General features: G+C 35.6%; 8 protein-coding genes and 1 long non-coding RNA gene across 13 annotated transcripts in view; 1 reads left to right on the top strand and 8 right to left on the bottom strand.

Annotated features, from left to right (window-relative positions):
* LOC112567928 overlaps positions 1–4,156 on the bottom strand; it is a 7,437-nt gene extending 3,281 nt beyond the window's left edge. Inside the window, exons 1-4 of the mRNA XM_025244825.1 lie at positions 3,807–4,156; positions 2,225–2,312; positions 1,546–1,668; positions 945–1,241 (exon numbers count right to left, since the gene is read on the bottom strand). Of these exons, the coding sequence (XP_025100610.1) occupies positions 945–1,241; positions 1,546–1,668; positions 2,225–2,306 (502 nt within the window). The 5' untranslated portion in view covers positions 2,307–2,312; positions 3,807–4,156. The remainder of the gene's footprint in view (positions 1–944; positions 1,242–1,545; positions 1,669–2,224; positions 2,313–3,806) is intronic.
* Positions 4,157–9,284: 5,128 nt separating this feature from the next.
* LOC112567931 lies at positions 9,285–13,701 on the bottom strand. 2 transcript variants are annotated; one of them, XM_025244830.1, is made up of 6 exons: positions 13,546–13,696; positions 13,241–13,325; positions 12,829–12,915; positions 11,583–11,705; positions 10,349–10,615; positions 9,285–9,536 (listed from the first exon to the last, which is right to left on the bottom strand). In XM_025244830.1, exons 3-6 carry the CDS (start codon positions 12,875–12,877, stop codon positions 9,424–9,426), a joined length of 552 nt encoding a protein of 183 aa, XP_025100615.1. In that variant the 5' UTR covers positions 12,878–12,915; positions 13,241–13,325; positions 13,546–13,696; the 3' UTR covers positions 9,285–9,423. The 2 variants fall into 2 exon arrangements, with proteins under 2 accessions (XP_025100615.1, XP_025100614.1); XM_025244829.1 differs by having other exon boundaries at positions 9,286–9,536; positions 13,241–13,701.
* A 1,850-nt stretch (positions 13,702–15,551) lies between these two features.
* On the bottom strand, positions 15,552–17,166 carry LOC112567456. The gene is made up of 4 exons (XM_025244146.1): positions 17,100–17,166; positions 16,677–16,958; positions 16,279–16,584; positions 15,552–15,826 (listed from the first exon to the last, which is right to left on the bottom strand). Exons 1-4 carry the CDS (start codon positions 17,164–17,166, stop codon positions 15,768–15,770), a joined length of 714 nt encoding a protein of 237 aa, XP_025099931.1. The 3' UTR covers positions 15,552–15,767.
* A 4,556-nt stretch (positions 17,167–21,722) lies between these two features.
* LOC112567935 lies at positions 21,723–25,084 on the top strand. The gene is made up of 5 exons (XR_003099944.1): positions 21,723–21,843; positions 22,133–22,420; positions 22,562–22,669; positions 23,480–23,874; positions 24,303–25,084. It is a non-coding gene; the product is annotated as an uncharacterized LOC112567935 (long non-coding RNA).
* Positions 25,085–25,597: 513 nt separating this feature from the next.
* LOC112567932 lies at positions 25,598–29,464 on the bottom strand. Of its 3 annotated transcripts, none has more exons than XM_025244832.1 (7): positions 29,363–29,464; positions 28,426–28,550; positions 27,843–27,930; positions 27,291–27,386; positions 26,846–26,959; positions 26,468–26,486; positions 25,598–26,215 (listed from the first exon to the last, which is right to left on the bottom strand). In XM_025244832.1, exons 3-7 carry the CDS (start codon positions 27,889–27,891, stop codon positions 26,161–26,163), a joined length of 333 nt encoding a protein of 110 aa, XP_025100617.1. In that variant the 5' UTR covers positions 27,892–27,930; positions 28,426–28,550; positions 29,363–29,464; the 3' UTR covers positions 25,598–26,160. The 3 variants fall into 3 exon arrangements, with proteins under 3 accessions (XP_025100617.1, XP_025100616.1, XP_025100618.1); XM_025244831.1 differs by lacking the exon at positions 29,363–29,464 and adding an exon at positions 29,098–29,342; XM_025244833.1 differs by lacking the exon at positions 29,363–29,464 and adding an exon at positions 29,098–29,340 and having other exon boundaries at positions 27,888–27,930.
* Positions 29,465–31,396: 1,932 nt separating this feature from the next.
* LOC112567923 lies at positions 31,397–34,893 on the bottom strand. 2 transcript variants are annotated; one of them, XM_025244812.1, is made up of 7 exons: positions 34,758–34,893; positions 34,291–34,413; positions 33,729–33,929; positions 33,416–33,529; positions 32,973–33,173; positions 32,344–32,438; positions 31,397–32,093 (listed from the first exon to the last, which is right to left on the bottom strand). In XM_025244812.1, the coding sequence occupies exons 1-7, from the start codon at positions 34,804–34,806 to the stop codon at positions 32,019–32,021; spliced, it is 858 nt and encodes a 285-aa protein (XP_025100597.1). In that variant the 5' UTR covers positions 34,807–34,893; the 3' UTR covers positions 31,397–32,018. The 2 variants fall into 2 exon arrangements, with proteins under 2 accessions (XP_025100597.1, XP_025100598.1); XM_025244813.1 differs by having other exon boundaries at positions 31,397–32,084.
* Positions 34,894–38,672: 3,779 nt separating this feature from the next.
* LOC112567916 lies at positions 38,673–40,742 on the bottom strand. The gene is made up of 4 exons (XM_025244800.1): positions 40,594–40,742; positions 39,847–40,209; positions 39,322–39,609; positions 38,673–39,230 (listed from the first exon to the last, which is right to left on the bottom strand). Exons 1-4 carry the CDS (start codon positions 40,661–40,663, stop codon positions 38,926–38,928), a joined length of 1,026 nt encoding a protein of 341 aa, XP_025100585.1. The 5' UTR covers positions 40,664–40,742; the 3' UTR covers positions 38,673–38,925.
* Positions 40,743–47,160: 6,418 nt separating this feature from the next.
* On the bottom strand, positions 47,161–49,467 carry LOC112567455. The gene is made up of 4 exons (XM_025244145.1): positions 48,801–49,467; positions 48,244–48,366; positions 47,421–47,618; positions 47,161–47,219 (listed from the first exon to the last, which is right to left on the bottom strand). Exons 1-4 carry the CDS (start codon positions 48,856–48,858, stop codon positions 47,161–47,163), a joined length of 438 nt encoding a protein of 145 aa, XP_025099930.1. The 5' UTR covers positions 48,859–49,467.
* A 1,380-nt stretch (positions 49,468–50,847) lies between these two features.
* Positions 50,848–54,659, bottom strand: LOC112567454. The gene is made up of 5 exons (XM_025244143.1): positions 54,533–54,659; positions 53,956–54,309; positions 53,447–53,734; positions 53,000–53,299; positions 50,848–50,882 (listed from the first exon to the last, which is right to left on the bottom strand). The coding sequence occupies exons 1-5, from the start codon at positions 54,597–54,599 to the stop codon at positions 50,848–50,850; spliced, it is 1,044 nt and encodes a 347-aa protein (XP_025099928.1). The 5' UTR covers positions 54,600–54,659.
* Between the last annotated feature and the right edge of the window lie 14,304 nt (positions 54,660–68,963).

Here is a 68,963-nt window from a genome sequence, read left to right as displayed (position 1 = left end):
GAAGACCACAAATCCTCCTTCTCGATTGGAGGAAGACCGTTAAGAAACCTCCGCTTTGCTGATGTCATAGAAGTGATAGCAGGCAGCAACTGCGAGTTACAGTCTAACGGACAAGTTGGACTTATGCGCACGACAGTATGGGATTGAGATCAGCACGGAGAAGAGCAAGGCATAGAAGGATGAAGCTGAACGGAGAACAACTGGTACAGGTTCAGGCCTTCAAATACCTCAGATCGACCCTACCTAGTGATGGCCGTAGCCCGGAAGATGTTCGTTGCCGGATCGAAACCGCGATGGCGGCAATGACGAGAACAAAATATGGAGCAGCAGAAACGTATCTTTTGCAACGAAATTTAGGCTCTACAGGTCTCTCGTTGTCCCAGTGCTGTTGTATGGCTGCGATACTTGGACATTGCTGACGGATGAAGAGATGAAGATAGCAGCGTTTGAGACGAAATGCGGCAGGAGAATGCTTCGTATCTCCTATAGAGAGGAAATGTCGAACAATTTTGTTCGCAAACGGGTTTGCAGTCTCGTGGGTCAACAGCTGCCTCTTCTCACAGTCGTACAGCGGTTCAAGTTGTTTTTGACATGTCATTTGGCATGGAGGCATATCAAAGATGGCGTTGCAGGTTTCCGTTAAGAGCAAGAGACGCGTAGGAAAACATAAAAAGTTGTGGTTGGGTAACGTGCAAGAGTGGACAAGACCTTCACTATGTGAGTTCAACGGCACCGCGATGAATCAGAGCCAGTGGAGCTATTTGTTAATTGGAATCTCAGGCATCATGTTTGCCTAGCATGGGTCGGAGTGACACCATCGGGCTCCAAGTTGTAAAATAACTATGACGCCTCATCTTGGGTTGGTCAGAAATAAAGGGTAAGGATGAACAACTGATTATTCCACATTCAATTTAAAGCAAAATACAAAAATAGAAAATTATTACCTTTCTGGTCGTGGTGTTTTTCTGGTAGGCTTTCTACGGGTTTTTGATGATGAACTCCATTTTCACTCTTATCCTGGCTTTCTTCTCCTTCTTTCTGGCTTTCATGATGAAATTGACAGGCTTTTGAATTTTCAGAGTAAGCGCCATCAGGAATGCATTTGTATGTTCCATCTATTCTTACAAGTCTTGGAGGAAGGCTGATCACAGCTTTGTCCGAGACAGGCTGCTTTATCTTGATTCTGTCTTGTAAGATGCATTCAAGCGTTTTGTTATTCCACGAACAGTCAGCGAGGAGCTCTGCGGAATATATTGTGATTAGCAGAAATCCCGTTACTTATCTTCAAACAGACTTGCCGGGCTTAGCGTTAACGTAACATTCAGCAATTGTGTGCTTACATTAATGAGCATAAAAGAGAATATTCTGATAAAGCTTGAAATAAACGTTTGTTTGTGTGTATGTGATGTGTGTGCTTCATTTGTCTTTTAAAGCAAAACAATAAGAAACGAGGTACTCTAAAAAAAACCCTGTAATGTCTATACAAAACAGTTATGATTTATATTTTTAGAACTATGGCGAATTAATCACATAAGCACAACTCACCTGTTTTACCGTCGTCAGGATAAAAATAAATTAAAAAATCGGTTTCAGTCGATTCGATGTTTTTCGGAAACTTGCATTTTAATATCATCCCATCAGTTGCTTCACATTCTGTTTCTGTGTTACCTAAAAAGCAAAACCCTCAACAAACACACACACAAAGACACACGCGCACACACATGGATAAGCTTCAGAAGAATCGAAAATACAACGTATATCATAGCTTTATGCTTTGTATATATTGGATTTCGATTTTAAGGTGATTTACGCTTAAGTTTTACGCTAAGAGTGCACACTAGGAATATCAAGAAAAACACCAAAAGATAAACACAATGCATAAATCATTAAATGTACAGAACCATAATTTATGTTCATTTGACGTAAATATAAATAAAGGGCGCTTATTTTAAAAACTACTTTTGGAACGTCAATAAAATTATCTCCCTTTGTCATATGGTGTCCATAATGTGTATCGTTAACTTCAGTTTACACTTTTCTTCTGTAAAAGAACTGGTTTGCATTCTTCTATTTGTTCATATTTTATTCCAAGGCAAACAAGGAACCTCCCTCTTTAGTAGAAATTAAGACAAAAGCTCTCGTAACCGTCAGTCTGCCTCTCACTACTTTAAAACAAAATAAACAAAAAAGCCGAAATGAAATGCATTTTACACAGTGTACCTACCATGAGTACCAACAAACAGCAGAATCAACAGAAAAGTCCTTTTATGTTTAAAGGAATACCCCATAGTGGTTAATAGTTTCATCGTTTCCTGTACAAATAAACAAAATAAATGTATTTCTGTTATAAGATGCTAAGTGGCAGGCTAATGTTACACGGGTTTTACTGTTATCGAGCAACATTAAGTTCATTGTCATCATTTATAAATCTCATTAATACATTTGCGTTTTTAATGTTCGGCACCTTTAATAAAAAAAGGGATTCATCTTCAAAGTTGCATAATGGCTATCGCATACACATCTTACAGAGAATTCTCCCAAACATTTCTAATACAAACATTAAACCTTGCTCGTGAATATTATATACAAATATATGCTACTTTTTTAGCCTTACACTAAAATGAGAGCACTCATCAGACAATGAGTCAAAGTTGTTTTTGTTTTGTTTTGTTTTGTTTTGTTTTGAAGCCCACTGCATGCAATTTTACAAAGCCACACTATGTCAAAGCTCAACCATTCTATCACATACATGTATCCCTATTCTTTACTGAGTGATAGCAGCCGGGTAGTGTGTAAATTAAGGTTGAAGACTAATTTTTGTGTTTGCCAACATCTATAATAGCTGCAAGTAGCTACTGAAACATGATGGTCTTTACGTTTTGCTTCATTTTGAAGCTATAGAAATGTGTGTACGTGTACAAGCTAACTACAACAGCCTCGTCTAGACACTGTATTTTAAGGCTAAGCATTCGTCATACCAGTCATCAGCCTTGACCTCAACTGTGTGTGTATGAGTCATCTTACACTTGGCTATACAATTACTGCTTTTCAATCCTGAGATAAGAAATTGTGTCACCTACTGGCAGACTTTCTTTGTCCGTGTAAGGGCGCTTCTGTGGTTGTGTGTTTATCAGCAGATAGGACGATATGTGCGTATGTATGAATGTGATAAACATATTAACTCAACAATGGAAGCCTGCTGCTATTTGGGGTCATGGGCATAGTGAAAAGCATGTAAAAGCTAAGCAATAAAATGTTGATATAGTTAATAAATATTAAAATATATGTATATATCCAAGCGCGCCAGCGAAAGAGAAAGATATAACAAGTGAGTGTGTGCGTCGTGTGTGTGCGTGTCGGAGAAAGAAAGAGAGAGAGAACTTACTGAAAGCATGCATTTCTAGTTTCGCACAAATTCTTTGGTCTCTACTCCCCCCTAACTGGAAATAGATGACTAAATATGACACACTTTATAGTCTACTACTCAATAATAAAACACATTTTGAAGAAATATACAACTTACCTAATGATCGTTTGTTATTGGTTGTATAAAGTGGGACGACTTAGACTCACACAAATGGAAAAGCTTATTTGAAGTCAGTGTCTAAATGTCAGTCGAGTGTGTTCACGTAAACTGGTATTACTTTAATCAATCCTTGAATATTTCCTTTCTGCACACACGAATAAATGACTAAGTCATCAGAATCTTTTCGACTATTGAGTCTTGCAAGAACTTATGCCTTGGGTTACGAAAGACATATATTACTCAACAATAAAAACATATCTTGAAATATTATATTACTTACCTAAATATCGTTTGCCACTAGTTGCATAAATCCAGGCGCATGACTCACACAGAGGAAACGCTTGTTGACATCTGTGTCTATCGAGTATTTTTTTTAATCAACTGCTGTCATTAAATTTATGCTATTGGTATAGAAGTCCTTTGTGATCAGAGAAGAAATGTTCCACAACGTTTCGTTAGTTGCTGTCCTTTACAGAAGACTATACTTCCTATAAACAGGTGACATGCGAGGTCGTTCATTTGATTGTGAAAAGTGAGATGACTGAAGGAAGTTAAACCTTCAGACTGCCACCTTAGTGTGTTCTCAACACTATTCAGCCTGTCTGAATATAGTGACGATCAAATCAGATGTTCCGCTTTGTGCGTCTTTTGATGGAATACACCACCCACACCCAACGATTGGCGGTAAGGGTGCAGCTATTTATAGGAGGGTTTCCGGTAGCTGCCAGGGGACGTTTGTGGTTGATTACTTTGGAGGAATGCGTGCTTAAGTCTTTACAAGTAGTGCTGTCATCACTTGTCATCAAATGTTTTACAAAAGTCATCATACTGAAATAGAATTATTTATTCATTAACAATAGTTTGTGCTCAACGCAAAAATAACAATCAAAGTGCAAAATTGGATGTAGTTCTTTTTGTAATTTTCAATAATTATTGTGTACATAATTAGATGCATTTTAATAGTACTTGACCTCTGCTTAATATCTCTAAAAAAGTCAAATCACCAGCAGTAGTAAGTCAGCATGGTAGTGAACAAGTTTCCCTGGTATGTTCATCACTAACTATACCATGGCTATCAGGAAATAAATCCGGATGGAGAAAATGACGGGAATCTATAGAGACATATTACAGTCAAGTTTCTGATACTGCATCGCCATGTCTTCTATTAATTACTTATAGTTTTCTTCCCTTAATTTCCCGAACTGAAATGTTTATTTGATGAGTCGACGATCCTTTCAAAGCAGGGCGAGATATAAATTTCATCGTCGGGTAGTAGTAGAAGTAGAATTCAATGTAGAGACATAAACTGTCGCATTTAGCTATATGCAAACTTCTTTTTTTTTAAAAAGTAGAAACCGCATTTATATCAAAAAGAAAATAAAGTCGACTCCACGAAAAAAAAAAAAAAAAAACACATTGCGATATACCGAGGAAGTCTCATGCACACTATTAGCTTTAGAGTGCAGCTGTCCTACCCCATTCCTTACTCGTGTATTTTCGATACTTTATAATGGAATCAGCATGACTAGAAACTGCAATGCATCAAGTAAGACGGAAAATTCCCATTTTCAAGAAGTTGACCTAAAATCAGAGCCTGGTTGACACATTTCGGCCTAGGCCTTTATGACTGCACATAATACCACTCCCTAGTCACTGTATACGCTGGCGTGTGTTTGAAATGCTAATGACATAAATGCACAGGTGACAAACATCAGATTTGCACCGCACTAAGACAGAACTGTTGCGTGCTGGCTATGGTTTTGTCATTTTCGTGTTGTTTTTCCAGCACCTGGTTGGCCTGTCGTTGGGTGTGCGCGCGCGAATCAAGCGACATTTGACCTCGTCCCGTGTAACCCTACCGTGTCTCGCGAGCCCAAAGACCTTGACCTGCGGGGCTAGTCGTCACGCGTCGCTTTCTTACAGAACCTTGGAAGGTCTCTTCGACTCGCGACTGGACATCACCCCTACCTTTCATCTTTCTCCCCACTTTTCACTTTTTTTTCCTCCTGCGTGCGCAGTCCTTGGCGAGTTTTTCTGTCGCTTCTGGACAGTCGTCCTCCAGGAACGGGCTGTGCCGGACGTAATGGACGGTGTTAGACCGGGGTCCTGGCAGCCGGCGCCTTTTTCTGTTGATCGACCTGTCACGAGCCGTTTTGACTCGTCGTATTCTTCTTCTATATCTGTTTCTTCGTTCCGTCTTCATCTCCGCTCTCCTACCTCTCCATTTACGACGGCCACAACGTGACAAACGGACTGTTCAGGTTTCGCACCTGCATGGTGCCCCCGGGGGTGTACCTGGACAAGAGGAAGGGGGATCAGCACTTGAGCGCCACGCAGGACCAGAGGGCAAGCTGCAGTCGGCGAACACCTTGCCCAACCTAAAGACTTGCCTTACAGAGCCATCCCGCAGCGCGTGCGGGTGCTGTGTCTCTATGTGTCTCCCTTCCCCTCTGGTTTTTTCTTTGTTTCCATTTCTTCCTCCTGTGCACAGGGCAGTTTCTCTCTAGCTCTTTTAAGTGTGGGTGTGCATATATGTTTGTGATATTTTATTTATATTACTTCTTGTGTGTAATAAAGCTACCATTTCCTACTGGGCATTTTGTTTTTATTAGTATTGTGACTGCGCTCAGCTGCGGTTCGACTCGAACGTCGCGCCGTCTCTGGTCGAGCGAGTGTTTGTGTGTTTGTGCCGACTGTTTGAGCGGTTACGAGAGTGCATCCAGCAACATCGGAGACGGTTATAAGCGACAACGAAGGGCAATAAAATGATAAATAACAAATTCACCTCTTGTCATGAATCTAAACCTTAATGTAATAATATGTAATGACCTCTCCAGTCATAAGCCTTTACAAATACAGTAAAAAGATGATCAGTTCTACCACGCACACAACCAGCTACGCAAGGCCTTATATGAACTTTTGATCTTTCTTTATGTCTCTGAATTTTATATTTCTGTTTCCTTTCTTTCATTTTATTTTGAAAATAAAAATCAGCCTACTACGACAACTAAGGCAGTTGCCAAACTCCGCAAAGAGACAGAACCTGTAACATCAGTTCATGACCATTCTTTAAAACTCTGAAAAGGTCTTGGGCTCTTGAGCCTTCCTGGCAACTGACTTCTCAAGTCAAACATTAATACATTTGAGATGATGTTTCCCATAAAGACTTTTAAACGTTGAGTTTTCTTAGGACTAATATCTAATAATGCATACGGTGAAATAGGCGCCGATTCAGGAGTCCCATACTAAGATCTTTTTTCATCTCGTTTGACCATTCGATCAATACACTTTCCTTTCTGTCTTTCTTTCTTTCATCTTCCATGAATAGTATATTGAACGGAGGAAATAATGGTATGGCACCATTAATAAACTTGGATCTGAACACAAAAACAACCTGAAGGAAACCCATATATTTTATCCGGTTCTGTAACATTTAACAGAGAAGGTTAGCCTTTGCAAAGTGGTGTAACATATATAATTTTTTGTTTGTTTGTTTATGTTAGAAATGGACAATACTAGCAAGACATTACGACATAGAGAGTACCTAATAGAAAGACCATGCTTTAGTTTACTCGTATGTGAAGCACAGAACGAAACTATTCCACTAAACCACAGAAAACTTCTGAGACACGATCAGCACAGTAGGATCACATCGGCAACGAAGCTATCATTTGTTTTAAGTAACTAATTTCGAAAAATCGCTCCTTAACCCTTCAACTCCGACTATGTAGGGTGGGCTGAAGGGTTCTACGAATAGGATGTTTCCTAAGCGGTATTTGACGAGGAGAGGTATTACAATTTTCCATAAAACTTCTTAAACATACATTCGTGAAGTGCACATATAATTAATGTACTACGAACTTGTCTATAATAAGCAATAAAAATGAGTTATTTAAACACCCACTTCCAGTCCTACTTTTTATACTATTTATCCTTACTGCATCTAGTTGTTTATCTAGTACACCTTTCCTTTTTGTGATGTGTCTAGCCTACAGATTGTGTAATCTGTGAGGGAGTTATTCTGACTTAATAACTAAACGCCAAGGTTTATGTTAACAACTACACGAGAGTTAACCGACTGGAGTGTAAAAGTGTCTTTTGTAGGACACCACGCATTTCTACCACATCTGATTCGTAAGCACCTGCACAATGATGCATTAGTTAATTTTTCTACGGGGTGGCGGATTCTGTTAAAGCAGTGAAATGGTTCTTACTTTCCGTTCACAGTTTCATCAAATTTGTCACTACTTCTTCATAAGAAGAGCCACAGAAGCTAAGCAGTGATGATTTCAAGTTGTGTTGTTGATCAAAGCTACCGAACATGGTGCATAAGAAATAATAGAGAAAAATAAGAAATTACATTCACTTTGTAACCTGTTTCACGTCGAGAACTAAAGAAACGTATCTTTAAATCAATCAATCATTCAATGAATGAATAAATGAATCAATCAATATGTTTTTACTTTCTGTAAGAGCCATAATACAAGACAAAAATTTTCGGTTGCTCTTAAAAGAATGTATACACATGAACATTAGATAATATTGTGTATATAAATATATACATAAAAATACAAATCCATATAGCGACATACCCTCTCTCACACATACAAACGAACTTCATCCAATGCATCAATGTCTGTCATCTTCATAAGATCCTTATCGAGGATCAATGAGGAACTGTTGATCTTTTAAACATGTGAGTGGTGATGAAAGTGAACCACGAACTTTCTTTATGATTATCCATACCTTGCACACAGTGAAATAAAAACCTGACTCAAATGAGTAGTTGAGAATGTGAGGTAACATCAATAAGACTCGCCTTGCTAGCGTGAGTTCTCTCCTCTGCTACGCTCCATCAGATCTTTCCTACGACTGATTCAGCTGTTCCAATTTAGTAATGAAATGAATGAATGTCTACACACTTGCTTACTTTGGTAGTAGTGGAGGAATGAATAATAATTTAGGTTTCACAGCTGAAACTTCTAGCAGTTTTTAAAATGGTTTTGTAAAGTTTAGCATTTTTAGGAATATTTAGCGATGGAAGACTATTTCATTTTTTTGAAGAATATCCAAACTATTCAAGAAACATTCTTACACATTCCTCTTCTCCTACATATTCCCTGAAATTATAAAAGTGATTTTAGGATGGAAATGCATTAGTTAAGAAATAAACGAATTAGCCTCTAAAGTTAATGGATTACTAGAAATTAAAAGCTGGGCGTGCACGTTCGTGTGTATAAAAATCCATGTCTATTAAAGAGTATTTGAACATCAACCGGAGTAAGTGTGTACTAGAGTGTATGGCTGTCGTTTCCTTAATGAAATTGTTATTTATGACTACTTCCACTGATTTACAGATCAAAAGGTATCACATCGAGTGAACTTAATTTGTCTAAACTATATGTGTCAAGAGATAACAGTTGAAAGAAACTTACAGTTTAAAATTCCTATTTCCTGAAAGAAACAAAAGTAAACATTAATATTTTCTTCATTTTAAACAACATCAAAAATGTATAATAATAAATCAACCAGCTCACAACAATAAACGTTCTGTAAAGTATGTGCGCATGCTAAAAATTATTTCTTTTGAGATTAAAACTGTTTTAACTAAACAAGTAACTTTTGGATGATGGACTTAAGGTATATAAAAACAGTCTTTAAATTGTTACAATGGTGAGTGATACAGAAGACACATAAAGTGTAGGAGGACAACATATAGAATTTCTTGAAAAGGAGTTAAAACAGACAAGGCATAGGAACTGTGCTTTCTAGAATAAAAGATTTAGTGTCTCAATGCACTAGTTTAGCTAAGGTTAATTTAAGTTTAATTACTTAGTGTCTTAATGAACGGTTGTTATCTGATCATATTTTATTCTTTTAATCAGGGGAAAATTATACTAACTTCTTTGTATCTTACGCCTCACAAGCAGAACCAAAATGATTGCGGCAACTGCGATCACTCCCAAAGTAGATCCGATGGCGGCATACAAAGGAACTAGAGAACTCTTCCCTGCAGTGAATTAAATAATAATAATATTATTGTCATTATTATTATTATATATTTTTATATATTTTGTAACGCAATAATGTCTTAAAGTTATTAGAAGCTTTACTTCATTATAGTGTTTTTTTTCACAGTGTAGCAGCTAGTGATCAAAGTACAGTGTTGATGGTGATATGTATCTGAATTCTCTAGGCCAGGGATGCACAACCTACGGCCCGCGGGCCATATCCGGCCCGCGACGCGGTGCCACCCGGCCCGCGAAACTTCTGCCCACAGTGCAGGAAATCGGCATGTTAGTAATAAAAGAAGACCTTAAAAAAAAACGAAAAAAAAGGAAGAAGAAGTATTTATCCCCACGTAGGGGCGTTTCCCAATTTTTTATCGATGGACGAACATTTCGATTCAGTGCTCCGACTTGGTGTCTCTACTATGCAGCTGGACATTCAGAAGTTGGTTTCGGGAAAACAACTTCAAATATCCCACTAATTACCACATAATTAATGGTAAGTAGAACTTGTTTCTAATAAAAAAATGGTATCTGCTCTATTTTTTTGTATTTTTGCGGTGAAGTGGCCCGCGACACGGCTGTCCGAAATGGATATGGCCCGCTGGCCGAAAAAGGTTGGGCATCACTGCTCTAGGCAATATTACCGGTTTCATTATGTCATAATCTTACCATTATCTGTTATAATCGTCAAATGGCAGTAAAGGGACTGTAAATGTGCTGCGTGGGACACAGAGAAAGACAGAGAGTAGATTCATCTTTTGGAACGAATGTAGTTCTATAACAAAGTGCATAAACTAAAAAAAAAGTTTACCTTTGTCATCAGGATAGTTGCTGTTCTCAAGTTCTATAAATTCCTGTTTCTTTTCTTGTTGGCTTTCTTGATGCCTTTTACCAACTTGACACGATTGGACGTTTCCATGTCCAGAGCCTGCAATACACTTGTATGTCCCGGAACTGTTTACGAATCGTGATGGCAGACTAATCTCAGCAATTTGCGAAACCGGCTGCTTGCACTCAAAGCCTTCCTGGGTAAGGCACTGAAGCTCGTCATCCACCCATACACAGTCAACCAGCAGCTCTGTGCAATAAACCGTAAACCGATTACTAAAAATGGCGTCTATTGCTTATAGACTGGTCCAGATTATTATTTATGTCTTAGGTTACGCGCACACAGTTGCCTTGTAGTAGATCTTTTTACATCCAAACTATCTTGTTAGTTATGCTAATTATGTCTCACTGATTATTTTTGGCAGCTATTGGCCATGTGTTGATGATCCCCTTTACATCCGCTCTACGCAAGCGACTTGAGCCTTTTTTTCTTATTCACTCTCGTGTTCTTTGGTCCGATTTAACAAAATGTTGGTCCAAAAAAATAAATAATATTAGGCTTATTAAATATGTAATTAGGCTTATGTGAATAGTTTTTTACACGTTATTAAATCGAAATATTAAGCAAATTCACTGGGGCAACGGAAGAAAAGTTATCATAATGACATGCTATCAACTGCCAGAATCAAGTAATAAATTTTCTATGTCTTTCACATCGTACAGTAAAAATAAATTAATTTTAAAAAGATATCAACTTACTCGATCCTTCTGTAAAATATTTTATCTGTACTAGTTATTAAGACATTTAAATTTTGTAATGCCATAATTATGTCATAGCCTCGTAAAAACCGTCCCCACATAACGAATAAAAGTGGCCTTATGTGTTGAATCTATGCTTTTTCCTATTAATGCTATTGGCCTTGTGTCACGCAAAAAACGATTAACTATAAGCCTTTGTAGTTGACGAGAAGATAATTCAATGAATAGTTGAAGCGTTACATAAATCTGTCATTAAGTGTTTTTACTGTTTATACGACACTTTTAACTGACAAATCTGGGCGATGCGAATTCCTTCAAACATGTTATTTTGTTGGATGTACCCAATCTTATGTCTACCTGCAAACGATCTACGGAAAAATCAGAAAAAATGAACTGCTATCGCAATGCTAGATACTAATACTGCTTATTTTCATCAAGAATTGGAAATAATTAAATACCTTCATGACCTTTATCGGAATGAAAATAAACGGAAAAATCCGTCTGTGTAGAGTGGATATTTGTGGAAAATTTGCACGTTAGCTTTCCCATTTCGGATGCATCACACTCTGTGTTTGGGTTACCTGAAACAAGCGCGCATACACGCATAAACGTGCTTGGGATATAAATTTTACAACAAACAAACAAGAGCAGTAACACTGAGAAACATGCAGTAGATTTCAAAGAACATCCAGTAAAAGTAATGCTATGCATGAAAGTATACTTAATTTTGAATTACGAAGATTCAATAATTTACGAGGGCTACTAAACCATTTCAAAGATATCTAGAGATAAGAAACTAATTGTCTACTTTTCTTGAACCGGAGTACCTCTACCAGGACCAAGTTTCATTAACAGTGTTTTTGGCTTTGTTTCGCTTGTTGATGTTTTATCAAAATGTCTATCGAAGAACAATGTTTGGTTTTACTTGCACTAAATTTGGATACGGTACCTGGAGCGGAAGAGGGTTGGCAATGTCTTTCCCTTCGACCACGAAAGAAGCAAAACTCCGAATGAGACCAAACCTTTGTCCATGCAGTAATTCAATTATGTCTTAAGACACATTCAGGATTAAAAATGCCACAGTATGATAATGGCACTTTCTCCCAGAATACTGACATCAAGTTTATTTATATTGGTTTTGTTGAAATAACATATTCCCAAACTATATGGTAGAAATCTTGTGCATAATCACTTGTTCATTCAGTTAGTTTCGTTACATTTTTAGTTATTTGAAATGGTACATACGCTATTTTATGATAAACATGCAACATTGTTATTAGTACTTTTCTTTTTTGAAAAGTCCCCATTCTATCTTTTTCCCATTTTATTTTGTAGAAACGCTGAGTAAGGTAATCCACAGTTATTTTTGCACATGTTCTTAAGAAGTTTCTTTTTGTTGTTTTCTTGTGCCCAATTTGATTATCACAAAATTTTACCGAAAATAAAATAAAGCAGAATAAAAAGTAGAATATTTCTAAAAATATTTCTAAAAGAAAGTCTCGAAATGCTATTACGGGAAAGTCAGCTTAACATTAAAAAGTTGTGTTTGAGGTCTGAGGTGTTTTAAGATGCAATTTTTTTTCTTTCTGTTTAGCAAGAATATGAGATTGCTTACAATACAAAGGTCAGCTGGAAACGATTTAGATGTGTGCAGGTTGTCATGTTTTCTTTTTGTCTCTTATTATATTCTTTATTATTACTTACCTGTAGCACACAGGACAAAAAGCAAATTGAAAAACAAAATAACAATCATTGTAATCCGTTGTTGGTAGTTGCCTCGTAAACTTGTACCTGAAATTTGAATGAAGCTTATTAAAATGTCTATCAGAACAAGTATCAGCCTCATTATTTACTATGTGAGAAACTATTTTATAAATAATATCTATAATCGTATAGTTATGATAGTATTACATAAAAAATGGACTCCATTCACGATATTTTGCCTGGAGTTTTCTCTCTCAGTACAGTTAGTGAAAACAGGCTTTGCTTTTGCCTTCCTACTAAAGGAATCTTTTTAGCAGTGCAGAAAAGCAAGACAGAGAAGGAGATATATATGTGTATGTCTATATATATATATGAGTAAATTAATTAAATTTTTGAATGATGTGTTCCGTACCTTTTTATCCACTAAATCATAAACTGTTGTTATAAGACCAGAGTGAAGGCAGCTCCGGTCGCGTTTGAAACGCCACCTGCACTTTCTAAAAAGGTTACAAACGTTTCACGGTCTGCGCTAGGTACAGTATCCAAGAAATGCAAGATAGTACATGATTTACATGGGTTTTATAGATGTAATCATTTGAGATTGAAAGTAGACCTAAATGTTCGACGTAATGTTTATGAAGTGGATCGAAAAAACTGCGACTGCTCACAGTTATTTGCCACAACCAATCACTCCCTAGTATGTTGAGAAAACGTTACCTGACATGTTTTTCTGGTCACGGAGCAAAGAAGGAAAATCTAGTCAGCAGCACCCACCAACTAACCTGACCTAGCTGAGTGGCCTACAATTTTCAGCCTAAGCCCTTTACGAATGTATACTAGTCTAGTCATTTGACATACAAACAGCAGTCTGCTTGTGAACTTACACCCAGTCGACGCAGCTATCAGCTACACAATGACTGACTAGAAAAAGGTACACAACCATGGAAAATAGCATGTCCCGAGAAAGTTGTGGTGTCTAATACTTCATCCCCCACAACGACCAAATGTCAGAAGTTATCTTTATCGTATTGTAAGACAGGAAAATGAAAGTTTTTCATGAGACGCGATACAAATAAAAACAGGGAAAAAAGAGACGGTCAAGTAAGAATTGAACACATGCTACAAGCGATGGTATCACGTGAAGCAATTGCTTGGAAAAGGGCTATACAAAAGTTAAATACGAGAAAGCTTCATATTGTGTATATAATTTCAATTTATATAAATACAAGAATTTTACTGCACACTTAACTTTTAAACTCCCTGTAATTGCTGTGGGCAAAGCCGTTGTCGAAGGCGGCAGTTGAGCAAGTAGTGAGTCCGGTCTCACCAAACTGGTCAACGAGTCCGGGCACGAACTCACATCGGCGAGCGAAATGTCCAACTTACGGGTTATCGTCAGCGCGTGACGGCTACGCCAGTTGGGCAATCGGTCGTCTGTGACCATCACCGCTCGTTCTCCATGTTTTTGACGCTTTTACCAATCCGTCCCATTAAGAATTCCTTTATGTTTTAAAGGATGGGTACAAATTATGCAAACTATTGAAGTTGTTTTTACTGCTGTACTCCGATGAAATCACTGTAGTGCATGCTGTACTCGGATATTTGTTTTCCTCTTCACTTCAGCGTGAAGAACTACAGTGCATGCATTTTAATCAGAGACAGGGAAAATAGAACAAATTTTCAACTTACTTTTTCAGCGTTAATGCTAAATTCTTCTAAAAAATGCAGGAAGAATACGATGTTTACTTTTCAAGTGTTAGTTTATTACACAAGTTATGTGTGAATAGCAGAAAGCTACCTAAGTGTAGCTCTTTATAATGGCCAATGGCAGCTGTTAATTAATTAATTAGTTGCATAATTATCTTTAAATATTTATGTTTAGGTGCGTACGGTAAAAATAATCGATCATGATTATCTGTTTAGCTTGTCTAAAAATTAATCTCCGTCCTTTTCCTTGCTTTGTTTCCCTTTCTTTGATTTTTCAATACACAAAGAAAGTGTCCGCAGTACATAAATAAATGTGTGTGTGTGTGCGGGGGGGGGGGTATGCTGAAATGTGTTTCCTCAGCCTTTTATATTCTGTTATATTTATTTAAGAAGGTCCATTAGACATTAGTTTTTAACCCGTTTAATACATTTCAAATAAAATACATTTAAGTTTTTTCCTAATTTATTTTTTAAAAATTAAGTCTTTTTGAATTTTGGTATTATTTTTTTTGGTTCTCTTTGCGACTATTTTTTCTGTCTTATAGGCCTAACTAGTTTACTATCCCTGGAAAAGCAGCTACTTATCTTCCCTAATCTGGCATGTAATTCCTCATGCAAAAATTTTAAATTAAAAAGAAAACAAATACTACTTATGAACTGCTGGAAGTGATTTAACATTGCATTGTAACAAAAAATGAGTGACTGGTGGAAAGTTCAGAGCTCTTGGATGAGGGACAAAACTCAATGACAAATATGAACCGGACAAAAAGCATAGTTAAATTTTTAAAAAGTGTATAAAAAGAAAGTGAACCACTTGTTTCCCTCTTTAATATACGAGTTCTGAATGTCACATTTGACATGGGAGTCCTTTTTGTTCCCTTCTGACTGCCAGTCATAGTGAAACTTCGTCGGGGGAGATAACTCACTCCATGGCTAAGCGCATCCCCCCTATCCGGTAATATTGTGCTTAAGAGACTATTCACTAGACAATACAGCTCTTGGTCACACGATAAGACTATTTGGCTATTTCGTCACGGCTGAGGAGAGAATCGGAAAAGATAAGAACTTTTTCACTATGCAATTTACTTTTTTCTTTAGCTTTTGCTATGCTTGTGTAGAAATCTTTATAAGCTAGTAGAAAAAAGTTTCATGTAATTTAGTCGACAGTAATACGCGATCAGGCACTAAGTACAAAGTAATGTGTGCAGAAATGTAGAATTATCAATGCATTTTTACTCACTTGTATTTAATTTCTTGTTTCCGGACGTCATTGCAGGTCCTTGGTTACCAACTGTGAAGTACAAATAACCTGGTTACTCTGGTTACATTACACTCGTCTTTACTGAACTCGTATTCAACTTTAGCAAAAATGTGCTAGGAAACGTGTGTGTGTTTGTATGTATGTGCACGAAAGTGTAATCGTCTAATTAAAATAGGTCAATAACAGTTTAGAACTGGTCAGCAATATACTACTCAGCTGTGCATTTTAATATAATCACTGAATTGAAATAATCAAAGTGACAAAGGTATACTTGGTGCTATCAAGAGGCCTAGCCATTTGCATTAATGGAACATCATGCTGTATGTTAATGTTAAATTATTTGTGGACAACAGACTAAAATAATGCATCCAGCTGTTACATAAATCTGAGATAAAACTAACTATATTTTATACTGTCTAGACAAACATGTGCTTTTGATGCAGCATTTTATTTTCTCTAACGATTTCTTTATTAATACTTACACTCAGAAGTGTTATTGATTATCATAAAGGTAATATTTGAGCTGCCTGCTTCTGTTATGGCATGTAACATCCAAATTCCTTCTCCAATATATGAATCTGCAGTAAAACGCAGGGTCAGGTTAAACTCGGGGGCACTTCCGGCCAACCCACATGTTACTTCGATGTACGCTGGCTGAGGAGACAACCTGGTCATGTGACATTTCTTGATGTCGCTGGTATAGGATCTCAGTCTAAGTGTGAGACCTTCCTGTAGAACTCTTCTTAACGCTAAGACTTGAGTGTCAGTGTGCAAAAACTGAGGTGGGCCTGGAACAAGATGGAAGAAAAGGGTGATTGATTGATATATTGATTGACTGATTAATTGATTGATTTAAAATCACCAAACTACTTACATTTACCAAAAATTACCACAGATCGGTTACGTTCCGATTCTGGAGCTTCACACTTGATGGTTGGCCACACATCCTGACAGCGAAACTGTCCGAGAGACAGGGTGAGGGGTCCTTGTCCATGAGTCGTTGAACTCTGTGCTCGCCCTGTGTCGTCCATCAGGCGAACACTGACGAGAGGATTGCCATTGGTGAAGAAGCACGAGACAATAACCTCTTGTTTTTCGTCAATAACACGAGTCTGGTTAACTTCTTGTCCATTCACCTGCAACCCTGTGACATTTGCAGGGTCTGGAGACACAAAATAACTCTTAGAAGTGTAGATTCTAATATTTTCTAACATTAGTTTTAAAACTAACTCCAACACATTGTCAAATGTCGTTTCAGGTATTTAATATCATAAACATGAGGGTAAAATAAAATAGTACTTACATCTAACATGTAGTGAAGTGAGTTTAACTACCCGTGGTGCAGAATTGTGTCTGTATAGCTCCCACATTTTTTTTTTTTTTTTTTTTTTAGGCCCTTTCACCCCTCCTGGGGCATAGGCCATCGACTACAGTCTTAACTGTTGTCGATGTTTCGGTAGCAAGGATTTGTTTTACGGGGTGGGGGTGCTGGCCCCACGCCCAACCCTCCTCCTTTTTCAGCCGGGCTTGGGACCGTCCTTGGCGGAGGGCGGCCAGCCCTGTAAACAGATGCCACTTGCAGAGAAAGAACAGCGTGCCCGAGACGAGAAATGAACTCAGGGCAGCCAACCTTCACTGTATTGGTGACAGGCGCTAACAGCGCTAACCGTTGCGCCACCGGGCCGCTTAGCTCCCACATTAGGTCTCTATAACTCCTTTTTATAAGCATAGATAAAAGCATTTCGGAGTTGTAGACATCGCAAATCGTGACATTTCCCATATTTTTGCATGGAGAAATATTTTCAGAAATCCATCGGCATCTGCAAACTAAGTGACTGTTGCCATTGTCGCACAACTTGACTTCAATTATAAACACCGAGTCTTTGGCAGTCTCTCTCAGTTCATCTTTCGGTCGAAAGCTGAAATTATATTGTGTGTTTTCTTTGGCTGTTATTTCCTCGAAAAATGTTTGATTTGTCAGCATACGTGTGCCTGAAACAGATTATAAAAATACTGCATTGTCGATTTTTTTTACAATATATATATATATAAGAAATACAAACAAAAAGTGGAATGTTAACAAATCCTCTTTGAAGTGGATAGGCAATTGTCGGTAGAAAACTTCCATTCACATTTTTAATTTTACAATATCCAACACTCACAAGCGAAAACGTTGGTTTTCCAATCCCCATGAAACAGCTCCAACAGTATCATAGCACATAAATAATAATACAGTCTGCCCATGTCGACCCTGATGTCCTGTCTCGTTTACTTTGAAATACAGAACACGGAGAAAATACTTGGCTGTAAAGGGCAAAGCACCCTAAAGTCATTCGATTAAAGTCCGTTCAGTCTTTAATATTGGAGTCAGTTTAATTAGGTGTATTTCCTTATGAAAGTTGTAAAGACAGATTTGATTAAAATAACCCGGAAATTCGCGAGGAAGGCTGCCTTTTGTTATAGTAACCTGACCCTAGCACTCTCGATAATTATAATCCTAAGTATAATAACCGTTTTCAAAAGTCAGACCAGCCAGTATGTATATGGGAACAAGTCTATATGTAGTCTTTGGATAACATCAAAGTTTAAAAAATAAACAGAAATCAAAACCGATATTTTAGAAACAAAAATAAAATAACAGCTAAACCTTTAAATACTTCAGTATTCAGTCTGAGTGCACAAGAGATGATGTCTACTTCTAGGGAACACATAGAGAATAATATATATCGAAATTTATACAGGCTCGCATGCACGCACTCACGCACACATTCACACACGCAAACACACAAAGTTTAGCGCTTGCATATGCGCATGCAAGGATAGTGGCCTCTGAAGTGAAAAATGGTTGCTTATATTTCTACGACACTTTTGCACTATTTACAAAGATGTAATTATAACAATTTTACATTTTTCAGATAGTTTATGCTTTTTTGCAGTTTATTTTAGTAAGAACTTTAAAAGTAGTGAAGCATAGTAATTAAGAAGCATTTTTTTTTTCTAATGGCAATGACTTTGTCACTGTACTAATTGTTACTACGTATTCACTAAGTGTAGTTCAATTTTTTTCTAGAAAGGAAGACTTCTTGTTTACTTTGAAGTGTCGTTTGCAGTAATTATAAATCCTAAATTTCGGACAGACGGCATTAATGTCATGCTGGTGTCGCTTCCCCTTGCATTTCATTTAGATAGAAGTCAGCATAACCTTTTTCTACATTGTGTTGATACTCACCGTGAAAATCCAGGGCGAGACAACCGGTGGTCTGGACACACCGCTCCATGTACCTCTCCACTGAGGACTCAGAGCTGCATCCGAAGTTGATTAGTCCCCGGATGTTGCTGTTGGGATAAGCGATGAAGGTGTTTTGCAGGTCGTCAGGGCTACAGGCTGACAACATTCATGTCCTCACTTGTGACGTGACACAGGATACACATGCTGTCAGGTCATTTCTTACATATATGACAAAGTAATAATGTCTGCGATCAAGAATGAACTTTTTTAGAAGCGGGATAATTGAAAGAAGATGGTACTATGTCCGTTGACAGAGATTGGTTGACATTGGGTATGATGGCACGAATCAGCAGATCCAAACACTAAAGCTGGGTTCAAAGATGCAAGATTTATTTACCTTTTTAATGGTCTCTAATCTCAAACTGGAAGACAACGAAATGTATTTCTAACACGACTTAGTTTCGTGTGAATTTAAAAGTCATGTAAACGCACATGTTGTCCACGAGAGGAACTTTATAAGGACAATATGTAGCCTTCCATTTCTTCCGATCTATTCATTCGTTCATTTCAAACATCAGAATATCTTTCTACATCATTTTTTTTAGAAATTTGAGTTTCTAAAGTAAATATCCAGGATTAGATGCAAGTAGTAGCATTTGAACATTTGCGCACGCACTCATACAAAGTAAACAACACACAAACACACACACTAAGACCTTCGACAATAATATTAAAATTCATTGTAGACAGTGTTCCGTTAGTCCAGAGCTAGAATCTACTTCGTCGAAAACCTTGTTGGGGCTGTAGTTGCCAAAAGTTGCACCACATTTCTGTCCTCGCGAGATTTTTTGATAACACATTTAGTGTAAAACATTTCCGAAGCAAGCTTTTTATGCTATATTTTTGCATTTTGGAAACTTTCCTTCAGCTTCTGCACACTTTGTTTCCGTATTACCTGCAGATGTTACAATGAAAACATACGTGCAAAACAAAACACACGAAACAAAACAACAAAAAATAAATACATAACAAAACAAAACAAAACAAAGCAAAAACAAAACAAACAAAACAAACAAAACAAACAAAACAAAACAGGTGCTGTAATACTGAGTAAGTACTGTCGATATGAATTCAAATTTCTGTGTATTGATTTAGAGAAAAGAAAAATCCAACAGATTTTAAGTTGCAAGAGTTTAAACTACATCTTTTAAGGCGAGAAGCCTATAGTTTGTACGCCACCCAGTGTTATTACCCTTTGACATTAGTGTTCATATATTTAGTTCGTGTGTTCATGACCAAAATACCCTACGGAGCGGGAACTGTTTACATATGGAACGGGCTGCTGTTTATGTAAATATTTCTAATACCTTCAAAGTCCTTTATTAGAAAACAGAGTAAAGGAAAGCTTACTGCTAAAAATGTCTGTTGTGATTAGAACACTGCCAGACAAGCAGACAGGGTTAACTTAACCTTACCCAAGTTTTTACATTCAAGGCATGTCTTGGTATACGATAAGGGGCATTAATAAAAACTTGTTTCGATGTCTTGGAATGCGTCGAAAAAGCAATGGTTGTCTCCCGTCTTTTTTTAATCCTGTTTTTTTTTCCCCATTACATGAATAAAGGATTATCTAAGCGTTTCGTTCTGTTCTTATTGTGGATACATTTTTTTAATGAAGGTGTTTCTTAAATGCAGTGGGGTAGAGTGCAAATGGTGTTATAAATTGAGTAAAACAAATCTAATCTCTTTGATCACATTGCAAACATTAAAGCTTCCTTTCTTCAATTAATACTTTTTATACATACTCGGTTAAACTTTTCCCTAAGCATTTATTATATTCACTGTTAAAAATGGAAGATATTTTGCTTGATTGTCACCAGCTGCAACTTTTCACGAAGCAGGTCTGATCTTGCCCTGCGAAATTTTCATACATAGTTGACCTTTTACACTCAACCTTGCTTTTCCCTCGACGACATTCGGCCTGAGCCTTTTAATGTCGGGAGGCCACACACTGCTTTTGTTGTGAGGAGAACTTAGTTTCTGCTTCGGCCCAGAACATTCAAACCAAGACGATGTATTTTTATTTATTTAAAATACTAGAGAATGTGAAGGAACGCAAGCAATGCAGACGACATGACACAAACATTAGAAAGCAACACACACACTAACACACATATATATATACAGTGACACATAAACATCACTACTTTTTAGTCTCTCTTCTAGTTTTCTGTTTGAGTAATTAATGTCTTAGTAAGGCAAGGTTCAATAGAGTGAGCAAACAACAACAGAACATGGAAAGGAATGAAGAAAAGAGAAAGATTAATGAGAAGTGAGTGATAACGAGATGAAGATAGGCACGATAAGAACAATGAGAAATGGGAAATAAAAGAAATGGATGAAATACCACTCATCACTAAATTACACTTTTCTCTGCATTTAGAGATTATCACAGGATTTTTGTACTGATCATTACTATGGTGCACAGCATGGAAAAAATAGGCTAAACGATAATGAGTCACTAAATAGAAATGAATCTTATCTTTCGTACATGTTAGTGGTTGAAATTCAAACTACAGCAAAATAAGGAAGCAAAAGGACGAGGAAGACAACTGGTAGATGTACACATCCTGTGACACCTTAAAGTGATTATTAACGTGCGAATGCGAAACTAATTATGTTTTTACGGAAAACTCTGCTTGTGTTATTGTGTGAATGCTTTCAGAGAAGAAGGTTGAGAAAGCAGGCATGAAGATACACAGCACTTTATTCGGGTTATTTATTCTGTGCTTCTTTCTTCCATGTGCGATGTTAAATTGTGAGTATCATTGTCAGCTAATACTGTATTGCTCACACTAACCTGCGACATCAAACAAGAAATCACATAAAATATGATAAGTTTACTTGTTGATCAATTGAAATGTTGTGATTAGACCTCTCTTATATGTTTAATTTCTACTTTATGCATCGTTTTATCATAAATTGGTTTAAGCAAGAGATGCGCTATAACATGGATGATATTTGTTGTTGGGACATACATTTATACTCGTATACCATTTGAGTTTATCAAAACTAAAATAAAAAGAAACGTTTGAATACTCTTTCAGGTCCTCCTCAGTCTTCTGGCACTAATGGCGAAGATTTCATAATTGAAAAAGGAGTCATGAGTATCAGGCTTAAATCTCACACAAATATCAGCAGTTGCTGGATAAGAGATTTAACACAGGAATTTCCCCAAAAAGAAGTTAATTGTAAGGTCAGCGGCGAACCTCCAGATCTTACCTTGACTCTTAATTTAACTACAGACAGGTGTGAGGAAGATTGGACTTTATTTATCAACAATAGCATCGGGATTTCAAACAGAACATTCAGTTTCAGAAATAAGACATTCTCGTGTGAGTATATATACATTATCTCTCATGGTAGCGATTTTTTTTGTTGTTGTTGCAAAACACAGTATTTCTTAACTCAAATTTGTTTTACTAATTATTTGCGTGTGGTGACGTATTTAACGGAAAGAAAATTTTGTCTGTTAGACCTAAAGTTCTGGAAAACCTTTCTCTTCCTTGGGTCTTCATGTGTGCTCTGTGCTACCATCTTCACTGCTGCAGTCATCCTTTGTGTTTTCAATAGAAGGCCATTGGGTAAGCTTATAGCATACCTTCATAAGTGTTCGCTACAAAGAGACTGATGTTCAGTTTACTGTTTTTGTAATAAGTTGAAATTTGCCTTCAGTTCTTGTTTAAATCAGTTTTAACAAATGTATTATTCCTGTAGAAAGACCACCTTAACAATGGCAGTGATAAAGTGGACAGTACAGAAAACATTTAGTATCCTATTGTATTCATTTGTCTACACTCATGCTACACAGACATGCTTGCACATGCATAAACTCATTATCCCAAACGAATCTTTACCAGCTGGAAAGTTTTCATTCAATCATCATTTGTAAATTCACGAAACGATAATATTGGACATCTATAATCCTGAACTGTTGACTAAGGTACACAGCATTGAAGAAACCGGGTAGCTAAGTGGTTAAAGAGCTGGCCTTTTAACCGAGAGCGCTCTGGTCCAACTCCCGACTAACCCAGCAAATGTTGTCGGTCTTGCTGGCGGGTATGGTTACCTGATTCCATAGATTGTTGGGGAAAGTAAAGCAGCGAGGAAGAGAAGATGGGCACCGGCCTATTAAAGCTGGCTTGGAGTAAAATGAGGTCACTAACACCTGACCTTTCAAGGCTAAACACAGTTCTTCTAAACTTTTCACGAAATTACTCATTCATCTCTGCAGCATCCTTTGCTATCTCAGCTCCGTCGTTCCATTAGCTTGAGACCAGGTACTCACTTTATAGCTGGGTCCATTGGGAAGAGCTAAAATGTATTTTGCGACAACAGACTGGTTCGTGTGTACGCCTTGGACTTTTTTCTAACCGCTAGTCTATTCCCTATAGCCCCTCGTTCAGAATCCCAAAGAAGAGAATGAATACGTACTAAAAGGACTGCCTGTTGTAAATGCTCCATCTACTTTCTACCAATATAGCCTTCTTCAGTTTATCACTAACAAGTAAGTAAGTCTTACGTACTAACCCACACGAAAATTAATTTACAAGTTGCTGATTATAATATGATTAGCTTTATTCCACATCATTTTTGTCATTTAATCTAGAAGTGTTATTAAAAATGCTTAAAAGTTCTACATTTCCTTAGTTTCGTTTACCTTTTGACTTACGTAATCAAGGATGCACTTATTTTTGAGTACAAATGATGAGCATACAATTTTGTTGCAAACTATTTCTCAGATGAAAGAAGCGACTGCATCACAGCTACAGGGGAGGCTACAACTGAGGTAAAACGTTTCTGTCCCCAGTTATTTATATATTTTAGTTAGTAAGGCATAATATATTTTCCACTGGGAAGTTGTTTTTTTTTTTTTTACTTCAGGGAGTAGAAGTTACTGTGGAAGATGTACAGCTTGTTTCTAGAATGACTGTTTTCTGTCAAGAAATGGGTTGTCTGGTGCCAAAACCTTTAACACTTACCGTGTCTTGGGAATGCAATTCATCTTAGACACACTGAATTTATTTGCATGTATCACCTGTTTAAAAGAAGTGGCTGATCCTCCTTTACAGAGTTTTTGCTGATGATTTCCTTCCACTTGCTTTTTGAATGAAGGAATGAATGACGGTTTGAATGAAAAAAAAATCTGAATTGCTTTTTCTGTACGTATCAGTGAAAGTAAATAGCAAACACAAGATTTTCTCCTCGTTCTAACAGCTACAGGCACCTGTTGGGAAGAATTCTGACGGCTTGGTCTACGGAGAACTGGACTTTTCAGACAAGATAACATCTGATGTGATCATCGGGACCGTGCCGGAGACACAGTATTCCAACATCCTCTTTGCAACTAATGCAGATACTTCTAAATAACATCCCATTACACTTTTCTCTTATGCTATCAATCTTTGTATTATTTTCTGCCAGAACTAATCGTTTTATTTAAATTTGTTTCTGGATATTTGATAACTCTATTATTTTTTAATTTCTTGCTCCAAATAGATAATAAATTTTAAAAAAATTCATTTTTGTGTTTAAAAGCTGCGTTAACTTTCTTTTCTCTCTCCTGACAGACAGTGGCATGTCTTTGTTGTACTTTAAACAGCTATGTGTCAGCAATGAAAATAATATTATGTCTTGAACAGTTGAGTTTTTGCATGTACTTTGTCCCTATGTGACTGACAATTACTGGTATGTTAGAACATTATACAAATATGTGATAAGATTGTGCCTATGTCTCTAAAGCTGTGAGTTCTGCAAATTTACATGTCGTGAGGCCTAATATTTTCTCTCTTTCTCTCTCTCTCAGTCACAAACACACGAACATACAAACAAACGCATATAATTATTTATTCCGCCAGTTTAGATAATGTGTAAAATGAGTTCCTCAGTCCTAAAATGAGATTGCTTATACTGCAAGTTTCTGTTTCTGTAAGTAAGCATGCTGACACCATTGTCCACTGACAGTCAATAAGCACACAGGAAACAATGAACAATTAACAGAACCCAGGCCATCATGACAACGGCTTTGATGTCCAGGCTGCGTGCATTGTGTTCACTTCCTTCTTCCTGTCTGCTCTGAAAGACTGAATCGTCACTTGAGACTGTTCTCCAGAATACTTATCACTTATTTGTTGACCTGCATGTGCATCTGTTTGCATACATGAAGGTACGACTGCACGATATGTATGCCAAGAATGTTTTGATTGGTGTATATGTGTCAGGAATATGTTTGATTACCTTGCCATTAGTTTCGCGATGACCCCAGGCAGTTGCCCACTACTGTACTCCTCAATCACAAGTCTCGATAAATAATTGATCCTATTTCCTGTCGCTGGGGTTTCACTTACCTAAAGTTTGCTTCTTTCAAGTGTATTGAAAACTTGACCTATGACCAGATGTTAAAGTTCACAGGGAAGAGCTCTAACGCCGGAGTCTTTAATATTCTTATGTTATTTTGTTTTAAGCCCATATGGCAGGTCACATGGTAAAAGAGTGAGAAAATGTTGGAAAGTGCATGTTTGGTGTCTTTGAAGAGGAATGTTCTTATCAGATTCTTCAATCGTAAAATGTATTATCGTCTAGCCACTACAGAATATACTATGATTCTTGTTTGGATGTCACAAAGCCCAGCTGTTTAAAACATTTTCAACTATTCACACGAAAATCCTGTACAGTATAAAAACTGTGATATATATTAGTGAAAACAGTCACCTGTCAAAGAAGGTTTGACGTAGAAGTATAACCAGTTGTTTGGTTATGAAAAATTGGATTTATTACATGACTTGTAGCAAATAAATCAGGGTAATTTTTCCCAAAAAATCTTTACACACACACACACGCACACAAACACACACACACAAGCACGCAGTAGACCACAGTTTCTGTACAAATGCTAGGGACTTGGACAAACGTTTATGAACTGTAATGTTTGGAAGTTTAATATTCGTAAGTGGTTGTGATTTGATTTTATTTGACCAGAGCGTTGATGGCAATGTCCGTTTCAGGTTTGAATTGTTTCTATTTCTTATAGAACCATTCTCAGAACTGTTTTGTCCATTCAAGATTTACTTTCATTTCATGTGACTTGGGTCAAAGTTACTTCTTCTTGGTCTTCTACTGTGAAAACCTCTCTGCAATGACAAAAGTAATTTTTACAAACTTTTAAAATTAGGACCAAATCGAGACAAAATAACTAAAAGAAAAGCACAAGAATGAATGTTCAAGAACCCGTCTATGCATAAATAATATTTCTTGTCTGGCTGCTTTAATTGTAGTAATGAAGCGACAGTCTGATGTATGGTTTAATTATCATAACGATAAAAACATTTGTCATCTTCATCTAAAATATTTGTAGCAATATATTTTATTTAAAGCAAACTTACGATTCCGTTTCCTCGTGTCCTGAAATAACAGTAAAATTTATTTTCTTTTAATACAAAGCAATTTAAAGTCATGTTATTGAAAATATTGACCAAATACCTTAAAATCACTGCAACCTAGATGTTGATTTAAAAAAATTACAGCTTTTAAAGAACAGTCTTCCATTTCTTAGACTTATGAGAGATAACTAAAGCACTTTAAATAAATCCGTATTGTGATTGTTGACTATTTGTGTGATTATTCATAGGTACACAGGATTTTGACGATAAAAATCACGATTGTCAACAAATCCTTTTTTTTTTTTGGAAATACTCTATTGTTTATGAACTTTGTTTTGTACTAAAAGATTAATTTTCTTAATAAAAGAAAGTCATACTAACCTTCCTGGCTATAGCATTTCTTGCATGCAACCATGATGACTAGGCCTAGAACAAGTATGACAGATGCAACTGCTCCCAAGACACCACCAACAATCTTTCCAGTATTGTGCTCCTCTAGCGACAGAAAAATTACATTTGTCATCGTCGTCATCATCATCATCATTTACTATTTTTGTTGTTAGCACAATCTGACACCTATGCCGTGTATCAGCGACAATCGCTAAAGACGCAAGATGAAGTTTTTTATCAATCTACTAAGGGCGATAATTATGTTGTCTATTTTTAGTCATGAGGTAATCTTCCTGGTGACATTATTCTATAATATTACAACTACTTATTATACCTTCTTGCAATAGTTAATTGAGATATGTCGTAGTGATTGATTTGTATCAAAAAATTTACCAATGAGTGAGTGAAACTGTTTGAGATAATAATCTTTGTGTACCTTCGCTATTAGAAGAGGTTTCATTAAGGGATTCTCTGAACTCTTCCGGTCGGTTTCCTTGTGTATAAAATGAATCGCACTCTGTGACTTCATTACCTGCAACAAGTACGAGCACACTAATATATATAAACACACACATGACTGGTGGGAACAAGTGTACATTACTTGACATTACTTGAAGCACTCAAATGTCTGATATATTTCAACTGTGACATAACATACTCCAAACATAACCTTTTATAATGGAAATGAAATAAAAATACAGCGTTAATGACATCTCCAATATCTTAAAATTACTAAAATGAATGATTTGAGGGAGCCATTATAGTATTCAAAACACATTAATCCAGAGACAAGCGACTTTTGAGTCAGATTTTGTATCAGCGACCATAATCTCTACATAAGTACTAATGGTCTTTATTTTTTTTTCATGATTCTCTTTCTTCTAACCCTTCAATAATTGGTAGTAGAGAAATATTGTCTTCTAAAATAGAAAAAAATTAAAAATTATTTGAAATACAAAGAAACTTATAAACCCTATCCCATACCTACCTCTTGCATACAAAAAGAAGAACAAAATAAAGTAAAAATGTTTACTCATTTTAGGTGATGATAAATAAGTTGTCCCTCAAACATAGACCTGGAATCAAAATGCAATTTTAGTTTATAAAATATTTAGCAACATATTTATTTATGCGATATTTTTATGTAAATAGCATTTATATCAGCTTGATAATGTGTGGTTGTGACTGGAAATTAAGTATCTTGCTTGAATCACAATGTTTGCCCTTGGACTTCCTGGTGCAGTAAACTGTCTTCTAGAAAAATGTTATATTTGAAGTAAATTTAAAACTTTTAATGATGGTAACAGCTGTTCTAGATAAAAGTTATCCGAAAGGACCGGGCTAAAATTTGTTAGTATGCTAGTTGTTTAGAATACAAACAAAAGAACATGGAGACTATCATAAAGTCTTCCCCAGCTAACAGGAAAGGAATCAACTAAATGTCCTTAAAATATCATTATAAAGTTGCTTTTGAGCTGGGCCGTTAGTACTTGCCAATAGTTGGCAAAGTTTGAAGTGTTTGCTGTGTAGAATATGTTTGGAATACGCGAAGAAAATATTCAAGTACTTACAGATTAGTCATATGTTGTTTGTTACTTGTCCATCCACTACCACAAGAAGTATTTATTTGAAAAGCTAAGCCTTGTAGCCAGTTGATAGACCTTATGTGCTTCACATGTTTCTTGATGCAATAAATCTTCACAAATGAAAAAAAGACAAGAGTGTACATGGGTACGGTGAAAAAAATATTCGAGTGATTGTAAAAACTGTTATCGCTCTCAGGTATTGACCCCTCCTATTATTGCTAGTATTTAGTTTCATTTTTCTCACAAGTTTTTCTTCTAAACAGATGAGACTTTGTTAAGCAACTATCGTTTACAGGTCGAGTATGAACGTGTCGACGTAGGTTAAAAATATGGGGCTAACCACACCAGGAAATAAAACAAATTCATTGCTTGCCAATGCTTGATACATTATCAGTGATTATTATCCGCCATCTTGCTGCCCTAGCGACATTTGTTCATCGACTGTCATTGGATTGATTTCGTGATATCGGAGCAACAAAAAAGGCTACAATATTGACATTAGATGGCGATACAAGGCAAAATCTTCTATTTCTCCATGTAATACAAGCGCACACACTCAATGCTATCTCTCTCTCTCTCTCACACACACACACGCACACATGAATATCCGCTGCGAATAGCGAGACAACCAGTTGCCATGATAAGTTTGCCAAATACCATGAAAACTATCTGGCGACCCCTCGACTTGTCTACCGCGAAGAAGCGTCTCCAATACAAAATTAAAAGGAAAGAAAGTAAGCGAATAGGAAGAATATGCTTTCTGTAGATCGTCTTTAGTCCACTTGAAGGTTGCATCGTAAACATCCGTTTTGGACTTTACTTTAGCCTTGAAATCAGCGTTCAAACACGGCCTGTCGTTGGCCAGTGCAGGCAACACATCCTTACATCTTTTCTCTTAACTTTAGCAGATTATGGCTCTCACCTGCGGCTTGATCGACTCTTAAGTCATTTACTCATTCTTCCCTTGACTTCCGTTGAGAGGACCACTTGGACAGGCACAACAACTGACAAGGGCCACCACTTACACATGTTTCAGACGATAACACCGTGTAACACAACTTTGATAACAGATAACAGGTATGTGTCTGTTAGGAACAGGGGGTTGTTGCCCCTGTCTGTGTTAGTCAGGGATTATTGCCCTTACCAGTATGAGAGTGTTTTTGTTGCGTCGCGGTTAGCGTCAGAACCCGACGTCATTTTATGACGCAAGTTGAGAGGGACGTAGCGTGAAAATTATTTGGAAGGAAGCAGACGGCTGTGGGCAGTTAAGAGAGGCCGAGTGGACGTGTGTAGAGTGTTTGCTTTGGATCTTGTGTGTTGATCCCAGAGGATTTATTTGTAGTGTTCGCTTTGGATCTTGTGTGTTGATCCCAGAGAATATATTCTTAGTCGTCGACTAGGTGTCTGCCTTTCAGCACTTTCTCTCATTAAGAACCGGAAGGTGTATGTGGTTTTCCCTAAAAGTTTTGTGTGTGGATATCAGTCAAGTGTTGCCAAGACTGCACAACTTCTGGACCAGGGAAGGGGAGGAATTTACCAGGACGTTTTATTTTTGGGTTGTACAGACGTTCTCTTCAGACAGTGAGGTGTGAGTAACTAAGACTTTAACGAAATACAGTGGTACCTCTACATACGAGTTTAATTCGTTCCGTAACCTTGCTCGTATGTCAAATTGCTCGTATCTCAAAGCAATTTTCCCCATTGAAATTAATTGAAATGCCATTAATCCGTTCCAGCTCCCAAAACACCACCTCAGTTGTTTTTGTTAAGTGTTTTTGAATAAGAAAAATGTATTTACAAGAAAAAAACATTTATTTATAAATAACAAATACACATTCTATAAAAACATAATAAAAGAAAAAGTGAAGTTTTTACGGAAGCGCTTAATTTTCGTCACTGGTCTTCGCTTTTTTCGTCACGTTTTGCTCATTTTCACCTGCAGATCGTTTAAAAAAAAAGTCCAAGGAGGTTTGTTTCTTCCTCCCTTTCAGGATATTGCGGAAATGAGTCAGGCAAGTTTCGTTGAACAACTCCGATGCACGACCTTTATCAACTCCTTCTGTTTAAGCACAGTACACATCATTGATGTGCTACGCCCGTACATAACTCGCACACCTTGCTCATGTTTTTCTATGATTTCACGCTTTAATTCAATAGACATCATCTTCTTCTTAGGACCCATGGTTATAAAAATAAATGTGATAATGTTTTGTAAATGTACAAAAAGCAAAAAACGCGAACCCAACTTATCAAAAATGCTTCGAAAACGAGGGAAACAAGCACACAGACTGAGGTCTAGTCTGAGGTGGGAGAAACTGTTAGGCGCTGCACACGACACCAACATCCGCCCCGCATGTTGGGGTCGTGTGCAGCGGTGTAGTGTGCGATTCCTCGTATCTCAAATCTTGCTCTTATCTCGAAGCAAAATATCGCTCGCTCGGCGGCTCATCTCAAAACACTCGTATGTCGAGGTACCACTGTATTCAAAAACATACATCAACTTTGATTTACAGGCCGCGGCGTGGAAGACCTACAGACTTTGTATATATATAGTTCGCAGTATCGTGTGCACGAGTTTATTGTTGATTGATATAAAAGTTTTGCTGCCCACGACAAAGAAAGATTGAAAGAACACGTAAGGGGACGTGTGCGTACAGTGAGTGAAAGTGTGATTTAAACGCGTCCCTGACAGTGTCTCATAATAACTTTAGTGTGCTGATTTCAAACATGTTTGGCCACGTCAGGTTTAAAATAATATAATCTAAACATGTAATCACATTGCCGTTGTTTGTAAACGTTTATGAAATGTTTAAATGTTATCACTCTTACATTTTTTGAATGCCCTTTATAAATACCTTTCACCTTTGTATACCTTATGCACAAATAATTCCGCGGGATTATTTTTTTCTAGTTTGACAATAACAAAACACTATTAAAAAACACCAAAAAAAATGTGAAAGATTTGATTTATTAAAAACAATTATTCAGGTTTACACATTTACGAAACCATATAGTTAAATCAATGTTTACATTTAACTCACTACGAATGCAGAACAAAAATCTTAATGTGTGTCCAAGCAGAAAATGACAGCGAAACTCTGAAAGCATTGCCACATTTTGGCACGATGGTCTCTCTTTCAAACGTTTGTAGAAAGCAAGCAGCCTATCACATATAAATATCTCCAATCCTCCACAAATGAGGACAATGTTTAAAAAATAAATAACATTAGATAATTAGTTTTTATAAAATTATAAATATATTTTAGATGGAAGCGGCGCATACGTATAACAGCCTCATTCCAACTGCAATGCTAAACTCTCTAGTGGATGTTCATGGACACACGTGTCTCACAGAAAAAGTAAATATTGCAACACTACTATTGTAAAAGAAACACCACCGGTAGCTCTGGATTCAGAGAAATAAGCTTATGTGTATAAAGTAAAACGAATTAGCTAAAATCTTAGAGAATAATTAAAATTAATTAAAATAAAAAAATTTATCAAGATAGAAAAGAATCCACAAAATTGTTCTATTCCTAACTATAATGTTTCTATTTGAAAGTATTTTTGAAGGCCCTTTATACAAGTGAACTGGCTGAATCATCCGTGCTCAGTGGCTGTGGCTGATATCTCCTTACCTGTCTCTGCAAGCACTTAATAAAATTATAACATAAAATGAATAAATTTTATAGAAATCATATTTATGTGAAAAAGTTGTCTAAATTCAGTAACCTAATAAATGCCAACAATGTGAAGCGATCAAGTCACAGGTATGAGACATAAGGTTTAAGAAAGTATGCTTGCTAACATTTTATTTCTTTAAAGGTCATAATTTTATCTATAAAATGCCTTTAGGAAAAAAAAACAGTTTTCATGTTTCAGTAAGGTGCCTTAACAACAAACCTTTCTTCGGATAAATAGCGAGAGACCCAACACTAGAAGCATCACACCGATAATAGGTAGTATTATTGTCAGATTTACTTTCCATGAGGCTTGAGCTAACACAAGAAAAAAAAATCAAGAAAAAAATTTCAATCTGTGAGTTAAAACACTACAACATTAATCTAGGTGGGGTAAAATATTTCATTCCTTCTAGTGTAATCGGTATTCAAAGGTGATATTTTCATTTTTGGAAATAACGGAAATATTCTGAAATTTAGAAAGTCTTTTGAGTTCCGCATTTAAGAGACATTGCAATTTTTTAAATGACCATAATATTTTACCTTAAAGTACTTTTTTCTCATCACAATTTTGACCACTTTTGATGAATTTCAAATATTTTAGCTTAGGCTTATAGTTAGTAGAGTATCCCTTAAGGAAAGATAGAAGAGAGAGAAATAACATTGAGAATAGGAGGTTGGAAGATATGCCCCATAGAAAATGACACTGAAGACAAAACCAAACGCTAAGAACAGAAACTGAGACCACAAAAGTAAAGTTTTCAACAGAAACATATTTCGTGATAAAGATAACTCACTAAATCTCAAATACATTTGATCTAATGTATGAATTGCATTTTTCAACCCTTTTACCTTCTGTGTGTTTTTCCATAGCCACACTACATCCTTTCACTTCAAATGTAACTGGACCATTGTCCGGGAGACAAAGATATTCGCTGTTTTCATACTGTGAAGTATTCAACTTCACTATGAATACATATTTGTTGTCCTCACGTATATGGTGACAAGGAGTTGAATTTTGGCAAGATGATTGTGTGTATCTGGCTACAAGAGCTAGGTAAGAAAAATCATTTTATTCAGTGTAAGCTTTATTGCATTAACGCTGAAAAAGCTGTTATTATATATATAACACCCAGTCTGAACTGATATTGATACAAAATCACGGGCGCACATAAAAAAGTTCATTCAAAAAGTTTGGTAAAGGCAAGCATTTGCTATGACTTGATAAAATGAGGAAAATAAAGAATGAATTATGCCATTGCATTCATGTTATATATAAAGTGATTAAAACTCACTGTTGTTGTAGATGACACTGAAACCTTCAATACTAGACGAGAATATACATTTCAACATCACTTGACGTATGCTGAATTCTGAATTCACCTCACAGGTTGCAAAATGCTTGGAATCTGCCGACAGTTTAGGGACAAAAAGTTAATTACGAGGTTGGATTTTTTTTCTTTTCTTAGGGAGAGGATTTGTATCATTTTATTGTTATATATATATATATTTAGCGAGAGCGACATATATGTATATGTTTCCAGATTGCTTGTGAACTAAATGTAACACTTATAGAAGTAGAAATAACTCATAGAAAGTGAGATTTACCTTGTGTTTCCGGAAACCAGCAGGGCATGATGCTGTCAAGCGTATAATTTTCAGAAATACATCGATAACTTCCTTTTTGGTCAGAAAAGTTTCTGGGAATGGTGATCACAGCAGTGTCTGATATCGGTTCTCTAACCTCGAAGCTTTTCTGTGTGATGCAGTGAAACTTCGACCCAGTCCACACACACTCAACCAGGAGCTCTGTACAGTTCATTTTAGAACAATTAGTTTTTAGACAACATTTTAAAATTACCTTTAATGTTCGTGGAATCTTAGTTTTCTTTGACGCAAAGATTTATCAAAGAAAATTACTAGGACAAGCTATATAAAATCGTATAGATGTTGGTACAGATCGGCACTGATATCTTGTGTTAGCTCACTTTTGAAGACACCCCTACCAAAGAGACTATATATTTTTTCGCACAAGTTCATTATATTCGAGGGAAAAAAAGACACTTTTTATTTTTGTCTTCCGTTACACACTGTTTTACATCATTTCTGTAAATATCTGCCATATGGCATTAGTCAAAATGTTTGACTTAATCATTCGCTATATATTTACCTTCACCTCCACTGTCAGGATAAAAAATGAGCGTAAAAGTTTTGTGTGTGCTATTGTCAGCTTTTGGGAACTGGCACTCTAGGTTCCTTTCGTCTGTTGTGACACATTTTGATTCTGCAATCTCTGCAATGCACGTGAGATTACAAAACATCAGGGTAACGAATGTGAGGAGAAGGGTGGGCCTAGCTCACCCAAAGGGTAAAGGAACACCTGCTGGCTCGCTTCACCCGATTTTCGTTCTCTTGCACCCGATCATACATAGAGACAAACACGTACAAGTCAAGAAATAGCAGGAACTGTCGTGGTCAGAACTTTAAAAAAATCTGGTTTGATGTGATAGTCATCTACCTCATCGTTAAAGTATCAAGCAAGGATTTCAAAACACCAATGAAGTAATCGCCATAGACAACATTGAGGATTAGGTCAAAATGTTAAACTGACTGTGTACCTCTGCTGCTTTCACTTACCTGTTGTTGCTACAGAGATCAAGATTAAGCATTGGTAAAGGACTTTCATCTTTTGTAGAAACGGTTGATAAACAAAATCACATTTTCCTTTGCAATGCTGAAAGCAAACGACGGATACAAATAAATATTAATATTTTTGTTTACAATAAATATATCTTACATCTTTTCGTCTATTGGTGTTTTTCATAGTCTAACAGCATACAATGAAATTGCTACTAGCCAGCCAGTGATGCCGCTTATTCAACAGGTAAATAGGTGTATATCCAATACGGTACACTTTTTTGACTAGCTCATATCATGTAGCTATATATCAGTAGAAAAGCTTCAAGGAAAGCAAGTAACATCATACAAGAGGACGCTTCTTCAAGTCAGTCACCCAGCTTTTTCTTCTGTTAACCATAGCGTCGACTGCCTTGGAGGAACCTCTCTAAGGCAAGAGAAAGGAATGTAAGCGAAGCAGAACAGCATTCACTGTCAACACATAAAGAAGATTAATTTCAGGATATGTAGCTGTGTTGGTGCCGCTCTGTTGAATCTTCTGTGTGCATGTGTGCGTGCTTACAGTGTACAGTATGTATGCATTTGTAGGGGTTCTCTGATTATAAAAATGTAGGTATTATAAATAAGTCAGAGGGTTATGAGATCAATAGAGGTCTACATAGCTGGGTACATTTTAAAAGCAAACAGGTATATACGTGTGACTAATATATGATCTATCTTTGCTGGCTGCATTCCTTTTCTCTATGTAAAACATTCTATTTTATCTCTTTTTTTTAGTAAGCTTAAAACCAAATTTTGCTATAGGCACTAACAGCTTACAGTAAAATATCTATTAGTCCAAAGTGATGATTGCCAGTTTACAGTTCTCCAATTCCGTCGAAAATTTATACTTAGGTTTCAGAATCTTATTGAAAACATGAATAAACAGGAGGCTTACCAAGATATCGCTCAATCAACACAAGTCTTGTGAGAGCAACACGCTAACGGACATTGCAAGCTGAGTTTCCTGGAGATACCTGATGTCAGTCATGTCAGACTGGTCTGTATTGCACGAACAGCTTTCTGTGACAGCTCAACATCAAATCTTTCTCAAGCAGCCGAGGAAGGTAATCAGATTTTGAAGCCGAAACTGCCATGTGTAGACCTAAAATCTAAGTAATCGCAAGATGGCGCAGATGTGACAGTCGAAATAAAATGGCCCAGGAAAAGATAAAAAGCGGATCAGACACAGAAATCGACATAGAAATGTTGAAAATATCGTAACATATGTACTGATCAACATTAGACACAAAACTTCACGCAGATAACCGGCAAATATGAAAGTGAGGAAGAGCTGTCAGCCTCTAGCCAGGCAGGCGAAGGGACGTTACTCTTGTTATAACATGTCTACACGAGATCAGCCTTCAGTTGGCAGACGTGAAACAGATTTCTAAGAAAAGTTGAAAATCGTGAATAATCCTTGCAAGAACAGCCAAAACTTTGTTAAATATGTTTTATTATTTGTATTTAGTTGCTTTCATTTAAAAATATTGCGGTAAATACCATAGTAATAACTTTAAAGGAGTATAAGCCAGAAAGCTTATGGGTGAAAATCTCATGTAAACAGTTTATAAAATATGCTAGTTTCTTGTTGTAATAATCTAAAATCTTGAAGTCACAGTTAAGCAGCTTTCTAAGATGAGTTAATTTAAGTACAACTTATGAAAGCTAAAATCAGTTTCTACCAGTGTTTTTGCTCAATAGTCCCATTCCCTAGCAGAGCTAATAGTAACTAAAACTTCTTTCTAAGTAACCTATCTGACAGTAAATGAAGTACAATCTACTATAGAAGTTAAAACTGCTGTAGAATGTCCTTTAAAGTCTGCTAGTATTGCATTTCACGTTAATTAGATGTCTACAATATGCTCCTTTTTATTAGAAACGTGTGTACTTATGTAACACTCTAAGTTTCAGCATATCTGATCACAGTTTTGTTGGTCTACCAAAGCTAATGAGATCACTTTACATAAAACCTAGTCAACAAGACTATACACATATTTTACATTCTTCAAGTTATTGATTTGGAAAAAATGGTTTGATTCTTCAGAACTGAACTGTTTGAATAAATTTCTTTTACATTTGGAGCTTAAAGAATGTGTATGTCAATCCTTGATCTGTACACATCACTAAAAAGGATGAGGGATAAGTATCAGTTGAAGGCAGCATTTGACAAAATTCTCGAGTAAGATCTTTGGTGAATATTGACAATTGGGTCCATTAATTTTTTTCTTGATTGTCTGGATTCTTCTTTTTGTGTCAGCAAGTAGTCTGCATCATTCACCTGTACAAGAAGATGGGAACTATGAGGAACTTGTGCACTTGGTAATTGCAAAAACCTGATGATATTGCATGCAAGATCCTGTTCATCTTGGCTTTTGCAGCTGGAGCTGTAACAATCATGTTGCAGATTTATGATACACAGCTGAATTTGTAGACAGGTAGCTACCAGATATCTGAAGCTGTGTGTGGATCTCTCTATTGCTTTGCCATTGGTGTTGACAACAGCTTTACTCATTTCAGTACTGGTCTTTGCAAAGTTTGTGAGTATTCTGTCTTTTGCATAGTTATTATCCAATGCAATCCATTGTGACATGACTATTTCTTTTGGCACTCTACTTATGTATGCCGTACCTTGAAACGTTGTCGTCCTATTGATGTTAGCAGTTAATATAGCAAATCTGTCTTTGCTTTATTACTGAGAAAATTGTCTCCCTTTCTTGCTCCCTGAAGAGCAGGAGCTTTGATACCCACAGAACAAACTAGTCACAAGAAAAAGATCTGAAAACTTTTAACATTTTTATATTTTAATTGACGCTCCTGTTACAATCTAATGATAATTATGATGATGTTAAAATGTAGTACCAAGGTAGAGTGCTATATATATATATATATACACACAGATGGTATAGCGAATCAGATTAGATTTTAGTTTTCCTGTGGCGACCTGTTTTCTTTAAGAATTTGTGTATGTGATTGATCGCAAAGTACCCTGAATAAGTTTGTATAACATCTACAATTAGTGTCAATCCTCTAACACTGTATAAGAATGTTGATGATGATTGATATCCAAGTAGCTGTATGGAGAGACATTCTTTTTAAAGACAGATCGAAGTGTCAGAAAGCAGGCATCGAAGAATAACAGGAACCTGTCTGCAATCGGAAAAAAGGATGAGATCACTCAAAACACTTGTCCGTAATACTTTTTCACAATTAACTTCCAAACATACAGAAGCATTCATAAAAACTTTACTCAGCCATAAAAGACCAAAGGAACTAGCAATGTTTGTCTAAGCAAAGCATGAAAACGAAAAAAAAAACTTGTGTCTACTTACATTAAGAAGGAGAAAAAGATCCAACTTTCCTGTGCAGTTTGGAGACATTAAGCCATACGAAGTGTCAGCGATAACATAAAAATTATCTTTTGAAGATGAACTTCCTGCTCTTTAGTATATGTTTATACTAAAGGGACTTTTCTTCCTCCAGCCAAATATTATTAAGGCACATATGTTCCGAGGAGAAATCGGGCATCCAGAAAGAGAAACACTAATATAAGTAATACCTAATTAAGAAAACTCTAATAGTTTGGTCGAAAATCTCACCTTAAAATAGGGAGGTATAGAATATATAATTATATTCCTCTCCTCGGTTATCTTCTTACATATAAAAACGCAGCAGATTTAAAAGACTAAAGTCAAGACTGGCTTATGACTTTTTCACCCCACAGTACTGTGAAAAATGCGAACAGAAAATGCCAACTTCATTTCTCGATACTACTCATACCTGTAATGATAGCTGACCTGCTGTAGAACATAAATATTTTAATTGTAAGTAATATGAAAGTATTGACAAATGTCAATTATGGTTATGGTTTAACTAATTTATTATCGTTATAAAGAAAACGTTATACTGTGCCTTATACAAACTAAGATAAAAGTGAAAGTTTACAGTAAAGAAAAAAAAAATAGTGATAAATCCATTTATGGAAATCTTTCTGTATTTATCCTATATCAGTTTCTTTATGTCTCTTAATAAGGGATGGGGAACCCAACATTATCCATATACTTGAATTAACACGTTACCGAAAATGAACAAATCAGACTGCAAGAACTGTACTTATAATGTACACTTCCTAACCTGTATTGTTGATAAGGTGAAAAGTAATGCTTGAGGCACCCAACTCATTCATGACTTGCAATGTCCAGATCCCTTCTCCAATCCAGGATTCATTGAAAGGTCTCAGGGTCAGTGTGAACTGTGGGGGATGTCCGCGTACATCACACTTCACTTCTCTGGCGGAAGAACGGGACTGCACCTGGGTCATGAGACATTTCCTGATGTCGCCTGTATAGGATTTCATGGCAAAAGTCATCCCTCCATCTTGAATTGTTTTCAGATCGGCAATTTGAGAAGTCATGTAGGAAAGCTGAGGTGGACCTAAAGAAACAAAAAGATATTTGTAACAAAACATTCACATAAACCTGACACAAAAATTTTTATAGAGTGGAATAGAAAATAATAAACTCACATCTGACAACTATGGCCACAGATCGGTTTATCTCCGAGCCCAGAGCTTCGCATCTGATGACCGGCCAGTTGTCCTGACAATGATAAATTCCAAGTGAGAGCATAAGGGGTCCCTGTCCGTGTGTTGTGGAACTCAGTGTGTGTCCTGTGTCATCCAATATTCGAATGCTGACAAGTGGGCTTCCATTAGTAAAGTAGCAGGAAATGTTAACCTCTTGATGTTGCTCGCCAACGTGTGTTCCATTGACGTCCTGTCCGTTTACATGCAACGCTGTGATTTTTGGCGAATCTAGTTGCAGAGAATATGTTTTCCAATCTCAGTGACAATTGTAATATCATAAATACAAAATTGTAATGTCAGAAATACAAATACTGTACATTTTCCCATCAACTAAAATTAAATGTTTTAACCATTGGAACCAATCACTAAATTTCACAGCATACAAAAATGTAAAACTTCAGTTTTAAAAATACATTTATATGCAAATAAAAAGTTTTAAATATTAGGCAAATACAGTTCACTCACAGGTGACTTGTAACGTCCTCTGTTTCAGAACAACTGGGGCGTAGTTCTGTTGAAAGCATACCCACGTGATATTTGTATATGTTCTTTTGATAAGCAACGAAAAATGCATTTCAGACGTATCTGCCTCACAGATCGAATCATTCCAGAGAATTTTACATACTGGATCATTTCTTGAGAGCCATAGGCATACGCAAGCTGTACGAAGTGTACCAGCGTCATATAATTTTACTTCAATGCGAAAATTGGAATCTTCTGAAGTCTCGTTCATTCTTGAGGTCGTCAGCCGGTAACTGAAATTAGCGTAAGCATTTTCTGCATGTACGCTGTTCTCGTAAGAATCTTGATTTGTTTCTTTTGGTGTACCTGCAGAAAGTAAGTATAGTCGGGTAAACAAACATGACATTATTACAATTTTTATATTTCTTTTTACTACCATTTGTAGCGCTAGTTTAAAATACAAAATCATATGGCATAATAAATGTATTATATAACTGGGCGTTGGCAGAAAAAAATATAGATTAAATAAAGTTGTTGCCAAAACCTTGATTGAAATTAACAAGCAAGAAACAATCAAAGGTCTTATCTTCAATGAATGCTATTGTTATGACTAATATATCAGGTCTTTTCATAAAAGAGTACGTCCATCATCATCTTGTCAAATAAACGTGATTTTCATTTTTTAAAATTATTTAACGTTGTCATGAACTTTTTAAAATAGAAATGTAAATTATCAAATGATGTGCTCACATGTCATGGCACTGGTATTTCCATTGCCACATACAAAAAGAAAGAGCACAACACGGCACAGTGCGTCCATGTTGTAGTCCTGCGTCCTAATTCTTCTGGCTGAAGCCAAGCTCGTGAAAGGGTATCTTATAGTATTGAAACGTTCAATATCAACATGCTCGCAGTTTCAGTTTCCTTGTAAAACAATTTTTTTTAAAAATAGTATGCGCTTGGTTAAGGTTTAGATTATGTTGTACATCATATTACAAATAAAACTAAACATCAAAGATAGGAATACATACTACTATGATTTATATACATATAAACATGTAGTTTCTAGATTGCTTCATGAATAGATATTAAAACAAACTGGTCTCTCTTTCCTCCTACCTCACGATCCAGACTCCATCCCCTGTACTTTGCTCAGAACCTGTCATCAGACTGCACATTTCCCGTATCATAATCTGGTCTGCTTAACATCGGACCTCCACATGTGCCACTTCCTCTGCTCAGAGCAATCTCCCCAGAAACTGCTTGCCTGCTCCAGTCTGCTTTTTGTTTTTAAAATTCTTTAAAGTGGTAACTTTCAATTCACCTCTTTCAAATGACTTCTACAGATTACCCAGTTCTTTTAACTGTTTCATTTACAATATTGAAGAATCACCTTCACAAACCCCTTAGTACTCCACACTTCATCATAGTCCGTCCTAGTACATCTACCTCCTCCCTCTAATAAAATTTGTTTTTTAATAAGTTAACCTTCTGCTGTACATTAGCATTCGTATTTTCGTCCACATTTCCAGTCAGCACTTCATTGTGCAGAGGATGCGAAGATAAAACAGGTCCAAAATAAAGTCCAAGTTTAAATTAGGTTACTGATAAAATTGTAAGAATATTTGTAAGTAGGAAAACAATTTTCTTATTACTTTTCTGATAAAATCATACTAGGTTTAATCAGCTTTATGCTTTCATTTAAGTTAGTCAAAGTGTCCGTAGCGTCAAACCTGCCAAGTCCCAATAAAAGTATTGCCAAACTAGTCGAGGCATGAAGGCGAGCAACACGATCAGCTTTTGAAATACTGGTGACAAAGCACACTCCTACTTCTATGGTCTGAGAGGTAATAGATGTAAAGACTGTTTATGCTGTCAGTTATATTTAAAAAGTAAGCACGGATCGGAAAAAGTGAACTAAATTTTAGATGCACCTTTGTGCTTTGATCTGATATTACATATTTAAAGAAATCAAGGCACAGCAATAATTATCTAATAAGGTAGACACTGTTCTTGCAGCACAGGTGTGCCCAACCTATTGGTCAGGTTCGCAAAAGTCCTACAAAGGCGAAACATGCGACCAACTCATTTCAACCAGACACAAGGTTGTTTTGTAATATCACTGCTAATTTCATTTTTAACCACGACATGATTCTGGAAAAACTGCAAAGTTCTGGCCCGCGAGATTTTATATCATTTGGAGTACGGCCATCGGGGTAGAAAAGGTTTGGCACCATTGTTGTAGCAGTTCCTTTCACAGCAGCTTCATATATGGAGAGAAAAAGGTTGAAGAAGAAGAAGAAGAGATCAATACTGTTGGCAATAATTACCACGAAAATAGCAGACAACAAACACTTCAATCGTCGAAGAACACAATTCAAATTAAGAAGTATTTTTTGTGGGAATTTTTTTATTTTTCATAAAATATGTATTTAGTTTTTACAAAGAAATACTACCAACAGCAAAAGAAAGAGAGGATAAGAAAATTTGAGTTACAAACATTATTAAACTCTTATTTCGGTGGGGAAAAAAGTAATATTGGTTTATACAACGCTGCTTTCACAATACGTGTCGATACTCATATGTGTATCGTATAGCACATTGGTTGAGTTATCAAAGATAACTGCATTATAGCTTGAAATGAAGTCCGACTTTTACACGTCATCAAGAAAATCATTTACCTATACATTACTATGACTAAATAAAATAGCAATTCATTATAATAGGTCATTTGTAGGAAGGCTGTTTTACTTTTAACATCATCAAGACAAGATTTTCTATTTTTCTTTGATGCATTTGCATAGACTGAGAGTAACAAATAGTTTCCGCTATCTTGACAGTAAAGGTGCACAGTAGCTTAAACATTTGTCTTAAATTCCACTGTTCACAGGTCTTTTTTTCTGAATAAAAAAGCTTATCTGATACTTTTCGCCCTTAATTTTCCACAAAAAAATCTTTATCACTCAATCAAAGTTACTGGAGACGACCTGTCTTAGTCATTTAAATAATAAAAAAGATATTAACATTTAAAGTAAAACAAAGCTATAGAGTTTATTTCTTGCTGCTTTTAATAGCGTGTACAATCAAGTAATTAAAAAACCATAAATATTTTATTTACAATATTAGCGCTATCCTGAATCTCCTGGAAGAGTAGAGTTGCGAGGTACAAAAGCGCATTATGTTGTAGGTCCCCCTCTCATAATGAACGCAACCCAAGCAACACTAGATCTCCCAAATACAGATAGAGGAAAGGAATCACCATCAGCTAAGGTTTTACACACAAAAAAGGAGAAACACAAAAAAATCATCACCTTACTCCACATGGTCCACTCAAGTACAAAACATATCTTCACTTTTGCATAAAGTCGTTTAGTAAAGGAAGGTTCCAGACGGCATCACATATTATATTAGACCATTTTGGTTACTGACCGTCTTGTACACAAACATCACTAGGTTTCTTAGTACAGGTTAGTGCTCACAAATCAAAACAAGCAAAAAGAGTTATCGTTATTTGCTAAGGTTTCAATGGATATAGGGAATGCGAGATAAAAAGCATCGATACCTTTTAATTTCTTTCAGTTTAAAATAATCAGTTTGCCGAGCACACAGCAGTGCCACCCATTATCTTTGGTTACCTAAGTAAATTGGTAAGTTTGAAAGTCATGCAGACATAAATCATGCAGTCATTTCTATCACAAACATTAGAAAATGTATTTTCTTAGTACCTGCGTTAGCTTGTACAATTGATTATTTAAAACAACTCTAAAGATTTTATGTACAAATGTAGACCTCACCTTAGTCTGGAAGAGTAGAGTTGCGAGTTACACAAGCGTCTTATGTTGTAGGTCCCCCTATCATAATGAACGCAGTGTAAACAAGCATCTTATACTCTTCCAACTATGGTTAGAGGAAAGGAATCACCACCCATTAGCTAAGGTTTTATACAAAAACAGAAAAGTGGTTGCCACAAGCATCACCATCTCAATACAAAGGCGCATTCACGAAACAGTAATGCAGTGAATTGTCTCTGCAGCTGTTTTGTTCATTTTGGATGAATACATGATTATTGTTTTTATTTTATTCCTTCGTCTTTTTTGCTACTAGGATTTGTTGGGCTGCAGTAACCTTTTAAATAAATTTTCATCTTTGACTGTCTACGAGCGATTACGCCTGAGAAACAGGTGTGGAGGACCAAATGCTAGAAAGCAATTCTGTTTCTTATTCAATGAAACCTGACGACTATTACATTCTAATCGACGTGCAGGCAATAAGTGGAACAATATTCTAGGCGCTTTTAGGTTTAACATCATGTCTAAAGCTGAAGGATTTTGATGTATGTGTCCTGAAGAAGACGTTTTTGAGTGCCTTTCATTTTTCCTTTGTTTTCTTCTTCTTGTCCCTAATTGAAAACAAAAAATTGAATTTAATTGAAAATGATGTTTTTAAGATAAATAGTCTTACAAGCAATTTGTTTTGTTTTCAATATATGAGAGGATTGTTCTTCAATTCAAAATCAAGTTTTGATTGAATCCGCGTTGTGTAAATTTGTGTCGCTGTTTCTATGGATACGGTTTGTCTCCTGTCTTATTTACACTCTTTCTTATTATTTAGGCTTATTCATAGGTTCATGGTGCAGATGAAGTTCTTTGTTTGCACTATGGATGCTGGTCTTGTATCAAAGAAGAACTGTCGATGTACCATAAAGAGACAATAAGTGGAAAGTCATGAAATAATTCCAACAGTGTGGAACTAAATGTTTTGAAGACTAAATACCACGTGGCAGATTTTCGTAAAGTCTCAATCCGCCCGCTGCTATTTCAGGAGCAACCGAAGGAATTAGTGAAATCTTTTAGGTGTTCATTGAAAGGAATTTCAGTGACCTCAGATGAGAAATGTAGCGTGGGAAGTATTTCTTTTGCCAGATTCGCAAGATTGGTCCAGTTCTACAGGATTACTATAAAAAGTATGATTGTGCATGATCTGGCAATCTGACATGGCAACACCTTCTACATGGAAAAGCACTATATTTACGGCGTAGTAAATACCACTGGCAGGGTGTTTGACAGTTATGTCTTTTTTAAATACATTTATAACAAATACCTTTTCCAGAAACCAACATATATCAATGCCAGCAGTATTGGTCTTACCAGGTAGCTCTTCTGGCCTCTTTTTTCTTCTAATCAACAGTTCCGGTTAAAACTGAGATGCACTATGTATTTCTACTTTCCACAGAGTTATCCTGTCCTGTGATCTGTGTGTGTGTATATGTGGAATTTTGCGTCAAAGTATATGGGAGCAAAGAATAAGGATAAGATAATCGGAAGAGAGTAAAGTTTTGCCAAATAGTTTGTAAAGTAACAAAAAACATTACGTTTAATGGAAAAAATATTATTGAATTTAATAACATTACAAATAAAACAAACCCTTTTTCTCATGAGAAGTACTACAGGAACCACCACTGCCGGTGTCAGTATAACCAGTACGACAGAACAGACGACAGCGATTAACACCACGGATGATACAGATGAGTCTTGAGTGAAAAAAAACAAAAAAAAACAAAAACAAAATAAATTTAAAAATGTGCTTTACACGTTTATGCTGGCGACAGTGGTTTCTTACAGCTGAAAGCTGTCATGTGGTCATATGACGATAAAAAATTCCAACAGGCAATATTTAAACAGACATTCGAAGGCATAAAAGTATTTTCGAACAAAAACTTATTAAATCGATGTTAAAGAGTGCATCGTTGAAAAAATAATACAAGTTTAGTTTTTAATAGTTTAGTACTTTGGAAAGGAATATTTGTAAGTATATTTTTCAAATGAGAAGAGAAACGGAAGTAGCTTAAAGTCAGAAAAAGTAAAACAGACAAAAAATGTAAGGGTATATAAAAGTTGTTTTTATTATTATTATTATTATTATTATTATTATTATTATTATTATTATTATTATTATTATTATTATTATTATTATTTATTATTATTATAAAAAGGGTCTTACCGTCAGTGCGTGTTTGTATAGCCACAATGCATCCATTGACTTCAAGTCCAGAAGGAAAGCTATCTGCTTGGCATACAAACTCGCCGTATAGATGTTTTGTCGTATTCAACGTCAAAGTGAATGTACTTTTGCCTTCCTCCTCCTTGTAATTACATACGGGGTAGATCTCTTTGCAAGATGATTTCGTGTACTTGGCCCAAATAGCTAGAAAAGGATAAATTACTTTACTAAACTTCAGCTTAAATATGGTACATATGTAACAAATGACATACATTAATATTAGTAAGCATCAATACAAAATACATGCATTACGAAAAGATTTAAACTTACACGTGTCATAGATGACACTAAAGCTTTCAACGGTGAAGGGAAAGTTGCATTTCAAACTAAACTGGTTACCGTCAAAAGTTGAATTTTTCTCACAAACTGCAGACTGTTTAACATCTGCAAACCAAAAGGTACACATTGCATACACACCGATTCTCCTCTATACTAGTAAAACTTTACTTTTTTATTTTTTATTTATTTTATTTTTTTGCCTTTTTTAAAATTTATTTTATGACAGTTAAGTAATGCTTTATTGAATCACTGTGTTTCGATTAACAGTTCCAATTTAGTAAAATCCCTTAGCTACGTCTTGTGTGATAAGCTTGAAACCCCCCCCAAAAAAAGTAATAAAAATTTCCCAAAATAGAGAATTCTGAAAGTTGGTATGTATTCTTAGCCAGTTTGTGCTAATTTTTTAATCATCAATGTATACCGTCTAATGGTTATTTTGTTTAATGTGGTTGAAATAGTTTCTCTATTCATGAAAATTTGTATCATCAAATTATTGAAAAATAGTGACCTAGGTATATATTAACATTTATTAAAATACTACGGATTAACAACAAAGAGGGTTAATCATAATCAACATTTTTTTTAAATTTAACATAACAATTTCCATACTAAATTCATTAATAAGTTAAAAAACGTTTCCTTTACATATAAATATAAAGACTTTTGTTTTTAGTATCAAATTACGATTACATATAAATGTAAAATGTCACATGCTACAACCAGTTAGATGCTAGCTAGAGTTCATTTTATATTAACATTTCTCAACTGTGGAGCAGACCTACACAGTTTTTACATTTACGATTAAAAAAAAAAGAAAAAAGTCAACAACACAGATATGTAAACGATGCAGCTGTTGAAAAAAACTTGAACGCTATCAGATTACAAAATAGTAGACACATTTTTTTGATCCAGTTGTTCCCCTTTGCCTATCAGTAAAACAGCCACCTGACTATAACAGCTGATAATCTTTTTGTTTGCTTATCGATAATAAAACTCTTGTAAGGCATGATCACGGTCTCTTGTCAGACGAGGGCAGTCTTTTTAATGATTTTTATTCAAAATCATAACTTATTAGCATTAGTGACTAAAAAAAGCTACTAGGCTAAAGCGCAAACTCCGAAATCTGAGAGGAAACATCCTTTCATGAGAGCTTATGATTTTTAAATTTTTTCTTCATTGCTACTTAAACTAATTTTGCATGTAGCAAACCTACTATAACTTCCAAAGATTATGCTTACCTCGACTGGCTGGAACCCGACAGGATTTGGCAGTTAACGGGTAGTCGACATTTTCACATCTGTAGCTCCCATTTCTACTTACAAAACTCCTGGGTATGGTAATGACTGCAATCTCTGACACCAGGCCTTCATGCTCAAATCCCTTTTGTGTGATGCAGTAAAGTTGCGACTTGACCCATGAACATGCAACTAATTGTTCTGTAAATGTTTAATTTAAAAAAAAAATATAAAAATTACAGACAATGCTTATAGAATATTTTTTAAAATGTAACGCATTTTCTCATAATTTAAATAGATTTGCATGTCAGTATTTGTCTCTCGCGATTTACATAAAGGCACAAAATATTTGTGGTATTTCCTTTTGGGTACTTTTTGGTCCAGTAAAGTCTCATTTACCCTTTTTGACATAAAAGAGAATAATGCATCTTTAATAATAAGCTTGTCGCTTTAAAATGTTAAAAACGCATTATGTTATTCATAAAACTTTGTTATAACAGTGTACTTTACATTTCTTTATTTTGTTTTTCTAAGTGCGAGGCGGCAAGATTCATATTTCATTTTGTATGGAAGAGTCACATGAAATGTGTTTATTTATATTAGCAGTTGTTTATTTAAAGTAAAAGTTCTTATTGAATAAAGAAAAATGTGAGAGACACAATCTGTTGAATTTGAAAAAATTCACTCCTTTCCATGGATCTGAACATTATATTTACTAATAAATTAAAATGGTACTGAAAAACCACGGAAAAGACAGAAGTCAAGTTGCATCACATCATTACTAAAAACAAAGTTAGTGGAGCTTACAAATTTGCAAATCAGTTACCTTCACTTCCATGGTCAGGATCAAAATAAATCGAAAAATCTCTTTGTGTTGAGTTAATATTTTCCGGGAACTGGCACTTTAAGTTTCCTTCATCTGTTGCCGTACACTTTGTTTGTCCACTGCCTGAAAAGGAGGCAACAAATATCGTTCATTATAAAGCACTAAGTTAAAGACATTCCTAGTGTTGCATACACAAGAATACAGTGACATTTTTTTAAATTTCATAACCCAAAATATGGGTAAACAAATTATTTATTCTATATTACTTAACACAATGACACAATTTTGCAGATTTGTATTATATATGCCTCTACATATAAAAGTACATGCATCCATTTGTTTAAAGCACACATGCACAAGCGTTATCGCACATACACAAACACACAGAGAGCAATATTCAGACGACATTAAAAAAATACATGTTGTGTTGTATTGTTGCTAAGTTTGTTTTCCTTCAAAGTTTTGACTACTACTGTGGAATATTAGCAACAGGTCCAAAATAAAATTGACAAAAATGCTAACGTGCCATTACAGTCATTTTAACTTGCGGGGCTTACCTCTAGCTGCTATAAGAGGGAGAAGAAAGCAGCAGCAAAAGTAGTAGGCGTGATTCATTTGACCGAGAGGACATCTAGCAATCAAATCGCATTAGTAGATGGGTCCATAGCCGAATCAACGTAGAGCCGAAAATATCTATCAAAATAAAATTAACATGGCACGATTAATACAATATTAAATATTGTAATTCAATATAATGGTACCTATTTATGGAAAGATAATAATCCTTGGCTCTGCTACAACCCTTTTAACGTATAACAGTTACCACTACCCGCTCCCTTCATTAAGCAAGTAAAAAACGTCATGCAGCTTAATGACATGACAGATAAGTTCTATATATATATAAGTAAACAAAGGTCAGGTAGAATCATTCACTGACCTAGTTTCACTTACCTCAAGAACGTAGTTTCAAAGGGTGATCTTTGAGTGCGGGTTTTTCTCTTACCTCAACATTATATATTATTCCAGAACTTTCGTTTACCATTTTTTCTCAACATATTAAATTCTACAACATTTTTGCTAGGAGAAATGAAAGATAACTATCGTAGGAAGCGAAAGCAACATAGATTCTGAAGGAAGGTACTAATGTAACAAATAAACATGGATTTGCTAGTTTACTGAATGTTTTCTATTAGTGTCTACAAAATAAACATAAAAAATTGACCAGGTTTAACTATATTTTAGCGCTAGTCAGACATATCTTAAAAATATATGTTCACATCAATGATGCTGTTTATATTCTATCTGCTCGTTCTGAAGCTTAGTCGTCAGTATCCTCAATGCTCAATATATCTACAGCAAGTGAAGAAAACAGTTTTCCCTATTTTAAAGAAAAATCGCCACTTACTGAATGCAACTGTTTTAAGCGGGTTTTCTTTTGACGCTCAGGTAGAAACAACGGCCCGCTTACTCACCTATTGATACCTGGCGACTATGATAAAAGACTTAGGCCTAAATTTGTTTACGCCTTCAACATGGGCACACAGATTTGGCCTAAGCCTCTCCGGCGTACTGTGTCAGGACGACTGATTATCTGGATTTTTTTTTCAACTGGCTGCACTCATTCCAATCTGAACTTACTGACATTTCTTATCATCCACACATACACAAGCAGGCACGCACAAACAATATATATTATATATTGCCTATCTAAATAATTGAATTGGTTTTAATTGCATGAAGCTTTCAATCATGTATATTTTTCTGAAAAAATGTTGAGGAGGTCACCAGTAAGACCTTTTTAAAGTAATGGATAAGGCAGAACCCAGAACCGATTCCGCTGGATAAAATCATGTATTTATTTAATCGAAAAGGCGAAGATAGAATAGCGCCCTTCTGCTCCAAAGTCGGACACATTCAGGACCAGGAACTGCACGGTGCGTCACAAGCGCGCTGGTTGTTGGCACGTGACTAGGGAAGTTTTATCGCGCCTCGAGGGTCGTTAAAGGTCAGCCTTTATCTGCAGCAAAGGTCGATTCCCGTGTCATGTTGCGACTGCGCTAGCGGGTGATTCCACCCGTAAGTTTAGAGACGGTCCTCCCCGTCTGTCACTCGTGTAAGGCTTGCTAAAGATGGCTTCCACATGCTTACTATTGTATGAAGCGGAAAATAAATTTCTCAGAAACAGAATATTTTGCAATCAAACTAATCCCATTGATTCAGAGGACTAGTTACCCCTCTATCAACGAGTAAGATTTTGACGAAATGACATCCAGGAGATTGTCGATGACATACAAGCGGACTTAGTTATTTCAAATCGGGGGCGCAGTGTCACACCTCCACTGCAGGTGTGTTTTGACCTTCGTTTTTATGCAACGGGTGCCTTTCAGAATGTGTGTGTATGTGGTCTGTGTGTGTGGTATGTGTGTATGTGGTCTGTGTATGTGGTATGTGTGTGTGTGTGTGGGGGGGGTGTCTGTTTGTGTGTGTGCTTAGCTAGCAGGCGTCTCCAAAAGAACGGTTGGCCGAATTACTAACCGAGTCAGAAAAAACTTTAAAAAAAAAATTCCAAAGCCTCCAGTGACAGTTGCTTAGTTTTGACACAAGTCACGCTGTCATAGTGACAGTCTTTGAAGGCACATCTGCACAAATAATAACAAGTAGGAAGTACCTGTACACAAATGTTTTATGTAAGAAGGACCAGTATACACTGATGCTGCTTCTATTACATGTTGTACAATGCATCAGTCGAGTCAACATGTATCAGGCGAGTTAGAATATTTGACCAGTTCGCCTTTCTCGGCTTTTTATATGGCGGTATATTATCTTCATCTTTTTTACCTTCTATTGCTTAGAATTGCACAAAATAGAATTGTGTGGCTTATTTCAGCTAAATTGTCACAATGAAGAACAAAACAGAGGTATGCAGGACCAATGCTGTCATTTTATCTACAGAAAAACAAGACAACTGTACTTTATGTGTATATTATATTTAGTACAATTTATCATTTCGTGCGTTCTATTGAACTTGCATGGCACATAGCCATCAGGAATCTCTACTAAAAAATGACAATGTATTTATTGAATGGACGTGAGCTGAGATAAACCAAAGCTGGTGGTTGCCTCCCTTGTCACAGTTCTAGGAAGACTTCTTTCATTCTTTTCTTCACTTTCCGTTTCATACTTATGTCATCTCTTTAATTGAACTGACCAGCGCCTAATTTCTATGTAAACTATTTCTACACAAACTAAAGAGCAAACTACCATCCTTTCAAAAATCTCTTCTAATCTAAACAGCACTCACACTCACACACACACACATCACACAAAAAGCTTGTTACATCGAACCAAATTATTTAATTTGTTTCATGAAATACATTTTGTCAGCATCACATTGCACACAAACATGTTTGCCTTATTCGAGTCCAATACCTATATTGTATTATTTCTTGAGATGGTCTTTCATTTAGATAAGGTTCGTTGCTGAAGAAAACTCCTTGTGATTCGCAATTTTCGTCGAATGGTCAGAGATCTTCTTGAACTTAAAATACGAGACAGATTTTCATATTAGAAAAATAATAAATTACATCAGTATGTTTTCTTTATAAAATTATTAGGCATCAGACCTCACAATTAATTAGAAACTTGTAATTTTTTTCTTGTCTTTCTTCTCTTCGTTCTCTCTGTAGCTTTTCCAGTTTTAATAAGTATTAAGATAATTGCTTGGATAAAAACTAACAATTAAGATATTTTTTTTTTCTTTGAGAGATGTACAGTTTACGCAAAAAAACCAAATAAAATATTTATGGGAAGTGGTATTAAAGCCCTTACCCTGCTTTTATTTCAGTGAGAAGCTCCACAATATGTCATACAACAGTCTTTTTCCGACTGTTGCCATTTTAAAGCACAGGCGACATCAAGCCCACCAGTAAACCAACGCAAAAAATGGACGAAGAAAATGTTTCCCATATCTAAACACTCATTCATGCATAACACACAACAGAATGCATGAACACAAAACTCAGTTCTTAGTTTGTCTCCCGTTTGCTTTCGTCCTGATTCTCTTTTTCTCTTTCTCTCGCAGTCTCTTTGCTCTATATTGGCAATTGTTACTCTCTGTCGTTCTGTTACTCTCTTTCTACCGCTTACTTTCCCTTTTTTGTGCATGATCGCTCAGAGGCCTTCTCTCTCTAATACCTTTCTTTGTATCGTATCTGTCTCACACTCACACACACACGATTCAAACCACTTAGACACAGGTTTGTGATTTGTGCTCAGGAAAACACTTCCCCGTTTTAAGCTTCTTTCGGTACACTGAGGTCAGGAACTGTTGGCATGAACTAAATGCCCATTAATGTAGACCTACCGGCATTGACCTTTAAAACTGTAAGCGGGTTAATTACTCAGCTGGTCTACCAATTCTCACATCTCAACTAATGACTGTTTTGGCTGGCCAGGCAAAAGTCGAGACCTGCTGTCTTCCGTCCGTGTAAAATAACTCTACTTCGTTAGCAGCGCTCATGGAGCTCACTACAAGTAGATAGATCAATAGATAGGTAAATACATATTTGTATGGTTTATCACGTGGCAAGTGTATACCCCATTAAATAATTTTACTAAGTATGTTACCAATGTCTGCTAGTTGCCTTTTGGATCAAAGCGAAATTAAATAATTAAATAGACTCGAAAAAATGCGATCTTTACCGTATACATTTCAGTAAGTAAAAAAAACAAAGTAAATGCATGTTTGTGATATTACCTTTGCTGTTAAATAATTGGAAAGTGATGCTTGAGGGACCCATCTCGCTCATGACCTGCACTGTCCAAGTCCCCTCTCCAATCCAGGATTTATCGACAAAACTCAGTGTCAGCGTGAACTTTGGAGCATGTCCACTTACTTCACAGTTCACTTCCTTGGTCATAGTTTCTGGCTGCACTTGGGCCATCAGACATTTCCTCACATCGCTTTTGTGGGATTTCATGGCAAATGTCAGACCTCCATCTAAAATCCTTCTTAAATCCGAGACTTGATTAGTGATGTAGGAAAGCTGAGGGGCGCCTGAACAGAAAAAATTATATAGAACACAAAAACAAAAACGAAGTCATGATACTGATTATGATCTTATTGTTGTTGCTGATGATGAATTTATTTATGTTTTTATGTGAATCTGTTATAGATAGCAATAACAACTTTCAGAACACCCACATCTAATAAGTATGGCCACAGATTTATTGAGTTCCGAACCCTGCGCCTCACATCCAATGACCGGCCACACGTTGTGACAGTGAAACACACCAAGAGAAAGGACAAGAGGTCCTTCTTTGTATTTTGTAGAACACAAAATGTTTCCTCGCTCGTCCACCATGCGAATATTGACTGGAGGATTTCCATTGACAAATGAGCAGGAGACAGAGACCTCCTGGTTCTCGTCAACAATGTGTGTACCGTTAACATCTTGGTCATTGACACTCAGTCCTGTCACTCTGGCTGGGTCTGTGAACAAAGATACACTTACGATGGTGTATAAAATCTTTAATAATGCTAGTAACTGTTTATTACTGTTCACATTGAACAAATCTAAAGTTTGCTATATGAATTTCCACACAAAATACAGTGTTTAAGAATTTTTCAGTCATCACAACATGATAGCATGAATAAAATGTTAAAATTGATTTGAGAGAATTTAACAATTTTAAAAAAACAAACAAACTTACAAGTGACTTGTAACGCCGTGTGCTTCATTACTACTGGGGTTGAGTTGTGTTTAAAAAGTAGCCACCTGATCTCATTATATGTTCTTCTAACAAGTAATGATAAATCCATTTGAGAATTATCAGCATAGCAGACGGAATCATTGACTAGTCGTTTGCAGGTTGGTTTATAACTGGAGGTCCATCGGCACCTGCAAGCTATGAGCAGTGTCCCATTGTCACAAATCTTTATTTCAATACGAAAGTCCTCCGAATGCTCAATTGTTGTCCATGTCAGTGGATAACTGAAATTGGTGTATTTGTCTTCTTCACATTCGCGGTTCTCATCAGACGACATATTTGAGTCGGGTGGTGTACCTGTAAAATACACAAAAGTGTGTTTTCCTTAACAACTCGTTTTGCCATTGGTGAATAAAATCAGCATCATTGGGTCACAAACAAAAATTCTAATGTCGAGATAATGTTTTGTTAGTTTTATTGCATTATATATATATATATGAGAATAATCTCTGTACAGATAATATGTAACATAAATGCTGTTCAAAGTTTTTCTGATTGAGTAAAATGCTGGTATACTCACAAGTGATAGTATTGCTGTTTACACTTCCTGTAAAGAAAATAAGAAAAGCCACAAGTCGTGTTTCCATGCTCTGTTGTTGTGATTTATTCTTCAACTGCCTGCGACCGATTGCGAGGACGATGCTACATCGGTACTTCTATACTTTAAAGTAACCGTTCGTGTCATAGGAGGTGGACTACTTTGAAGTGACTTTCCTTATGTTTCACATCAGCCTCACCCACTGTCAGTTTTGATTTCCCTATTTTCTCTGGGTTATATTAAATGTATTTATAATAGTTAACACGACCTTTACTTCTCTAGACCAAATTTTAGTATAATAATTTATTTCCTCATCAAATATGGCTTTCGTCGTCGTCGTCGTCGTCTTTACTTTGCTGATTAGTGAGAAAGCAGCAATTTATATTACAAGAACTCAACTTTATATCAAATTTAGATTAGATGTCAACACATGTAGTCAGCTTTCTTTAATTCAATGAGCCAAATAATTGTTTAAGGACTTTGAAACTTGATGTCTTATCTGTATGTTCCTGGATGCCAGTCAATGTTTGGACTAGTTTTCAATGAAATACTTCCAATTGCGAGAAAGTAAGTATATATAAACAAAGATAAGAAAATATACTTCAATCACAGCAGCCACTCAAACATGCAAATAAGTATAGTCTTACTATACATATTTTGACAAAATTTTATTTCTGACTAAACTTGTTACTTGAAATGTCCTACGACTTAAAAAATAAAAAGGCAAAATAATCATAACAATGAGTATTTCAGAACATGATCAAGTTCATGAAATAAAAGCATTGTTTATCTTCTTTATAGAAAACTGTACAAGTAATAACAAATTTTTAATATAAAGGTTAAAGAATAAAATTAAAACGTATTTTATGCCCCTCTGACGCAAATACGTACATAGTTTTCTGCTACTGTCTTCCATATAAAATATACGTTTTATAGAGAATAGTTGTTCTTTGTCTTTAGAATGCAAGCTCTTCCTGTACGATGTAAATTCATACGTGAGTTTGAGGCTCTCTAAAGATGACAACTGCATGGTGGAACTGGAAATTCCACAAGGACTAACACCAGCAACGACAGCAACGGCGAGGCTGACTAAAATATGGGACACTAAGAGTATAAGCTTCGACAACGAAGTTTAAGCTAATGCAAGTCCCTGGACATTACCATCATTCTGTAAGTCTGAAAAATGTGGACGTTCAATACACGTGAAAAAGTAAAAGAAAAAAACCTTGATTTTGATTTTGTAAAACTTAGCGGTGATGAGATTGGTGTCTTCGAGGGAAAATGCTCGGAAACTCAATCACCTAAAGGAAACTTAGAGAAAGAAAGAAGTTTGCTTCAAGACCAGCTTGAATTAGTTTTTCTCAGCTCCATATGAAGCCATGTAACTAGTCTTGACACACAGGTCAACGAGGAGAGGTTTCTTCCTCGACAGCTGTTGCTCCAGTCGTCTCTAGCAAAAAAAAGCTTTTTTCAGCTTCTCCAGTAGTCATAGACAACAGCTGACTTGTGGGAAAGTCTGTTCTCATTCAGTTAAAGCGAAAAATGTACTTGATGGACATTCTTGTGTAATCCTAGCAAATATCGTTCGTTAGAGATCATAATGTCTTATATTCGTAGCGAAGAAATGAGGTGTGATAAAAGTTTGTTTTCTTATTACCACAGCCAAAAATATGACTTGTTGACAAGTGTGTTTCCCTGTAGTTAGGGAGAAAAAACTAAGATCTTTTCTCTCGCATTCCTAACGAAAAATGTAAATCAAAGATACTTTTCTTCTCCTTAAGAAAATTCGAAAGGCGAGTATTGATGGATTCCTCTATATTCATCGCAAAAAGTAATGATTACAAAAAAGTCACTTTTGTATTCATGTCCAAAAAAATTTAAATAAAATTTTGACTTTGCTCTCATGGCAAAAGATATAAAAATGTATTTATTTGGTGTAATATATGATTTGTTGGAGATTTTCGTCTAAGTCTTTATAACTGTAACATGGCAATCCAAAATCTTAAAGAGGCTGCAACTTTGTCTTAATGTACAAAAATCCAAATAAGTAAGTTTTTCATCTTGAACACGTAGCAAGTAATTCCAATTAATATTTTAAAGATCGTCATAATTTACATCATTCTTTCTGATACAACATAATTCAAATAATGTAGTTAGGTATAATTCATATGCCATAATCATTAAAATTCATGAAGAATAAAATTATAATGCTTAGTGATGAAAGTCTACTACTAGTAAGACTAGTTATACCGATGACTTCTTCTGCGCCTACAAATGTGCCCAGCACCAAAGTATTTCTCCGCTATTGAATATCATCGAAGTGCAAGTTAAACCGACCGTCCATATGTTAACCATTATTATAATGCACAGAAACAATAATGAAATGCATCTAGTCAACTCAGACCTGAAGATGATTTGTAAAGCGATTTTTAAACGCTCAGAAGAAACGATCAATGCCTTCTAACATTGTACATTTAAACTAATATTAAATTTCAGTTATGTTCAACCTCACAAGGATGATCAAGGGAGGTAAGTCTCTCCTATCGAAAATCGTCATATTACAAAACAATGAAGTAAAAAACTAAATCCACTCACGGATTATTATTATTATTATCATCATCATCATCATCATCATCATCATCATCATCATTATTATTGACAAAAGAATCCAATAAATCACACTAATATTACACCACGTGTTTTCGTCAGATTAAACAGGGCGCTCAGCGCCTGAGTAAATCTGTCTTTTCGAATTAAAACAAATGTAAACTCCAGCACAGGAATATAATACACCAAAAAATTACTAAAACATGAAGTAATACTAATAATTCAAATACTTTGTATGCAAAATTCTCTTGATGATCACAAGAGCTATCAATGCCAAAGTAGGTCACTCCAAGTGAAAAAACAAAGCGACCATAAAATCCAACTTGGTTGTTATTATTATTGGCCACCTTCCACATATCCACATTCTCCCAAGATCCCCATCCCCTCACTGTGAAAAATTATACTAAGATGGAATCATTTCCCTACCAAAAACAACATCATTTTAAAACACAGAAGGAATTCTAAAATATAAAGTAGTACTAAAAATGTAAATACGATCTATAGTGCATTCGCTAAACAATAACAAGGGCTCTGACAGCTATTTGATATTATATACTCAAGCTGACAATATTTTCAAGTAATAAAAATACTTAGAAGCGTTTTGATAAACAACACATAGGCAAGTAAATAAGTAAGCCTGCATTTTTGAAGACCATAAAAATAAGCAACACTGCAAAGACTACTATTAATAATAATAATAATACCTAAAATTCAGATTCGACTTTTACACAAAAAAGGGCGATCTACGCCAAAGTATACCTTTCATTTAGAAGATTCATGAAAGTACACAAACATTGCAAGTAAAAAATTAAAATAAATATATAGACCTTTCCATAATGTACAAAAAAAATTACGATAATAGTGACGTAATACTAATAGTACAGATAACTTGAAAAACACTTTTTCAGGAAGGACTTTATGCCTCATTTCTCACTTTTTTCATAGTACACACCAAAGCGACTGAAAAAATAAACTATTAACAGGAAATAAAAGAGAGAAGAAACAAAATAATACTAATAAATACAGGTAGTAGTACTAACGCCGATAACCAGCACAGCGCATCTACTAACCACTACACTCAAGCTGGAAATACATTCCAGTTCTTATCAACCTCTCTACAATAGCAGAGAGTTTTAGAAACAGAAAGGTTTTGTGATACACATAACCAATGCAACTAAATAGCATAGCCTTGCCTTTTGAGGATCATCACACGAATAAAAGTATAAATAGTAAATCCTTCATAGGCAGCATTATTATAATGCACAAATCTTGCTGAATAATGCTGATGTTATAGTAATATTTTTCATACTGATGACATGTAACATCTTCTAAACACTCACAACAGCGCTCAGCGCCGTTATCTACCCATTCAAAAATCACAGCAGCACACCAAAATGCAAGTAAAAATAGGTCTAAAATATATACCAGTATTGTAATGCACAATATCAAAATGATATTATTATTACATGAAGCAATACTGATAATGTAGATAACATGTATACAACATTTTCTTGGGACGCCTAACGAGAGTTCACGCTTTTTCAAACTGTTCACTTGAACTGACAAAATGTTGCATTACATAGTCAACCCTCATGGTACATGAGAGGTTGTGGCAAAACTTATGAAGTTGTTGTTATACAAAGTAAAGAAATAATGATTTCTTTTTCATAAACAGTATTGTCATTCACAATATTGGAAAGTGCTATCGTGGTATTACTAGAAAAGAAGCAAATACATAAAATAGTCAACTAGTCATCATTATTGATGGAAAAACTGTTCGATATTTTTGGAGGCATCGGCTTTTGGTTTTCAATTAAGCATGCATCTTCGAGGAAACAAGATTTTGGATAGCATACCACTAAAGTAAGAAAATACATTCCTTTCATTGTTCCCTACCTACCTGTTTCCTACACGGACAAAAACACAAAGTCATTTGAAACTTGACCTCTCTGGAAGTCTTCACTGGCTTTCCGCCTTATTTTTGCGTATTTCCTGAAAATAAAAATAATTAATAACTAAAACAATTTAGTTACACAAATGTTTCTTTCCAAGAAAAGATTCGTGACAGCATTTTCTTATTATTCGATCTGAAGTAAATATTCTACCAAAATATGTAATTGTGAAAAATGGGGTTAACTGTTTGACATAAACCACTGGGTGGAGTAAAATAAATTCACATGCTTTAAATAACACCCACAGTTGTTAACGATATAAATGAATACGTAAAACATATTTTATACTACATTTTTGATTGTATAGTTTTTAAAACAGGTGTGAGACAAACGACTGAAAAATTAGCTAAGAAATGATAAAATTAAACCTAGTGTTTATAAACGAAGTAGATTTACAATCGTAAATAAGACCCTTAAGCGTTAATTTGTCATTTAAAACTTGGTAGTGAGTGTTTAGGGGTAATTGCAGTTATTAGGATTAAGAAAATGTCAGAAAGAATCCGATCCAATAGTCAGCATTTTTTTCAATGAACAAAGGGAGACAATTGTCTCTCCTGACATCAGTAGGGAGGATTCTGTTCCACGTTTAAAAATTCGTTAGCAGGAAGCGCAAGCAAAGCTAAAAACATGGCGAATACCTGAGCATCACTAGAAGTGTGTAGGACCATTACCAGTGGAGGTCATTTCCCCCAATTTACTAAGGTTTTTTTTTTCTTAGGAGAGAGATACTTTCAAGACATCTGTGACGATTCATGCTAGATAAACGGTGAATGCTGATTCATTCTTCTCGTAAGTATTATTTATTTTGACCTAAAGTTTTTCAGTACAACACTCTTTAATTTGTTTCTCCATTTTCTTTGCTTCGTTTAGCAAGACTGCGTAGCTTTGCTTTTCGGTTAAAGTTCTAAAATTTACTTACAAGGACCTCTGGGTAAAGCATATGTATACAAAGAGGCTAATGTTTATTATTTATTGTTGTTATTTACATAAAGTGTTCGATTTTGTGCTCTTGTCATTTTCTTCTTTTGCGTAAAGAGTTCATGTGTATGTTGCCCCTCCATGTTAGGTTATTACTTTAAATTCCTATAATATTTCAAATGTACACTTTGATACATTCTATTTTCAAAACACGAGAAAACACTGTCTTCATTTTAAATAACTAAAAAGAAATTACAAATACCTTCTTTGTCGGAGAAACACCAGCAGAACTATTGTCATCAATACGATGATGATAACGACGATAGGCAATACTAACGCAATAACTGGGACAGATGAGCCTTTAGCAAAAAAAAGTTTTAAGTTTGAATATCATGCAATTGTAATTAAACAAAAGAGATGGAATTTCATATGTATAAAATTTGATTCTTGTCCTCTTCTGCCAGTAAAGCGCTTGTGCTTATTAAATTGTAAAATATACACAGAGAATTAGGCCCCACCAGATTTGTGATGCTGGTGAACACATTAAATAGTATGTTCCCCACCTACAACACATCTAAACGATTCCTATGACTTTCCCTCATCTAAAAAAAAAAAAAAACCAGTTAGATATTTTATGCAATAATACAGAGGTGCTTATAATTGAGTGCATTCAGGAGCATAGACAATATAAGAATTAAATATTCCTATATTTTTTTCTTCATCATCATCATCATCATCATCATAGAATATGTAAAGTAGAATTTCCGGTATATATGCGAGCAAAAGAATTTTAGCCAGGCTTTAAATGTCATCTTACTTTCATCCTGTTTAGTTACGATGCAGGTTTTGACATCAAACGAAAGCGATGGCATGTGACCTGGGTGGCACTGGTACTCGCCATATGGATCCTCTAACATGTCCAGCTTCACGGTGAATACTTCGTATGGGTCTTCAACCGTATACTGACACCTTTCTGAGTTTCGACATTCTGATTTGGTGTAGTTGGCCAAAACACCTAAAAAAGATCATATGGTTATCTAAAGTTTACATGATTATATTTTGTAAAAAAAAATTTCATTGTAGTGAAAAGTGCAAATAATATGTGAAATATAAACAAATGTGCAATGCGTTGGCATCACATGTAAACAAAAGCTTCATCCTATATTATGCTTGAAGAAGGGTGGTAATTACTGCATTTTAAGTATTTACTATAAAATACTTTCATCTAATGAAACTTACCTGCATGCTGATTAACAGTGAAGCTGTCAATGGTAACCGAAAACCTACACTGCAAAGTCACGTGAGATCCTTCCGAAGCTATGCTTGCTTCGCAATTTGTGAATGCAGATTGTTCCTTGTCTGGAAGAAGAAGTCAACATAAATACAAGCGGCTAAGCATGCTTCGTGGAATATGAATTAACTTTGTCTATGACATGTTCTGCTCAAATTATTCAGAGACCATTGCTAATGTATTGGTCATAAAACTCGCCATGGACCACTGATTGTTAAACTGGTGCATTTATGTAATTTTCAATCTTTGTATATGTCAGTATATAGGTAAACATTTTTTTTTTAATTATTTTCTTCAACAGAGTGATTGAAATTTACCTTTCGTTTGAGGAAACATTTCTTTAGTCTTTTCATTCTCGGTTTGGTAAAATTGACAGGGTTGGATGCTGTCGGTGCTGTAACCATCAGGTATACATTTGTAAGTTCCGGACTGATTTACAAACCGTGCAGGTACACTGATTTCTGCAACTTCTGACACAGGCTTCTTGCACTCAAAGCCTTCCTGTGTGATGCAACGAAGCTCGTCCACCACCCAGATACAGTCAACCAGCGCGACTGTAAAATATGATTTAATTTTTACATAATAAGCTGTTTGTTTATATGTGTTTCTGTCTGTAGATGTTGTGTTTGTAAATGTTGCCAAAATTTATGTTGAGATCCTAAGCCATCAAAACTTAACTATCACACTTAAGTAAACACAACATAATACATTCAATTAAATTGCTAGCATTCATTCCACAAAAACAAAACGTGAATCAATGTTAGAATAAAAGTAGTAGATAACAAATAATTTAACCAAATTATGCATATTTAATTTGGAAGGTAATTTACCTTCGTCGCCTTTCTCTGGATAAAAGTACACTTCGAAATTTTTGCGTGTAGAGTTGATGTTTACTGGAAAGAAACACTTTAAGGTCCTTCTGTCAGTTGTATCGCATTGGGTTACTGTTCTACCTACAACAGACACATTTACACATAATATATATATATAATCTGTACATATCCAATAATGTGTGATGAAGGTCAGTCATCTACCTCTTATAAGTGTTTACAAACTGAGTCAGTCAGAATTATATCTCATTTAACCTTCTTAATAATCAGAAAAAATTATGTGCTTTGCATTATTAAGTATCTATATAATGTGTCGAAAGTTTCACATATCAACTTATTATGACCACAGCAACAGAAAACTGTAATTACGTTTGATATCTTCAGAAATAAGTAAAACACGTCATCGACCTACCTTGTGTTTGAGACACAAGCAAAAGAAGGAAGCACAATAAACTTTTCATCATGTAAAAGGAGTCATATTTCTGAAAAAACACATTATTAAAAAAAAACTCAGACAAAAATAATTACGGTAAGCGCTAATAATCTTGTGTTTGGAACATAATAAACATTGTATAATCTCATTTCACAATTCATTTGCTTGCTTGTAACCGTTGATAAATAACGGCTATACAAGTTACCTGAAAAGTAGATACATTAGAATTAGTATGTGTACTTGGAGATTATTCCTACACAAGTTTCATTAAGATGCATGAAATAACATTATATGCACAACAATGCCAGAAGAAGTGTTTGAAATGCACATTTCTTAAATATACAACATTGTATGCATACCTGTATTATTTTAAAACAACATTTAAATCAACAAACATATTCTTTAAAGCCATACATTTAATTTGAAAATTAAACAGTACTCACCTGAATGTGTTGGTTTGTAGAGAGAAAAACTGTTTGTCTGTTTAACCGCCACTTGTGATAATAGCATGGATTCTATAAATTTGGGCCGAAGCCTTTTTGAAGGTACTGTAAACAAGTTTTAGTTGACCTACTTTCTTATCATTCCTGTCCTAGAGTGTGGCTAAGGGGTAAGAAGGTATGTTTACCCTCCTTCGCAACCACCTACAACAGTCTACCTGCAATTATCAAGGTCGGGCTTTTTGCCAGGTGTTATTTAAAATTGTCAACAGGCTCTGTCGTTGCCCTACCCTGTGCATATGTTCTCTACGTAAAGAATACAATGTACCAGAGTACTTCAGAACAGGCGGACAGCAAAAATAGAGATAGACTGTGGCCCAGACCAAGAGCGAAATATCCTGGCGGTATCTGAGAACACAGTTACAGAGTTACAACAATGACAGACGAGCACACTACCGCACAAACACTCACACCTGTAGACGTAGCCAGGTATGTGTAGACTCACCTGAACTTTGACTGTACCCAGTCTAGGGCACTGTGACATGTGCACGAGATACTTCTTTATCTGATCAGGCATTCGATAAAGGTCACTTGAAAACTCGCTTTGATGCCTGCATTTTGTATCTATAAAAGTGTCTGGGGTGATTAAAGGCTGGTGAATATAGTTTCGGGGAGTGAAATATGGACACAGTGGGACAAAAACAAAGTCGTTACAACTTGAACAGATATGCAGGAATAAGATGATTTGGGCAGTCTCAAAAAAAAACAAAACCACACACACACAGGCAGACATGCAGACATAATACTTACATACACAAAAGTCGTTTATTATAGAGAAAATGTTAATGAAAATGCATCAATAAAATAATAAATGAATTAGTGTCAAATAAAGTGTCTGTACTGTGATACAGTACAGTGTGTGAATGAGGGGCGTAAGTGCGCTTCTTTATTTATATATATATTGAATTTTTAAATTGAGTGACATTTTCATTATCTCCATCATCAATACTCGCTTTTATAAATCCATAATGAATGATTTGTGCAAAATAGTGCTGAGGAGGCGAGTAAACTCCTGAAGTGGAGGTATTTTCTATTTTTATTTATTCATTTGTGTCTTTGTGAAGGCAGTTCTTATCGTAATTTAGAAACATTTTCATCTAAGCAAAAAAAAAAAAATACCGTACTGGTCTGTGATAAAATACTAGTATAAAATCAAGTAGAAACAGGACAATGTAGTCCCTTCAGGTTATATTTTGCCTTCAGATGATCTAGTCTTATCTCCATCTTTCTGCAATGAACCCAAAAGAAAGTAAACAAAAGTACCTGGGTCCACTATAACATGGTGTCTAAATATTTATAATTAATTATTAGCTTTGCTACAAGAAAGAAACTGAAGGTGAATAATATGTATGGTATTATTTTGTGCTTTGTTCGTCCTCTTCAAACTCTTCATTAAAAGTATACACAAGATTTATGCATCATCTCAGTGTGAGACAGGACCATCTGCAGTTTCCATAAGGTGTCTGGTGACATCGGTTTGAGCAGGACAAAATAGTGATGAGGAGACCTCTAAATGCAGTAAGTAGAATAATATGTCCATATAGGTTTTCCATACACTCTGCCTACTTCTGAGTTCTGTGAGTTTGATGAGCATATCTCTGGAAAAGAACCGTAAGGCAATAAACCTAATAAACCTTACCATTTTAGAATATTGCTTGCATTCCTTTATTCATTCGTTTGCTAGTTCATTCATTTATTTTCTAATGTTTTATCCTTCAACTGGTTTTCAAGCTTTCAACTGATTATCTAGTAGTTCTGCTCTCATTGAGCTCTTGCTGATTGCTCCAAGAACCACAAATTCCTTTTTGATGAAGTTTTAGCTCGCATGACATTTCCCATACATTGAGCCAAACTGTCAAAAGTTAGTTTTTGAAGCTCAATGAAATTCATTACTGAGATCTCAAACATCATTCCCTCCCACGATTTCTTTTTCTTTTCCTCTTAACATCTCCAGATGATTAAGACAATGCTATGGTTGTTGTGGTTGCAGAGTAAAGTAATCAGAGAGTCTCAAAATTACCGTTCTATGCTTTTTCCATAAGCATCATTACCATGCCTATTCCTAAACATTATTTGGTAAGTCGCTCTCATGCTTTTGAATAAGTACAAAAATTGCATTTACTTTTATGAATAAGACTGTTGTACCGCAAAAGGCAATTCAAGACGAATAAGACCACAAGAAATGCTCCGAAGACAGATACAACTATAGTTGGAGGTAAGTCTTTGTCTGCAGAGTAAAGATGCAGATTAGTTACAACTAAAATAAAAATACATAAACCACAAAAAGTGGAAGAAAATAGCAACTATTAAAAAATAAAATTCCCTACATATTACGTTATTAATTTAAATTGCCATCCACTATAGTTCATTATTATATCACAGTATAATATTTCAGGTGAAATATCGATATGTACAGTAATTGTGCTACCAGTAGTGCCAAGCTGCTCTTATGCTTACCAAAAGGATAAAGATGACTGTTTGGTGTGTCTTCTATAAACTGGCTCTTTGTCAGAGATTTATACAGGCTTTTTCTAACCCATTCACGTCTGTAGTTCTTTTCTTCTTCATGCAGGCTCTCGTCATTTCCTTCAGGCTGGCTCCTAGTATACTGACAAAGTTTGGCATCTTCATGGCTAACACCCTGAGCTATACATCCAAATTTTCCAGCTTTCACAGCAAACCGTGTATGCAGTCTGATTTCGGCAATGTTTGACACTGGTCTCATGCACCTGAAACCTTTCTTTTGGATGCACTGAAGCCTGTCACCCACCCATCCACAGTCAATAAGCAGCTCTGCAACACAATCATTTCAGATTGTTTTTAAATAGGCATCACTAAAACATTAGACTAGCATTACACTATTTAATTTTTTTAAAACTTAATTATTTTCTGTACTTCTGAAATGGAGTTGTCAGCTAGTGTCTTCATAACTCATTGCAGTAAACATATGATATACATCCATGCATCCTGTAGATAACAAGTCTTTTATCAAAACTTTTGCACTTTATATTACTTTTTGCTTTAAATAATAACAGCACAATGTGTTTTCAAAACAAACTCCTAGAAATAATTATATTTATATAACAATGTACCTGGATAATTATTGTCATCGGGATAGAAATAGGCGGCAAAGTCTGTTCGCGTGGAGTTGACATTGTTGGGAAATATGCATTTTAGGGTGTTCCCTCCAAGTACATCACATTGTGTTCCTGTGTCATAGACACCCTCCCAAACACACAGAGAGAGAAATATATATATAGCACCTACACAAACAGAGAGAATATCACTCAATAACAAAAATCCAGTAACACTGAATACATTTTATATTTTTTTCTAATTTATGCAAAAAAGGTATAACTTAATGGTGAAGAAGATGTAGACATTCTATCCCACCAGTGCCTGCTCCGGGATCACATTTTATTTCTACGTTAATCTTACAAAGTTTTAAAAGAGCAGTTTTTATTTATCTACAAAATAACAAACATAAATGCTGTCCTGTCCACACAAATTACATGGTAAAAACAATATCGTTCTTAAGTGAACCCACCTACCTTAAAAACAATATCTTGAAGAATATACCTTACCTTGGGTACAAGCAACGAACAGTAGCAAGAAGAAAACCATTTTAATCATTTTGGAACAGCGTCTGCACTTGTTATTCAGATTTCTACATTAAACATTTTACAGAGTAATTCAAAAGACACTTCATAACTTATAAGCATGAGAATAGCATACACAAGTTTAAGGTTTTAAATACAAAGTCTAAATTTTATCAATTCATCATTTATTTAAATGGAAATAACTGAATTGTGTATTTGCATTTCTTATTATGTTACTCACGCACGACCACAAAATTATCAAAAGTCATGAAGCATCATTCATCTCCGAATGATCTCACTATCTTGAATGATTCAGAGATTAGTGAAAGCCGAAAAGGAGGTCATTTACATCACAGCAAAAAAAAAAAAAACCAAACTCTTAATAAGGACAAAGGGCAACGCTAACTGCCGACAATCTACAAGGATGGATAGACAAGCAGACCATAGTAAGTCGTCAGTACCTTAGACAAGGAAGCTGGGTCGAGGTCAGGAGGTTAAGGGTAACAAAGTGCAATCAAGCCGTGAAGATTGTAGAGAAGAGATATTTGTAACCGGAAGACAATAAGAACGGTGTTATTTTGAGGTATGTGAGGTTTGCCTAGTAGAGAGTTAAGGGACACCAAAGAATTTGGAGCTGGAGTAACTGGAAAACACAAAACAGACATTAACAGGAAGGGTAGGATTCGACTGATACCGCAAGAATCAAGGAAGATGGAGTTATAGACTGCATTGATGTGAGATTCAAGGAATAATAGTGTGTATATGGAAATAGCAAGATGCCTCAGAAAAGGTCAACATTATAGAAGATTGTACTCATTTCAGTTTATGTGTAAAGGTTGTAGGAAGGCTCGTACTTTTATTGTCATTCCTTTTCAATGTGTTGATAGACATCTGAGATTTATCAGAACATTTTTATGTGTAGTAGTGCCTACCTATTGAAACTGGGAAGCGAGATCAGATTCCAGTAATTATTTATTATTTTCATAAATTTAATGCATCAACAAGAGGGTATGTGTACAGTGAATAAAAAGGCCCAAGAAAAAAAGCAACAAGGAACCCCTTACATTAAATAAGAAGGCAAACATTTGTTGCTTTAACCACCACAGACTTGATGGAGTCAGTCACTTACACCATATACATACTCTTTGCATATACAGTACTAGATATAATTAGAAAAGAATTGTAAGAAACTGTTATGTGTGGAAATTATATTTGAATGATATATGTAAAAAAAAATAACTTGTGGGAATAGCAGTAATCTTGATTTAGTGTTAGAATTAGTCAAAAAAACTGTTATGTCTGTCGACAGTTAGACATAAACATCAACCAAGGTAAAAGAACATACAATAAATGCATATAATTATAAGTCTCCATCTGAAATCATTTACATTGGCAAGTATGGTTTCCTTCACAAGTATTAAAACTCTCGGTCAAGAGCAATCATATTGTGAAAGCAGAGAAAACAGATAGAGGAGTATTACAGCAATTACAATATGAGTTGAGAGAAAGCATGAGTGTGTATGATCTGTCCCTGAGTTGATTAGATTGTAGCCACAACAATGAGAGCAGATATCCTTTTTGATTATATTTCTATCAACTCTTTGCCTCTGGCTTCTGTCTACGTGTCAGATATCGAGTTTCTGTTGTAAGTACGAGTCGTCGGGTAAAGGTGCAGCCACCCGGTTGATAAGAACCGTGTCATACATTTCTGCATCGTTCTTACCCCTCTCAATAACCACTTCTGCTTTTCAATTGTTTTTGTTAAATATTGTGTTTCATTTTTGTAGTTTTGCATTAGACTGTCGATGCTAGATGTCTGCTAGGCAACAACATACTTGTTTATTGGTGTGTGTTCATGCTGATAATCTAAGGTCATGCTGTGTGCTACATGGGGGCCTTAACATAGTCTGTCAAGAAACATTACTTTTCAACTATGATTCTTTATAAAATACAAGCAAACATGAACACAGAAGCTTGATATGCACATTTTAACTGCAGAAATGTACATAGGTGTGCTAGAGTATAATATCAACTATTAAGAACAGCTTATAAGAATTTTTGTCTGCTCACCTCTTTTTACAGGCTCCTGTTCAACAAGAAGACAATGCTTTCCAAAAGGAAAAATATTATTCATACACCTATTGTCTATTCGAGTTCAAGTCCTTGTCTAGAGATAAAAAAATGTAAGTCTGATGTGATTAGAAAGTACACTTTAGAGTGTTGCTAAAATAATTTATTTTTTAAATTTGGTAAAACATATTTCAAAGATTTAAGAAGAAACCT

This window comes from Pomacea canaliculata, linkage group LG7 (assembly GCF_003073045.1).
Source record: "Pomacea canaliculata isolate SZHN2017 linkage group LG7, ASM307304v1, whole genome shotgun sequence".
NCBI classification, from domain to species: Eukaryota; Metazoa; Mollusca; class Gastropoda; order Architaenioglossa; family Ampullariidae; genus Pomacea; species Pomacea canaliculata.
This window is presented reverse-complemented; position numbering and strand designations above follow the sequence as displayed.

Bases quoted from the DNA above. Each gene is read 5' to 3' on its own strand.
- LOC112567931 (XM_025244829.1), bottom strand. From the start codon at position 12,877: ATGATTGTTATTTTGTTTTTCAATTTGCTTTTTGTCCTGTGTGCTACA. The intron at 11,706-12,828 runs GTAAGTAATAAT...CGCTTGTTTCAG, and splicing joins TTTTGTCCTGTGTGCTACAG to GTAACCCAAACACAGAGTGT. The intron at 9,537-10,348 runs GTAAACTTTTTT...AATTCACTGCAG, and splicing joins CAACTATCCTGATGACAAAG to GGAAGAGTTCTCTAGTTCCT.
- LOC112567456 (XM_025244146.1), bottom strand. From the start codon at position 17,166: ATGTGGGAGCTATACAGACACAATTCTGCACCACGGGTAGTTAAACTC. The intron at 16,959-17,099 runs GTAAGTACTATT...TTGTGTCTCCAG, and splicing joins CACTTCACTACATGTTAGAT to ACCCTGCAAATGTCACAGGG. The intron at 16,585-16,676 runs GTAAATGTAAGT...ATCTTGTTCCAG, and splicing joins CCGATCTGTGGTAATTTTTG to GCCCACCTCAGTTTTTGCAC.
- LOC112567932 (XM_025244832.1), bottom strand. From the start codon at position 27,891: ATGAGTAAACATTTTTACTTTATTTTGTTCTTCTTTTTGTATGCAAGA. The intron at 27,387-27,842 runs GTAGGTATGGGA...TACTTGTTGCAG, and splicing joins CTTCTTTTTGTATGCAAGAG to GTAATGAAGTCACAGAGTGC. The intron at 26,960-27,290 runs GTACACAAAGAT...TTCTGTCGCTAG, and splicing joins AACCTCTTCTAATAGCGAAG to AGGAGCACAATACTGGAAAG.
- LOC112567923 (XM_025244812.1), bottom strand. From the start codon at position 34,806: ATGAAAGTCCTTTACCAATGCTTAATCTTGATCTCTGTAGCAACAACA. The intron at 33,930-34,290 runs GTAAATATATAG...TGAACTGTACAG, and splicing joins TCCTGACAGTGGAGGTGAAG to AGCTCCTGGTTGAGTGTGTG. The intron at 33,530-33,728 runs GTAAATCTCACT...AACTGTCGGCAG, and splicing joins CTGGTTTCCGGAAACACAAG to ATTCCAAGCATTTTGCAACC.
- LOC112567916 (XM_025244800.1), bottom strand. From the start codon at position 40,663: ATGGACGCACTGTGCCGTGTTGTGCTCTTTCTTTTTGTATGTGGCAAT. The intron at 39,610-39,846 runs GTGAGTGAACTG...CTCTGCAACTAG, and splicing joins GAGGACGTTACAAGTCACCT to ATTCGCCAAAAATCACAGCG. The intron at 39,231-39,321 runs GTGAGTTTATTA...TTGTTTCTTTAG, and splicing joins TGTGGCCATAGTTGTCAGAT to GTCCACCTCAGCTTTCCTAC.
- LOC112567455 (XM_025244145.1), bottom strand. From the start codon at position 48,858: ATGAATCACGCCTACTACTTTTGCTGCTGCTTTCTTCTCCCTCTTATA. The intron at 48,367-48,800 runs GTAAGCCCCGCA...CCTCCTTTTCAG, and splicing joins CCCTCTTATAGCAGCTAGAG to GCAGTGGACAAACAAAGTGT. The intron at 47,619-48,243 runs GTAACTGATTTG...AAACATTTACAG, and splicing joins TCCTGACCATGGAAGTGAAG to AACAATTAGTTGCATGTTCA.
- LOC112567454 (XM_025244143.1), bottom strand. From the start codon at position 54,599: ATGGAAACACGACTTGTGGCTTTTCTTATTTTCTTTACAGGAAGTGTA. The intron at 54,310-54,532 runs GTGAGTATACCA...TGTATTTTACAG, and splicing joins AAACAGCAATACTATCACTT to GTACACCACCCGACTCAAAT. The intron at 50,883-52,999 runs GTAATATCACAA...TTATTTGTGCAG, and splicing joins CCAATTATTTAACAGCAAAG to ATGTGCCTTCAAAGACTGTC.